This window comes from Temnothorax curvispinosus, unplaced genomic scaffold (assembly GCF_003070985.1).
Source record: "Temnothorax curvispinosus isolate PA1 unplaced genomic scaffold, ASM307098v1 QBEX01005075.1, whole genome shotgun sequence".
Classification (NCBI taxonomy): Eukaryota; Metazoa; Arthropoda; class Insecta; order Hymenoptera; family Formicidae; genus Temnothorax; species Temnothorax curvispinosus.
In genome coordinates, this window is record NW_020214855.1 from 1 (window position 1) to 72,089 (window position 72,089).

General features: G+C 35.0%; 5 protein-coding genes and 1 long non-coding RNA gene across 11 annotated transcripts in view; 1 reads left to right on the forward strand and 5 right to left on the reverse strand.

Moving 5' to 3' along the window:
* Window positions 1-806: 806 nt before the first annotated feature.
* Window positions 807-1,371, reverse strand: LOC112454458. The gene is made up of 2 exons (XR_003040726.1): window positions 1,110-1,371; window positions 807-1,003 (listed from the first exon to the last, which is right to left on the reverse strand). It is a non-coding gene; the product is annotated as an uncharacterized LOC112454458 (long non-coding RNA).
* Window positions 1,372-12,303: 10,932 nt separating this feature from the next.
* Window positions 12,304-17,773, reverse strand: LOC112454441 (elastin-like). The gene is made up of 7 exons (XM_025015830.1): window positions 17,622-17,773; window positions 15,515-15,698; window positions 14,632-15,014; window positions 14,245-14,319; window positions 13,419-13,632; window positions 13,112-13,347; window positions 12,304-12,992 (listed from the first exon to the last, which is right to left on the reverse strand). The coding sequence occupies exons 1-7, from the start codon at window positions 17,721-17,723 to the stop codon at window positions 12,936-12,938; spliced, it is 1,251 nt and encodes a 416-aa protein (XP_024871598.1). The 5' UTR covers window positions 17,724-17,773; the 3' UTR covers window positions 12,304-12,935.
* Window positions 17,774-19,837: 2,064 nt separating this feature from the next.
* Window positions 19,838-23,158, reverse strand: LOC112454471. The gene is made up of 5 exons (XM_025015894.1): window positions 22,459-23,158; window positions 21,259-21,333; window positions 20,977-21,063; window positions 20,539-20,896; window positions 19,838-20,369 (listed from the first exon to the last, which is right to left on the reverse strand). Exons 1-5 carry the CDS (start codon window positions 22,513-22,515, stop codon window positions 20,047-20,049), a joined length of 900 nt encoding a protein of 299 aa, XP_024871662.1. The 5' UTR covers window positions 22,516-23,158; the 3' UTR covers window positions 19,838-20,046.
* A 130-nt stretch (window positions 23,159-23,288) lies between these two features.
* Window positions 23,289-30,863, reverse strand: LOC112454470. The gene is made up of 4 exons (XM_025015893.1): window positions 30,710-30,863; window positions 24,801-25,421; window positions 23,668-23,979; window positions 23,289-23,557 (listed from the first exon to the last, which is right to left on the reverse strand). Exons 2-4 carry the CDS (start codon window positions 25,419-25,421, stop codon window positions 23,471-23,473), a joined length of 1,020 nt encoding a protein of 339 aa, XP_024871661.1. The 5' UTR covers window positions 30,710-30,863; the 3' UTR covers window positions 23,289-23,470.
* A 1,762-nt stretch (window positions 30,864-32,625) lies between these two features.
* On the reverse strand, window positions 32,626-43,895 carry LOC112454459 (spore wall protein 1-like). 3 transcript variants are annotated; one of them, XM_025015873.1, is made up of 7 exons: window positions 43,698-43,895; window positions 38,810-38,958; window positions 37,057-37,176; window positions 36,480-36,777; window positions 35,969-36,222; window positions 33,652-33,783; window positions 32,626-33,360 (listed from the first exon to the last, which is right to left on the reverse strand). In XM_025015873.1, the coding sequence occupies exons 2-7, from the start codon at window positions 38,918-38,920 to the stop codon at window positions 33,262-33,264; spliced, it is 1,014 nt and encodes a 337-aa protein (XP_024871641.1). In that variant the 5' UTR covers window positions 38,921-38,958; window positions 43,698-43,895; the 3' UTR covers window positions 32,626-33,261. The 3 variants fall into 3 exon arrangements, with proteins under 3 accessions (XP_024871641.1, XP_024871642.1, XP_024871643.1); XM_025015874.1 differs by lacking the exon at window positions 43,698-43,895 and adding an exon at window positions 39,807-39,873; XM_025015875.1 differs by lacking the exons at window positions 32,626-33,360; window positions 33,652-33,783 and adding an exon at window positions 34,285-35,066.
* A 23,203-nt stretch (window positions 43,896-67,098) lies between these two features.
* LOC112454442 overlaps window positions 67,099-72,089 on the forward strand; it is a 22,680-nt gene continuing 17,689 nt past the window's right edge. For all 4 annotated transcript variants that reach the window (XM_025015831.1, XM_025015834.1, XM_025015833.1 and 1 more), the window contains exons 1-2: window positions 67,099-67,212; window positions 69,672-69,780. In XM_025015831.1, coding sequence (XP_024871599.1) covers window positions 69,691-69,780 — 90 coding nt within the window. In that variant the 5' untranslated portion in view covers window positions 67,099-67,212; window positions 69,672-69,690. The remainder of the gene's footprint in view (window positions 67,213-69,671; window positions 69,781-72,089) is intronic.

Here is a 72,089-nt window from a genome sequence, read left to right on the forward strand (position 1 = left end):
CATTGACTAGATCTCTACGATCTCTCGCCTGACAGGCGTTTGCGGCGTTTTCCGCCCTATTTATACCCGAAAATGACCAGAATCTCCCGCGCGAGATTCCCGCCATTTCCTATGCGTCTTAAAGAGGGGAGGTTTTCTAGAAGCTTCTAGAATCTTCTAGAAGCGTAGTTTTGGGCCCCATCTGGCCCCCAGCCTTCCAACGGCCGTCCGATAACCGAAGGATAAAACAAACATTCGCGTTGACCTGAACGTTCGCTCGGGATTCCGTGCGTCGTCTAAAACGTTCGAAAATTCCAATGCGCGTCGTCAAAATTTTAATAGAAAATTTCCGTACGTATAAACAATTGCGACCTCTTTGTGCATCTGATCGTGGAGATGCTCGATTCTCGCTCGAGATGCGAGTTGGAAACGGCGATTAGCGGGACCACGAAATCTCCCTTCTACGGTGAACTGTTCAAGTTATCCATTGAGCTTATGAGCCTACTTAGAACGGTTTAGTCGTTATTGAGATCCGATGATCTCAGGTACTCGTAACTCTCCGGTTCGCATAAAGATTATACACAGTCTATCTCGCTGCACGTATACTTGGCGCGAGACTACCGTGATGTCTCTTGATCTCGCTAATTTATGAACAAAATTTATAAAAATATGCGATAATTGTGCACACTAATTTTTAATTTTTTAATAATGCGACAATTGCGAATTGTACAATATTTTGCGATATTTTTATTAATTACGTGCTTTATGATATTTTTCTATAATTTACAAACAATTTGTGGAATTTATGAAATAATTTTACAGTAAAATTTAATTGCTTGATATATTATATATTTATTTCAGGTGCAAAATACATGCAACATTTTAATATTCAGCATGTTTAGAAAGAAACAGTGCATTTAAGAATTATGTAATAGTAGTAAAGATGGTAGTGGGTGCATTTTTTCATAGGTAGAATGTTTAATAACAGTGCATTATTATGTGTCAACAATGGAAGTTGTCCCACCTGTAAAATTATTAATTTATCTGTATACAAACTTTAGAAATTATTATGTTATTATTAAGGTTATTTAGTGCAATGTTTAACGTTCAAAGATCTATTTATAACTTACATAACATTTTTTTCGTTTTTATTTAAAGACATTTTACTTATTTTCTTCCTAGGCCACCTACTGTGTCTTCTACGGCATCAGTTAACGGTTTGACTAACGTATCGGCTAACGTACCGACTAACTGCAAACATTCCAAAAATTTTCGTGTACATAAAAGTAATAATACTGAATAATTTATATTCAATTCTATTGGTACATATTCTATTATAAGTTTGATGTAATTTAAGGGTCCTGGATGGTCATCCGAGAACTCTGCGTTGACGGTGGCGACGTACCGTCGCGGCAGAAATTAGAACTCTCTCCAATGGAGAATTCTGTTCTTTGTGACATGTTGACAACCTATTTTGTCGTGCATGCTACTTCTTTATTATTCGCTCTGTGCTCTAACGTTTAACGTACTCGTGAAAATCGTAAAATTGATTGAAAAGTAAGATTTGCATGCGGGAGGAACGTTTTCACCTCCTTTCGATAGTCGTTAACAGTCGTTAAACGGCTGTTTTCCCGTATGTTTAGGCTTCGTTTTATGGCTGTTTGTTTATTGTCGAGGGAAAAGGATAGTTTTCGGTCAATTTCGGAAGTGTTCTGAAACGATCTATAGTGATGTTTTATTGAAATGTCTTTTTATTTGAAAATGGCATGCACAACAAAATTGGGTGTTTTCCTCGCCTCGATAGTAAGAATCCAATATGGCCGCGGTGACCGTTTAGGAGCCTTAAGTAGTATGATATAAATTAGACAGTTTTGTTCAGTTTCGTTAGTTCTTAGAAATCGTTCAGTTTTTGTTAGTTTTTAGTCTAAACTTATTTTTTATATGCAAATTGATACAATTCTATAATTATAAAAATTTGTTTGAACTTCTAAAGTTTTACAATATTGACTTTTATATCTATGTTAAAGAAATGGGTTTAGGATTTAATTATATATAATCTTCAAAAACAGTAGATAAATTTTTATTAAATAGATTGTGGATTTTGTATTTAATTTTGTGGTATAAACTAATTGTATAATAAGACATTCTCGTTTATGGGTGTTCCGAAATTTGAGGGTAATAAGATTGTAGCATAAAAGTTCGTGAAAAATTAAGTAATAAAAATGCATGCCATTTTTTTCATAAAGTAGTTTCTTAAAGATGGTTTAAGATGGTATTACCAATCATTCGCGCATTGGTTAAAAAGTGTGATCGTGCGGCAGTATGCGTACCAACAGCGGCAACGTTTGTTTGACGTGAAGTGTTTGACATCTAATACCACTGCACGACACACGACACACAGGTGACTTTTTATCCAATGCTTACGATTGGCGGGTTGCACCTTAAACTTTTATATTTAAAAAACTATTTTATGAAAAGAATGGTATTATGCACTTTTATTATTTAATTTTTTACGAATTTTTATGCGGCAATCTTATTACCTTCGAATTTCGGGACACCCTGTATATACTTTCTTATTTCTTTTTAGTATATTTTTGGTATTTTGATATTATAATTTACTTTGTGTAATTTATTTTTGTATTTAACACTTACCCCGCCGCCGCTGTTGTCTTGACGAACATTACGTGCGGCTTTTGTACCGTCAATCTAATTAAAAAGAAGGTAGAAGATTAAATTAATAAAAGTTTATTAATAACCAATTTAGTTGACAGTTTCATGCATAAAATTAATCAATGTTGTTAAACAAATAGTAAATTCTAATAAATAAATTAGTCGGATTTAACTGTTTTACTCTGCAGATCAAATGTCTGGAATCTTATATTATTTTAGAGTTACATTTTTTAATATTGGAATTTAATGTTTAATATGTGATAAACAATATTTAGAAGAATATTATTTTTGATACTAAATTATGTACAAATAGATATATTGTGACAGATATGTATATTGTATATGCAGAGGGTACACGTCGCTCGGAATTGAGCAATACGACTAATTATAAAAAAATGAATACATGTTTTTACACAATTGTACATTGCTATGAGATTCAGCTTTTTCAGAATTTTCTCAAGTTTTTTGTTTATGGAAAATATATCTATATACGAAGTCGGTGATTGATGTACGCCATTAAAGAAAAATCGAAAAATTCTTTACAATTTTTAAATATCTTTAACATTAAGCGAGATATTGCAAGTTAAAATTTTAATAATTTCTCAAATCAAGTACTTATAAATGAGATGCATATCTGCATATTCAACAAAATTATCGCAACACTCAATTTCCATCAAAATTTCGCATAACTTTAAATAAGCATATCTCCGCGAAAAATTGTCGTATTTGAAAAACTTTTTTTTTCATTCTAAAGAGTAAAGTTTGTAAATTAAGGAGCATTCGCTAGATTTTGGATTTATCCTCTCCTCTTCCAACCATCTTTTCAAAAGTAAGGACGTGTTTTGTCTCCAAAAAGTTGCATAATTTGACGCACTCTATATGGGATATAAATTTTTTTTTTGCAAATGTCATGATAGACCATCGTAAATATGGACTTTTCCTTGCAAATTAAAAGAATGAGGTTTGTACGATTTTTTTTCACGGAGTTACGATATATTAAAGTTACCTATGCATTTTTGTTTAGTTACCGCCTCCTCCCAACTTTTTTAAAGACTTGTGTATAGTTATTTGTTCCTACACTTTCAGGGCATTATTTTTTTCTTGATAGGACGATGCAATAATCAAAATTATTTGTAGTAATAAAAATTTTTAAACTATTATCATATATCAGTGTATACATACTGCTTTTCCGAATACGATTCCGATGACGGCCAACAATAAAAATAAGTACATCAACACCCGCATGATTGCTGTCTGGCAAGTACGATTTATACTTATAGGGTTTGAAAATACTCAGTTTCTGCGAAGTCCTTCGCCTTCAAGTAAAATCAACTGGAAGCAAATGAAGTAAGTGCGTCTGACTTATCGAGAACTCCCTTATAAAGCTATGCTGTATCTTATCGTTCCTTGAAAATTGTTTCAAAATTATAGTGCAAAATTACTGTTGTTAAACTTTTAAAAAAAGTCATTTTTGTTATCGTGAATACTAGGTATATATGACGTATGTGTGTGTGTGTGTGTGTATACGTCATTAAAAAATTTTAGAATTTTATTTTTTATTTTATTTTATTTCTATTATATATTAATAAAAAAATTTTGTATAGTGTTATTAATAATATGCTATTCAATTATTATTTACATGTTATCACAATAAAATGTTATTTAATATGTACGTGTGTGTTTCTTAAAAAGTGCCTACTAACGACAAAGCGTTATATTTCTTTTCAAATATTATATTTAGTCGAGAGATCATTCTTTTTTATAATGCTTAAGACTTCTGTCTACTCGCCGCTTCTATCCTTGCTTGATAATGTTAGAAATTGCATGCCAAAAATTCTTGCGCTTTTACGTTAAGATAAAAAGATATATCCATAAAACGCGCGCGCAATTGTAATTTCAGAACATTTGTAAAATATACCGAACACTTTTCTTTGGGTTTAATAATTAATCAATAAATAACTGTAAAATAATGAAAAATAAAAGAAGACATGTTAAGAAGATAGATTGCATGTCACGTTAAGTTTACGGTTATTTAGTGATTATTAAAACGTCCTTGTCCTTGCGCGACAATGCCAGCTTAACATCGATGTAATACGGAATTTATTACAACACAAATTTTCTGAGATTTTTGTTGTATCTCAGTAATTAAATTATTAATTCGTTGACTTAATCCCTATAAGTAAAAGTCAAGAGGCATTAAATCTTGGTGATTTCGGAGATCAGAAGACCGTTGTTGTTACCTATATTTCATGTTCCGTTTCAATATTTGTTATAACTTTGTAAGAAAGCATTTTTAGCCAAACTTCATATAACATTTTCTTATTATTATTACTTGTAGAATATGCTCCCGCAATGTGTCGGGTAAAACCCGGGACTCGTAGATAAGAAATGAGTCATGTTCAGAAAATTTTCGTAATTTAGCAAAAGCTATATTGCAACATTATACAGCAATTTTTTCAAAGCGATATAACTAAGGTCACATACTTCGCAATTTTTCTACGACGCAAATAGTTACGTTTTGTACGTATAATGATGCCTAAAATGCCGTGATAAGTACCTACTGCCCGACGACATAAACACAACCATGCAAATGTGTGAATTGGCACGTGCAGCGCCACTGTGTTGTATATATATTCCTAGTTCTCTCAAAAATTATTTTATCGCAGATTAGATGTGACGGATTAAAATGTCAAAAAGATAGGAGTGAAAAAGGATAAAATTAATTTTTTTCAAGCTATTTATATGCGGTTTATATCCACATATTATTTGCAGTATAGATATTATAAAAATAATTTATCTTAACTTTCTGTATTCTTGTATTTATGTGCCTATCTGTACATGTATGCGGATATACATGGCGTAAAGATGTTCTTCAGTCTTCACATTCCATATTCATAATTGTTATGTCCACAATGTATTACATACAGGATTTTACTTTTACCGTTTTATGATTCTGTCATTTTTCTCAGATATCTATTTATGTTAAACAATGTTCTTAATGATTACAAAACTATAGTCAATTTGTTAAATATAAGAATTATTTAATCCATTATGCGTGTGCTTTGGCGCGCGCGCGCGCACACACAACACACACACACACACACATAAGGTAAAGGTACCAATACCCGGACATGTACCTATATCCGGACACCTTTATTATTTATAAGTATAACGCGTATTAAAATCAAAGATAAAAGTATTTTTTCTTGTAGTTTGAAACTTAAGTTATAATATCCAAACGTTTATTTTCATAATTTTATGTTTTTTTAAAGGTATCCAGACACAGATACGTGTCCAGGTATTGGTACATTTCCTATGCTTAAGCGTCCGGGTATTGGTACCTTTACCTTATGTGTGTGTGTGTGTGTGTGTGTGTGTGTGTGTTGTGTGTGCGCGCGCGCGCACGATAAAGATAATTCAACTAATGATAACTCATCTCAGTGGGACCAAATAACGAGTATTAAAATTCTTATACATATATTTAAGATGTAGCTGTGAAAACGTTTAATGTTTTTCTATGATATAAATGTATTTTCTACAATTAAACAATTGCATATAAATATGAGATAAAGCTATTAATGACTACCAACTAGAGCAGACAATAACTATATACAAACATATAATACAATAAAACGTTTTTCTCCATACATACTTCTTTTTAAAATATTTTTTCTATTTTGATAATATATGTAAAATCTACTATTTTACTTAATTTATATTTATATTTATATTTACTCCTTAATTATTAGGTGTTTCGTGTTGTTTGTCGCTTGTATTCTCCATTTTAAGATGATAATTTATTTGAGATGGACATATCCGTGCCTTCCATTTGGAACAGTGCTTGTAATAACAAGTTAATTAAAGAGAAGGTAGAAAATAGAATTAAGAGAAGTTTATTAGTTGTCAATTTAGCTACCATCAGTATCATGCACAAATTTAATTCAGGTTGTTAAATACATATAAAATAGGTACGTCTTAAAAATTTTTCTTTTAGACATGCGTGCTTGGGTAGTAAATTTTCTAATAAACTTGCGTGATCTGACATTAGCGCTCTGTAGATTAAATATCTACAATTGTTTATATTTTTAGTATTATATTTTCCGTTGCTGTTAAAAGATTTTTAACTTGTTAGCATCTGAAAGTATTAAGTTTCTGCAAAACGGTATTTCTTCACTTCGAATAAGTAAATATTTCTTGAAAATGTTTCTTAAAAATTATACGATAAAGTTATTGCTGTTAAACGCTTAATAAAAGTCACTTTTTTATTGCTAATAAATACTTTTACATACGTACATTATACATATACCTACGTTATTTGAAAGTTTTAGAATTTGATTTTTTTTTATGAATGCAGAAAAACTTTTTAATGGTTTTTAAATGAGCAAACTTTTGTCCAATGTTTACACATATTTTCAATGTACATAAATTAATTAAGTATTTATAGGTATTGCTTTATGCTCATTATTGGAGCCCAACAATCCGTGCTTCTAATTCATGTTTGCGTTACTCCTTGTTATAGAGGTTATTGTTATTTTCTTTAACTGTTCACGAATAATGTTTCGTATATATTTTCTGTAATAATATGTAATAGATTTTATATTTTAAAAAATCTAAAATATTTAAAATAATATACACGTTACAAGTCTTTTTTTATCCAAAATCTACACCAAGCTAACGTTCTGTTCATAAAGATTAATGATAAAAAATGTACATACTTATACTTTTGTTTTTTTAATTATCTAATCATTCACTGAAAAAGAATTTTTTAGATCCAAGAAAATATTTATTTGATATAGTACTAATGACATATTTACTTAATATAATCACATATTTATTTAGAATTATATATATTTACTTAAATTAAGTAAAAATATCTAATTCTAAATAAATATATATTATATTAAGTAAATATGTCATTAGTATAATCGATTCAAAAATAATTGAGTTATTTTAAATAATTTCTAATTAATTTACGAGGGAACTGATAAATCGTTTAATTATATAAATTGAGCTATTTATTAGTCGCTACATTTTTCTGCATTTGCGCATTAATAATACTATTTCTAAGTATTTATAATAATGAATTTGAAATATTATACATTTTATTTTGTTAATGTTATTAAAGTTGTCTTTTATATGCATGCATGTATACATGAAAATAAAATTTTTTTCAATTGCGTATTTACATGTGAGCTTTCTTATATTCGCATAATATTAAGCTATGTGTATAGTAATAATTGCCACGTACATAGATAAGAAATGAGTCATGCTTGGAAAATTGCCGTAATTTAGTAGAAACTATTGCAACATGCGCTTATGTTAATTTTTGCAGAAATTGTACTGTAACGGTTTTTAAGATAATATAACTAAGGTCACGGTTGTATTACTTTAATAACCGTTTTGCAATATCCTGATAGCGCGTACGGTATCGCTGACCATTAGCATATTATAATAACAATGTCGATTATCGTAATAACATTGTTCTTGTCGAACTTGAACTGCAAGATAATGCGTGAAGTGCACGTGCAGTGCCATTGAATTGTGTACTTCTATTCTTTTATACATTACTTCAATACACAAAAATGTATAATAAAGAAAAAATATATATATACATGTATGTATAGTATATGTATATATACATATAAAAATTTGTTTCAACTTCTAAAGTTTTACGATATTGATTTTTATATTTAGGTATGTAAAGTTTAGTTAAAGAAATGGATAGGACATAAATATGTATAAATATCCAAAAACAGTATAAATTTTTATTTAATAAATCTTGGATTATCCTGTATTTAGTTTTGTAATATAAACTAATTGTATAATAAGACATTATCGTTTATATATACTTTCTTATGAGATGTATACACACACATATTATCGCTCCAAAAGGGACAAGTGAAATTATCTATCTTCTTATTTCGTTTTAGAATTTTGTTTGTATTTTGATAACAAATTTTAATTTACTTTGTTTAATTTAGTTTTGTATTTAACATTTACGTCGCCAGAATATTCCTCATTACATGCGGCTTTTGTACCGTCAATTTAAACCTTAAATGCCACATTTCTCAAGAATCTCGTAAATGACATGAGGGGTCTAAAAGACCCCAGCATGAAAAATATCTCCTTACTCATTGATTTTTTTATCTTCAGTTATGAAAACTTTTTTCAATGTTTTTCAAGGCTTAGAAAAGAGAATAAAATGCTTATATTGTTAAAATTTCAATTTCAACATACTATAAAAAATTAAGTAAACTGAGTACTGCTAAGTGTACACACGGGTAGGTCAATCACTCAACTATCATCAATAGGAGCATGAGCTCCATTTTTGGCAAGAACATTTGAAAACATTTTATTCTAAAGGGTCTGATGGGGTTCCGCTGGACCCCACGGGGCATTTAAGGGTTAATTAAAAAGAAAGTAAAAGACTAAATTAATAGAAGCTTATTATAATAGCTAATTTAGTTGCCAGTTTTATGCATAAAATCAATCGATGTTGTTAAACACATAGTAAATTCTAATAAATACATTTATTTTCCGGCTAATTAGCCGGATCTGACATTTTTGCTCTATAGATTAAATGTCTATAAAATCTATTACTGTTAAGAATTACATTTTTATTACAATTTAAGATTTTTTAATATGACAAACGTTATTTAGAAGAAAATTATTTTTGATACTTTATGTATAAACGGATATATTGTGACAGATATATGCAGAGGGTTGAGACAGATATATGTTCGGAATTGAGCAATATACGACTAATTGTATATAAGAAAAAAAAGATATGTATTGTATAATGTTATAAGATCATCTTTTTCATGTTTTTTTCAAGCTTTTTTTGTAATGGAATATATGTATACAGAATGTCTCATTTCAAATAAAGACCTCAAATATTTTTTTAACAATATGGCGTTTTATTTTAAAAAATCTTACTTGGGCCCTGCATAGACCCCGGATCCAAAATTTAATAAGATCGTCTGTTGATCCCTTTAAACCCTCCAAATCCCTTTTATCTTAAACATTTTTCTTTAAAATATATTGTTCAAGAGGTATTTGAGGTCGTTATTTAAAACGAAACACTTTGTATATGTTCTTACACTTTCAAGGACATCATTTTCCTCTGATAGGACGATGTAATGATAAAATTATTTGTAATAATAAAAATTTAAAACTGTTATTATATATCAGTGTATACATATTGCTTGTCCAAATACGCTTTCGATAACGGCCGACAACAAAAATACGTACAGGGCTCGCATGGTTGCAGTCTGTCAAGTGATCAATATGACTTAGGAAAATACTAAGTCTACTACTTTTGAATATACTAAGTTTTTGTGAAGTCCATCAATCCTTCAAGTAAAAGCAACTGGCAAATGAAGTAATTCTAAAGGAATATGTTGTTGTGCGTTTGACTTGTTGAGAACTTTCTTATAAAGGAGTGCTATCTTATATAACTCCTGTCTTATAGTATAAAATTACTGTCGTTAAACTTAAAAAAAAAAGTCATTTTTGTTATCTCCAATACATACATACGTATCCTCATACATACGTATATGTTATTGAGAAATTTTATAATTTTACTTTTATTGTATTTTAATAAAAAGTTTTTGTATAATATTAATAATATGCTATTTAATTATTATTTACATTTACATTACGATATTTACAATATGTTATTCGTAAAATGTTTAATTTACGTTTGATTAGTTATTTATTTAAATAATTACGTTAAATATATAGATATCTTTATATGTATATTGAGGAGAACGGGGCTCGGTGGCATTGCGTTCCGTTTATGTATTTATGGCGAAAGAAACAATGGAAAAGTTGTCATAAAATATCTCTTTTATGACATAGGTATTTTCTCCAAAGTTTTATTTAAATCAAATAATTATATTACAATAAATAAACAGAAAATTCTGATTCAAGAGATGGCAAGTAAATTTTCGAGCGTTTCAAAATATCGTATTAATGTTCTTCAGCTTGAGAAGGAAATCAAAGTGACGTATTATTACTTAAAAGAAAAGTTTCTATTACTATACGACATGTTATTTTGAGTAACAACGGTAATTTATTGTAATAAAATGACTAAAATCAAATGTATGTAGGGATGGAGTATGTTGACTTGTATTTTTGTACTCATAAATGTATATACTATGATATAATTTATTTCAATTGCGCATGTTTACACGTGAACTCTCTTATATTCGCCGCATAATATTAAACTATAATAATTGGACATATACATATACATATAATAGGTAAGAAATGAGTCATGTTCAGAAAATTTTCGTAATTTAGCAAAAGCTATATTGCAACATTGTACAGCAATTTTTTCAAAGCGATATAACTAAGGTCACATATTTCGCAACTGTCCTACGACGCAAACAGTTATCTATTCTACGTATAATAATGCCTAAAATGCCGCAATAAGATTGTACTGCCCGACATAAACACAGCCATGCAAATGTGTGAATTGGCACGTGCAGTACCACTGTGTTGTATATTCCTGTTCTTTAAAAATTTATTTTATCGCAGATTAGATGTGACGGACTAAACTGTCCAAGAAATAAGAATAATAGAATTAATTTTTTCCAAGCTATATGCGGTTTATATCCACATATTTTTTGCAGTATAGATATTGTAAAAGTAATTTATTTTAACTTTTTATGTAGGGGAAAGGGGGATAAGATGACAATGTGGATAAGATATATAACGAATTGCTAATTTTTCTAAAATTAATAACAGATAACGGCACGAGTTATTGTATCGTGTATTATATTTTATCCAAATCCAAGGGGGCGAAGTTTGATCATCATCCGCTTGTTAGGTGTTTTGTGTTGTTTATTACCTCTGAATTTTCCATTCAGTGAATATTTTCCACTCAGATGATAATTTATTTTAAGATGGATTTATCTGTACCTTCCATTTGGAACTGTGCTTATAATATTAAGTTAATTAAAGAGAAGGTAGAAAATTGTATTAATAAAAGTTTATTAGTTGTCAATTTATCAATATTATCCACAAATTTAATTGAGGTTGTTATAAATATAAATAGAAAACCTTTTTAGAGATTCGCGCAAACATCTAACTTTCTTAACCTTTCGAGGCCACATGGGATGGCAGCCACCAAAAATTCAGGAGCCGATATTTTTAAGATAGGCTTTATAATCAGTGTCCCTCCACCCAGGATCTCTATTATAGTTGGGTTCCTTTCTCGAAGATCCGTGCAGTAGAAAGGCTTTAAGCTATGTCAGTTACGTTTGGTAAACATTTGAAAATTATTATAGGGGTAGTGACCACCCCAGTGTGGCCTCGGTGTATATTTCTTATCGCGACGAAAAATTACAATATTTTTATTCATTGAGCACATTTCTTTGTTTCTGTATCATACATATTTTTTAACAACACCCTTAAGATGTTTCATCAATTTTTACGTGCATTAATTAGAATTATGAGACTTCAAATCAGTCTGGCGACAACCCCAGTGTGGCCGGAGCGTATTAAAAAAAGAGGTGTGGTCTCGAAGGGTTAAGCGCGATATACAGACTGGCTTTTATTGAGAGAAGAATGAACGCTAATTAAGAAACATATTTATTACTGTCTTCTTTCGTTTATGTCTTCTGTAATGATTTTACCTTTTGTTTTTTAATTGTCCTATTTAAATAAAATAACGCGCTTAATATGGCTAATAACCAGAATTTTATAGTAATTATATTTGTGACTATACAAACGCTGAACGACAATCGGAAATAATTTTTTCCATTCTTGGCAGCGCGTTGAAATATTCTTGAATTGTTTATCACAATGTTTTCGCTATTTATATTATTAAATAAAGGAATAATATGTATTTCGAATAGTTCGAACAAGTAATATAACATATAAGTTATACAACAATAAAATAAAATAAAAAATAATTAATGAATTTTTCCATATAAAACTTTATTAGTATATGCATCTTGTAAATAATTCGCAGACAAAGGAATACTGTAATATATACGCGATCGCCGGTTTGTATAATCTAATCACGTACAAGGAGCCAGATAATGGACATAATATGTGTATAGCATTCGTAAGTAGACAGAACAAACATCTTCTGCCATAAGGGGCTGAATACGCAATAAATGAGTTTGCTAAATATATTCGAAGGACTTCGTAGTCTTCGATCTTCCTATGTGCATTATTATGCAATAGTCGATTATATAGTCAATTGTAGTCAATAGTCAATTATAGTATTTTAAACGTGGGTTTATAAGTAGTAACGTGCGCTACGGTGAGAGGTCTTAGCCGACGTTGTTTTTCAGCAGTTGGTTAACAGCAGACAACGTTGAAATTGGGATCTAAAAATTAAATTAAAATCGACTCGTCAAAAGCTATATGTAATTTCTTACACAAGTCGCAACACTTGCGAGATATAAATGGGTTAAATGTCTATACAGAAGCGGAAGCATCGACTTACGTTAAAAATATCATCGAACAGGGATCCGCTGGTGTAAGTTTTTCCTGCGGCAACTACACCACCGTCTCCAACTGCGTTGAAGAAAAGTCCGCCGACTACGTCCGAAGGAGAGCTTTGACTATCAGCCGTTACTGTTGGAGCAACGTATACTGTTTTTCTAGGGACGGTCCAGAATCTTTTTCTAAAGTACCAACGTGGATACGCCGGTTTCGGAACGACTACACTCGGATTATTGTCTGGAAGAGAAAGGATTGCTCACGGAATATGTCAAGTGCAAGTGCAGAGAAGCGTAATAATGATTGCTCACCGACTGTTGCAACCGTGTCGACGGTAGCGGTGATTTGGCCTACGCCTTGTGCGGGTGCAGCTGCGGGTGCAGCCGGAACCACGACGGTTTTCACGGCTGGCGCAGCCGGAACCACGACAGTTTTCACGGCTGGCGCTGCCCCAAAGTAAACCGATTTGACCAGGTCCACTTCCGCTGCCGGTGGCATTACTGCGAATTGCACTGCACGTCGTGACTGTCGCAAAAAAGATTTTTCTAATACACAGTAAAAAACAAAACGTAATTTTAACATTTTTTACATGTCCCAGAAAGTCCACTCTAAATTTTAAGTTAAAATGACTCATTTATCATGTGTTAATTGACACTATACTTTACATTTATATTTGTTCTTTTGACTTTATTTTTCAAGTTATATTAACACATGATATTAATTATTTTACAGATTTTACTTAAATTATGTGTAATAAGAACATTTAATTTTAGTAAATTTAATTATTTTGTATGTCAAAGTTTACGATTATTTGAAAATTTACGTTTAACTTTTGTTTATGTGTTAAAATAACTTTAAGACGTGTTGATTTTTTAAAGTAGATGTGTTAAAAGAACCCAAAATAATATTTAATTTCTAAATGACATATATAAAGTGTTAAGTTATCACGTTTACATAAATGTAACACATGAAAATGTTAAGAAAAAAATTTACATTGAAATAATAATCAAATCTTGGTGTGACACAAGGAAATTTTAACATGTGGACCGCTATGTACACACGATTTTTTACTGTGTAGGTTCTCCTTTTTCAAATGTCCGATCAAAATGTTTGCTCGATATACAATCTACTTCTCACCTCCTTGTTTTGCGACTCGGCTTTCTCACCTGCGGTCGCGTCAGCTCGTAGCGTCGCGTCAGCTGCAATCACCTTCTGCGTTCGATAGATTTATTTTAAAGACGGTATCCCGCGAATATATTTGCAAAGATGATTGTGACGGGTTAAAATATATATCCCAAGAATCCGAAGATATAAACTTAAATTTGCTTATATGACTTATCAGAGCGTATAACTACTAAAACTACGACTACTCTACGGAAGATGCGTTAGAAGACTGTCAATGATCTTCCTCGCGTCTCTCAATTTCTCGTTTACGTATCGTATTTGAGACCTAGAAAATCAAAATGCTGTATCCCATATCGTAATACAGAATATAAATCTGAGCTATGAAATTGCGATCGAAACCTCTTTCTCCTTCTGCGCCCTCGAACGTATGATTTGTATGTTCGTGCGGCCCTTTGACGGCTTCGTTCCGATCGCAGCATCCGCGCTCGCTGACGTGGTTGCCGTTGTTCCGGTAGCAGCCGCCGCAGCTGCAGCACCCGCAGGCGGATTCAAACCAGCTTCGTTAGGCATGCTGCCACTTATAATCCCATTGAATCCAGGTTGGTCGAGTCCTCCGCCGAGAAACACGCCCGGTCCTGGACCGCCGCCTGGTGTTGCCCCTGCGTACAAGCCACCCGCAATCGGGTTCGCCGACCGTCCATTGCCACCCAGTCGTCCGCCGAGGCCAGCCGCCGCGTCTGGTCCTCCATTGCCGAGTCCAGCGCGAGCATAAAGACCGCCGCCTGAAGTAATTTTTGCTTCTATTTTTGTGGTCTTATTTGATGTTTGCTTAATATTTTTATTTTTTATGCGGAAGTACTGAAATTGTTGGATTGATGCTAAAGCTTTTGTTAAAGTTTTAGGATTTAAGTAAATATATATAGACAATTCTTGATTCTTTGAGAACATTTTGACAATATATATTTGTACCTTAGAGGTAAAGAATCGTACCTCTATGTTTTTGTCAAAATAGAGTTTAATACATTTTTCAATACAACAAGAGCTTAAATTGTATAATGGTAAAGTGTCTTATGTCTATTATTATCAGTTCCTAAGACAATGTTTAGAAAAACTTAATAAATCAAGTTGCTACTTTTATTTTATATCTAAAAAAAATATATCATTTTCCCACTTAAAATTTTAACCGTTGTTTTCTCTGAATCCATAATAAAGGGGATATGATTCTTTCTCTTTACTAAAGTACAGATATGTATATATCTTTCTTACTTTTGCGAATACTTACCAAGACTGCCCTCTTGCCCTAACTGACCGCCTAATCCCGCGCTAGCGTGTGCGCCCCATGGAGTTCCTGCACTCGCATGAAGTCCACCACCCATGCCTCGTAGAAGACCGCCGAGTCCAGCTTCAGCATGATATCCTCCAAAGTTTACTCGGATTCCTCCGTTAGTAAATTGGAGAAATGGAGGCTGCATAAAATAAAAGTCGAAAATTAAATTTATATATTTATCAAAACTGAAACTTGACATTAGCAAAAGCGAGATCACGTTACATAAATAGAATTAAGCTTCTTGCGAGTTCGCATGAGAGTTTCTTCAATCTTATCTCTGTTCTTGTACGTTCCATATCTAGATTAAAGGTGACAATGCAATTCCAGTTATATTCCCGTCTCTTCTCTACTGCAAGATATAAAAGCCTGACTCTTTCCGAGAGTGTGCACGCGAGTTTCATCAATTGCAGACGTTCCGGATAATTTCGAGACTAGTGACCGTGACCGTTGCGCGATTCAACAATTTCCCTTAATTATTATTATCTTTTTACGCTGGATATTGTGCAAACAGACTCCCGAAACTGATCCTACGCAAGTTTCGGCGGCCCCAAACGAAAATTTGCTGCCTCGACATTGAGATTCGTGAAGCGTACATTAACCGAATTTACATTCACTTTCGACGTTGTAAAGATTATTTCAAGGTGGGCGAGGTATGTTAAAAACGTATAATAACGCGCGATAACAAACGGATATCAGACTCCTTTCCGAGTAGCGTGGAATGTTTTTAATGCCTGTGGTGATATTATCAGACAAAAAATTATATTCTCAGCACGCTGAAGATTTATGATAAGCGAAATAATTATACTTGAACTCTGTACTTCCTTTACATTTATTCCCATATTGTTAGCGATGTAAACTACATATTACACAAAGCTTGCGGTCTGTATAAGTTATCTCGATTTTTGCCTTTCAATCTTATGAATAAAGAACGCAATTCTGTTTGCTTCCGTAGTATTTTTTACAAGTAGTTTTAATCGACTTGACGTATTCTTTTCGTTTTAATAACTAATTGCGATTGTTTTATAGGTTTTTGGGACAATGTTTCCGTTGTTGTATGGCAATCGGCTAATTAAACAACATAACAAATAAGTTTTATGCAATCTTTTTATCGTTTCCGCGATCCTTTCTCTCTACAAGAGAGTCCGATTATCTAACCAGCTTGAGGTGTAACGTTTCCCCTTGAAGGAACTGACTAACATGGAATCGGTTCTTCTGGAACAAGGCATCAATCCGTTTTTTTTGCAAGTGTAATAACTGTTCGTGATGACGTAAACGACACAGTGAATACGCAGAATCGAGATCACGCTTGCAATTATCGGTTCGTAATTATAATAAGTCGATTGATTCAGAATGTACCTAGTATTGATATGCGTCATGATATAGGTGTTTCGCACAAACATATGACATTGTAAAATTATCATTACTTTGCACTGAACACATGAAAATATTTATGTTAATTGAACATTGAGTAGATCGTTATTTATGATTTTTGAAATGTGGTGTTTCATCTCTTGTCCATTAATAACGCGTGCATATTTTACGTAATTGACTGGTTCGGATGCAGGGAATATATGCTCACATTTAGTTTCTCGTTTCATCATCAGTGGAAAGAAACGCGTAATAATGCCTTTCTCGTCCCATTCTATATGTTGCTCTAGCATTTTCGTAACACAGTTTTTCATATAATTTCGCAATCGTGAGCGCCAAATCGCACTTTGATTTAGCTCCTTGTACTGTTTTATTTTCAGACAAAGGTGATTTAACTTTAATTTAGCTTTATACTTTAACATAAGATAATATAAACTTATACATATATCTTAGTATAAGATAAACTTGATTTAGCGTTTCAATATAATATTTTTGTATAAGATGAATAATACGTTATTTTAATAAATAATAATATTTGTGCATTAACATTGTTAATAAATTATATTATAAGTTACTCTCTTCAATAGATGAGACTTTAATAGATGAGAAGTCAATTCTTATATATTAGAGAAAGTTAATAAACTACGTAAATGGTAACAACAACGATGTAACGGAACAAAAACGTTCTACTCACTGAATCGGGCTTTTCTTGAGCTGTATCATCCTTCTGTGGCATTCCATTTACCAAAGTTATAAAAATGATAAGTAAGTAGTTGGCTACCACACGGAACGACATCTTCAGGTTTACTGACGGAGGATCGAGACCGGTAGGTAGGTAGGCAGTGATTTCTCAGTCTCACCGGAGAATATTTCTTAGTCACCTGTTACTGGAAGGGATAAGCACGACGAGATCCGCATTCGTTCGGTGAACTGCGGATTCACATACGGTACAATAATATAAAAATGGCACAAAGTTCAAATAATTTATTCCGTTAACGTTTAAGATGACTAATGTAACGTGAACGTTCAAAATGAATAATGTAATGAGTTTTTTTATATAAGTAAATTAATTCAAGTTTGGAGGAAATAGTTGTTTGAACAAATATTCTTGTGTATCCAGGATAGAAGATATTGTTTGACATTAAAAGAGTATAGTTTTATTTCAAAATATTTTTTCTTTCTCGTCATTTTTACATTGAAACTTTCAGGCGTCCGCTTATCATTCAAGAATGTTTTAATTACGTTCTACATTTAGAACGTAATTTATGAAGGTTTGTTTTATGGTATATTTCGTTTTTATACCTTAGTTTGTTTTATCGTACGTTTCGTTTTTATACCTGAGAAAATGTACTTTTATCATTGTTTGAATACGATACCGGAAATTAGAGTCGCTATTACGATGCAGAACTTAAGCAAACGTTTTAATCTATTAAATCGTATTAAAATCAACGACAATGAAAACGGTTATTTATTTTCGACAGTCTTCGCACATTGTAACTTGAATTGGCTGTATTAATACTAACAGTAATTAACACTAACAGTATATCAAATAGAAAATTAACAGTATAATAAACATTAGAATAGCGAAAATAAAATCAAAACATTTTAACAAATTTAACATCAAACTTTATTAGGTGGAACGTTTAGTTGGAAGAATTATTTGTAATTAGATTTATTTTAATCTCTGGTTAAAATAGTATAATGTTCAGTCAAACATACATACAAAAATTCTTCTCTTTATTGACAAAATATTTTGTTTAAATACAAATATGTTTATATGATATTTGTATAGTATAATAATGCGTATTAATTTTATGATTTATTTAAATTTTAATTGTTTGAGTGATTTAAATATTATATTTAAAATTTAATTGTTTTTATTAATAATTTTGATATTAAATTTTTATATATAATACAATTTATATAAAATAAATATTTAAACAATAAAAATGTTGCATTAAATTGCATTTAAAGATAAAGTAATTCTTATATGCATTTTATACATTGTATTTTATTAAATACTGTTGTTGTAATAATTAAAATACATTCATGTAAACTGCTATATTTTTATAAACATGAAATTTGCTATACCGTATATATTTAAAAGACACAGTTAAACAATAAAATAAATGTAGAAGAAATCACGCATGACTCCAGCGACGTTCATAAACACGTGCGACACACGAGTCTTGCATTACGACGCAGAAATAGAGTGAGTGGTCGAAGGTCAAGGATCGATTTTCCATGTTGCGTATGAGTATATTCCACGCTAAGTCGTATTTATATCAATTAGGATTTCTAATGAGGCATTGTTTTATCGCGACGGTGGAGTAAAGTTGAGATGGCGTTAGTGTCTGTACACTGAATACGTTATGTGTACATATCATTCAAGTTCATTCGCGTTTATCTCAAAGACTCTCGAAAAATTCTTGCAATCGATTAGCAGAAATTATAATAGAGTTTTTTGCACCTTTTTTTCGCTGCATTCATATGAAAACCGCCATCCGAATTGTTAAACAAGGTAAGCTTTATACATTTGTGATATTACATATGAGTCACCGGTCACAATCACTTTACAAATAATTAAGTTATTTGGTATACAATTTATACTGTAAAGAATCAATATCTATTAATCTCTTGATATTAAAAAAATAAAGACCTGTTTTTTTTACCAGTAGGCGCACTAAATATTATCTATAGAGACCTAATTTTTATAGAAAATTAGTAAATTTTTTTAAAAATTTATAATACACACATTTTATGATTTATAAATTTAAAACAAACATTAAAACAAAAGGTATGAAGACTATAGTTAAAAATATAAAAAAAATTTATAGATATAATGTACAAACAGGTCGTAATTTTTATATTTTAAGCTTGAAAAAACAATTACTTATGACTACACAATGTTACTTTGATAATGATATATTATTATTTTAACTATATGTATAAAATATTCGCTATGTTAATTTAATAACTTTAATTAAGTACATTGTTTTAGAGATTTTTATAGTAAGGATGAGTACTACAAAAAAATATGCAGAGTGACGCAAAATTGGCGAGTATTTATAATCAAGAATAAACATCTAATATTATTTCATTATTGCATATTTACATCATTACTGCACAAATGCCACTCTCCCATTTCTCGGAGCGATTTTATTTTCTAACGGAGGATCATCGTATTCGCGCATCGGCTTATTTCTAATATTCGCGATTTTATTCTGCGGATTCACGTCATCGCTCGGATACTTGGAAACTTTCTGCCTCTTCTCCTTAGGAGCGATTTTATTCTCGACTTTGACAGAGGCGCTAGAAGGCCGTCGTATTCCATTGAAACTGCCGAATCCAGCGGTCAGACCGTGCCAGGAGAAAGATGAGTCTTCGTTAACGTCCTCATGGACCTCGTAGTTATGTTGCGGGCGATTTCCCAAAAATCCTCCTTTGGCAAACAATACGCACAAACAATACGTTTAATTCTATTTACTACACTATTAACATTTACATTCACATTTTATATTACTTATCTATCTGTATTAAGAGTATCCTAATCGATATCTTTCAGAAATAATATACTCTTTTCTTAAAAACGTGTCAGAGAAAATAGTCACCATGAATTCCATGACCGTGAAGACCATGACCAATCTTATGGCCTCTCTTATGACCGTGAAGTCCATGGATGCCACCCAATCCAGAATGATGTCCGAGAAGTCCACCAGCGTGTCCACCAACGAGAAGATCGCTCAATGCATTTAATCCAAGCGGGTCATTGTAATGATGTCTGACAGGTCTCTTCAATTGCTGCTGCAGCAATCGCTGGTTTTGAATTTCATCTTTTCGCTTTCTTTTCTGCTCCTTTATAGCCAAGATCCATTCTCTCTTCGCTTGATTATTTTCCAAATTTTGTTGCCGCTGCTCCCTTGCAGTTTTCACGAGTGTGCCAACAGCTTCTAGAGTTGAGACGGGGATCTGTAAATAATTTTCTTGATTATAGAAAATAATTAAGTACACTTTGAATATAAATACGAAAAAATTAATATATACATGACCTTAAAAATATTGTCTATTGCCTGCATATTTTCTGGCGAAATAACTTGAGCGGCGGAGGCGGTTTGTTTGATTGCTGTGATCGGAATCTGCAAGATAAAAAATCTATTTCTAAAACAAACGCTTAATTCGATAACAGCGAATATTTCGTCCTTTCTTCAATTTTAAAATTTATCAAATTGTACTTCTAATAAAGGTATTTTATACTTTATTGTTTAATTGAATATTTAATTGGTTAGTCAGTGTATATTTATTAAATAAAAAGACCTTGCTACGATGCTTACGTTAAAAATGCCATCTATCAGCTGACCACTTGATGCGGATGTAGCTTGACGTTGTATTCTGCTGTTCGAAACGCCCTAAAATACATATAGAAAAAGCTAATTTCTCTTCCTTATGCGACAACAAAAAAGTACTTTGGACAAGTTGTCTCTCATGTTCTTTGCCTATAAGGTATGCATCTGCGATAGCGAGTTAAGCGTGGGTCGTACTTATCGTATGTATGTTAATATTTCATGGAAGAAATTTCAGTGCAGTCTGCACGTAGTTTTCACTTGGGTATATAGGTCCACACGTTACACGCACTAATACGGGTCCAATATCTAGTGTTTATCGCAGCTTTCACTTTATGCGAATTAAAAATGTTGAATAATCTTCGCCAATTATTGGAAAGGTTAATTCGATGTTACCGCGATTCTCTTCGCTCAGTTCTTAAGAGCGAGATAAACTATAATCTATTAAAACACTAGAACACTTTGTTGTAGAAGCTTTTATACAAAGTAATTTTGAATTTTGAATTTTAAATTTTAAATTAAAAATTAAAAATTGTATATTTTAAATTTTGATATAATAGTAGGCTCACACACACACAAGATTAGAAATCAATCGAAGAAAAATGGAGCGTTGAGCCGTAACAAGGTGTTGGTGTTCAAATGTTCTATATTTAAGTAAAGAAGTAACGAATTGTAATGTACATATTGTACATATACATAAATTACAACTTAATAGACTGCGCGCCGATTATTTGTCGGACTTGAAATACAGCTATCTTGGAACATTAATACCCTTCTCTCCTCGGAATTAAATCGACACGATTTAATTATTTTAAAAACTGTAAAGAATTTATTGCAAAAAATTTGTTACTTCTTTACTTAAGTATAAAATATATGAACACCAACACCTTGTTACGGCTCAACGCTCCATTTTTCTTCGTTTAAATTTTGAATTTTGAATTTTAAATCTTAAAAATAAGCAGAAATTGTAATAATAATATCAAGAGCAATTATAATTCTCGAAATAATATTGGCATTTTAGTGATTATCAAGCAGTGTTATACGGAGAGTTAAATCCTCTATGTTAAAGGAGGTATTAAGTTTGTCATTTCTAATCTTCAAAAACTACACTACATAGCTTAAACTTTAAAATCTTTGGCATTTAAATTTAATTTTCCTTTACTTTATTTATAGTATATTTTATTAACTTACGCCATACGTGTCGCTTAGAAGAAAAAGAAAGCTCAAAAAACCGTAGCACCAAAACATCCTTCCGACACTCCGCGAAGCAGATCGCGTGCTTGTGGCTGGCTCCTGCGAGTTTTAACGCAGATCGACGCAGGTACGATTGGATCGTGGATCCGCTTCGTCGATCTATAAGGGCTGCCACGGGATCCCACACGAATCGTCGACCAATCCGGTCTTAAGAACTTGCGGATTCGCGCCGATTTCCTCGGACGAAGAAGGTGCTTTCTACTTATCGCAATCCTGCCACACCAGTCGCGTGATCTCCGGATCATTTCGTCTTCTTTCACACCGACCGATTATTCGAATAAATTATCTGCTCCTTTTTCTTTATCTCACACTCACGAAACTTTTCGGCGTGGGTTAAGAGTCGTAAACGGTTGTGTAAGTCGATAATGTCGGGGATATGAAACGATGAACATTCACCCATGATGTAATCGCTCTCAGAGCGCTCGGGCCTTTCAGTCCTAATTTCGGCAGTTCTATTCGACGTTGTAATTTGGTGAATAGGTCACTTTGAAAAGACTTGAAAACACCCGAGCCGAAAGTAGCAGAAATTGCTTTGTCATTATTGTTACCTTGACACATTCAACATCAATTTGTGGAAGAATCATTTAATAATTTAATTTAAACGACAATGTAGAAATGAAGAAATATTGTGTGTGCATCTTATCTACTTATTATATCTAATGAATGCATTTAGAATGAAATGTGCAATAAATTTTAATGAAGAGAAACATAAATATCTTTGCATAAATCTATTTTTTCTACTTGAAAACTAAGCTATTGTATAAATATTAAATGCAGATATTATTAAAAATTAAAATACTATTTTCAGAGGCTGATAAAACTCTTTAGCTAAATTAAAAAATTTAGCCTTATTATAAATAGATCACTATATTATACACAGTTTGGAACTTTTTGGCCTTAACGTTTACTTCACCATCTATTTAATTCTTCTTCGCTGTCTTCGTTACGTTTAAAAAGCGTTTGGGTTATCCTGCAGAAAACTGCCTACTTGATTCCCTAGATCCTTTTGAAATTCTCTTACATTTACGTCTGATTGCTGAAAGATTAATTTATTGAGACTATAATAAAGATTACTAAACAATTAATAGTTCGATAAGATATGTCGAAAGGAAAATAATGAAAGAAACGAATATAGTGAAGACTCACATTCAGGGCATCCTGCCATTCGATATTGAAGAGCCTTACTAAACCACGCAAATTTCTTCTAATCAAATTTTGCAAGTTGGTTGGCGTGAGTCTGAAAGGTGCCTGCGTGGTCGAAGTTGTCGTCGTTGCGTTAACACCTGCCACGTCGCTGGACGTGTTACCTTGATCAATCGACGGTGCGATTGTTGTTGTCGCATCGGCAGCTATCAACGGATGACTACTGACTGGCCGTAGTGTAGTCGGATCCGGTTCGATGCTCTGATTAATGATATTACTAATTTGTTGGATCGCCGATCGCGTATCGTTGTACGTCTGAAATGAAACGGAACATCAGTCGACCGCAGAGAAACTTTCACTTTCTCTTACGGCTTAAAGCTCGAGATAAGAATATCTGTTTTCAATATTTTGTTAATTAATAAAAAAAAATAAAATTAGTTGTCTGTTAAAAAAAAATCGCTCGCTATATCGCAGATATTCTGTAGATATTGTTAAGATTCTGACAGGTATATAATTTAACAACGCTTATAATTAAGTTTCGCAATTAATATATGTCACAAAATATATATCGCATCTTTAGAAGAACACTGTCACAATTTTCAGGAGAGAGAAAAAACAAATTTAATTCAATTTTTTGAATTGTGAGATAGCTAACGCAATTGCAATTACGATATTTTGCTATAATGAAACTTATACTCTTTCTTGAAAAGGTCTGGTGTGATTTGTCAATTTATTTATGACACTATTAAACCAGCGACCGCAACATAACCGGTTTAAAAGAATAACGACACTTCTATCCCGTGTAGCGGATTTCGCATGTGACTTGTGACATACACTATTGGGTGATTTTCATTTAGCGACACAAGTCGACGCAAGCGTTATTCTGTCTTTTTTCAACATCTAGTGAACAACAAAGATAGAGTGACGACTTGTGTCGACTTGTGTCGTTAACTGGAAAGCACTCATTATAGCACGTATAGGTAACATTTTAGACATACTTTTTATATATAGGCCTGACTCAAAATCGAAATTTTTTAGTTGTTACAGTACGCTTCTAAAAGTGCGATATACCTATATATAGATATACTTCATATATATATAATGTATTATATATATACGTATATATATTTTTTTACCTCAAAAGTAAGTCTTGCCAGGGTCCAGAAGAATCCCGGCCGACGCCTGCGAACTTGCCTGACAACTCTTTTCGTCTCTTCAGAGATGTTCATTTCCGCGATGATTCCATCTTCAACTGTGTTCTTTTCAATCTTTTCGATGTCATTCTCCTCGGACAACATTTTGTCTAACATGTTCATTTTCTTCATAATTTCTTCGTCTATTTCTCGAGTCTTTTCGCGCTCTAATCGCGCAGCGCTTTCTTCTTTAGAAGTCCCTCGATTTTCAGCAGACTGAGAATAATAATATGATCTGTATACTTCTCCTAGCTGGTTTTCCGGCATGGATCTTGCCGCATTTAGTTTCACATTGCCTTCCGAATGACGCTCCTTCAAAGGTATTCGAGACTGCACTGAATTATACTTAGGATGATAAACGTTGTACTGTGGAGGTTTTGGGATATTAGAATGAAACTGTTCTTCCAAAGAAACTGGTTCTGGTTGTGTTGGTCGAAATTGGTAATACACGGGGTCAATTTCGTAAGAAACCCAATCTGACCTTTCAGCTCCGCTATAAAATGGGATGATCAAGCAGAGGAGCAGCCATCTGGCTGCAAAGGAATTGATCGATGATATGGCCATCTGCAAGAAAGAAAATATTCGTGAGATTAAGAATACATATTAGAGGAAACTAACAGGGAAAACAAATTATTGACGAAGAAATTAAGATGTTTAAATTTGTAAAAGAAAATCTTCAGAAAACTGTCTATTATAGAAATATTTGCAAAAATAGAGGATAGTTGTTCAATTACACATTTGTCGAACGTTAATATAATGTAATAAAAATAAGTTATTACGTATATTAAATATTACGTATAAAGAATATTTCATAACAGACATGAAGTTCTAAAACTGCATTTCACGGGACCGAAGAAACATCACGCAGTGAGAGTTGAACGATGACTGTGATGCACGAAAAAGAACCTGCAGTTATTACGTAAATCGACTGTCATCATTTAGAGAAATAAGGAAAGGAAAGGTTCGTCGAAGGAAAACCACAACAGGAAAATTGTAAATTATAATTTGAGGAACGAAACGCTTGTAACTGCTACGATCCATTACTCACTAAATTAATTATGTAACTTGTCATATTTTTGGGAAAAAAAACGTACCTCGATCAGTACTTACAATTTGGTTTAAAAAAAACGTTTAATTTTTAATTTGTAAATAAGGATTTCTTCTGGCTGTCCGTAATTTATTAAGTAATTTATTAAAATAATCTGTCTTCAAGCAATAAATTTATACTTGTTGACTTACATTGACAGCAATGGCTTCTAAATCCAGACACACGTTCTAAAATGTTTCTTCTCTTCGAGCGCACGTACATTTCTTCAATAACTATTCAATCACTCAGCATTCTACCTTCTTCGACACTCATAAGCTGACTGCTTTAAAGTGCCTCTTGAAACGATATTAATTTCAAATCTTTACGCAAGAGAGTCTCGATTCCGAAACCTTTTCCGCTGGATAATCTATGCGTCACTCATGGTTTGCGGCAACAAAACGGCAGTTTCTATCGTTCCTTCACGCACGATCGTTCGGAAAATTGCTTCCCTTCGACCTAACACGGCGATCGCGATGTACAACTGTTAGCTGGTCGATGGCCCTCGGCGTTGATCGAACCTGACTACCGGACAATACCGGCGATTCGCTTCCGCGAGGATCGTTCGAAGATTTCGACGATCCATTTCGAACCTCTTCGTAGTACGTGACATGAACGCGTAACGCGTGCACCGAATTAATGGTGGGCCAACTTGGCTGTGGTGAAACAATGAAGCCCGATGAATATCCGATGATGTTTTAACGCTGTCGAAAATTCGGGACTTCTAGCGTTTCACTTTATAGATGATCGATGTTTTATTGACAGCAGGAAATTGCTAAACGCATATGAGATATTCGCGAAAAATTATTAGTTAATTATTTTAGGTTTCAGGTATTGCGAGCCACTCATAAGAAAATTACTTGTGCGAATCTTGTAGCTATGTAATGTTTAATATTCATTAGCGACGACGCGGTTATTGAATAATATTAATCGAGCGTCCACGGTGACTGATTACGTCGCGGTAATTTTTGAAGCGATTCTGGTGCTGCAGTATCTTGAACACTGCACATGCCATATACACACAGACCCAAGTAAACTTTGTAAGACTTTCTACTTCCATGAAGTATAATATATCGCACGAAGATTTCTATCGATTGCGAAAATGCAAGCGTACGTGAAACGATTTAAGTGGATCACTTATATCGTGCTCGGCCAGCCGCCTTATTGGGCACAATCGGGTTTTAACGAACCACGTGTACTATTTTTAGATGCGACAAATTTCACCTTCTCTGCATTCCACGATCTTCTTTGTATGAAGGAACGACGTAGAGAAACTAAGGGGGGAACATGAATTTTATTATCTAAGAAAACCAAGATTTTAAAATTGATTAGAAATACATGGTGTTCCAGAATTTGCAGTCTTAACTTTGACATTCCCAATATATAATTGTAACACCAAACTTTATCAAACAAAAATTTTTATTGAAAGTTTACCGGAGATTAACAAAGAAAGATGATTGTTAGTATCTTCGTGAAGATTTGCTTGCAAAAAGTTCTCAAAAGTAATTTATGCATATTGACACTTTAACCAAAGAAAAACTGTTGCAAACTTACAAAATCTATAATTAAAATTAAAATCACGAACTGCGGAACTTGTTGCACGTTGACACTGATTCAATTTTTTGTCTGGCACCTAAAGATTGACAAATCGGTGGATATATTCCTTTTTTATCACAGTAGCACGATATTAGGACACTAAAATCTGTCACGATAAATGATTACACGCCATCCTGTCCGGAGATCAGTAACCGCGATACTTAGCCGTCCTTGCCTTCGAAAACCTGCCTGAGGTTCAGGTCCACGTGGACTACAGTGCGAAACGACTTCCATCTTTCACTTTCACTCTTCGTAATCACACACGTAATCGAGATCGGTTCCGTTATACGTGCCAGTATGTATTTTTTATGGTAATGGTATGAGTTTAAGGAAAGATTAGGTAAGCAATGCATCATTGTCATGATGTACAATCTCTTCCTTTATCGTTTCTTTTACAAGCATTAATTGTCAAAAAATATTAAATAAATTAACTCTTTATACTTTAACATTTAACATTACATATCTTAACAATTGAGAAATAAAGAGATATATTCAAGTAAGTTAAAATTAAAAAAAATATATATCTTTTAGTACAATGTATCGATAAAAATTGCGTATGCCACGTGATTGCATTCTTACAGTAATTTTTTTTTTACATTTAGGCCGGTTTCGTTGATATGTCATTAAATTTTCGTGACACGCTCTGATTACTAGGTTCACTTATCGTTAATTAACTCGCTGCAAATGGCGTGCGTATAAATGACACAAGTTTGTTTGCACTGAAACGTTCCTTCGCTATCCAAATAATAAATCCAAATTACATAAAATAATGATAATGAACTTTTGCAAAATTTTCTTTTGCATAACATAGAGGAAAAATGTTGTAAAAATCGCGAAAAATGTTAAACATGTTATTTATATTTAGCAATTGACAAAATATACTGTGCAACGCAGTGAGAAAATAATTGTACTCGAGCGTCAGATCTTTTCGCTATAAATTTGTTCGGTTTGACACGAAATTCAATTTGAAAACGTATAGATGGAATTGCACGTGGTTACGTACACGTAACTGTACATACATCTCTTTTCGTACGTTTGGCTTATGTAAGAAAATGTCAGTACTTCCCTGGTATGTGTCTATGTCAATACTTATCTATCGCTTTGCGTGTCTATGCATGCCTCTACTTATTTACCGTCTGTATTTGTAGCGCAATTGTGATCTAATGCGGAACAAGACAAGACGAAGACTTGGTAATTGTTTGCTGTGAAATAATTTCTATTTCCTTGTTACATGCTTAACAATTAAATAATTATTTGCAATATAAAAAGATTTCCTTGAGAGTCGTCCGTATTATACCGTATATCGAGTGCTGCTTAAAGTTACAACTTAAAATAACGAATTTAAAATTAGGCAAGTAAAATGGCAAGTTACTGATCGCGGTGGAAAAAAAAATAACCTTATAAGATAAATTATTACAGCTAATTAAAATTAATGACAATATACAGACGAGATGTGAAGATACCGTCTTGATAAATTGCTACATTGTAAGTTACAGTCGCGTGTAAGCTGCGCCTACGTGTTAAAGACCTCTCTATAAAAACTTGGCCTTGACCGGACGGTCATTAGCTTATAATTGGACGTAGTTCTGCAATGCGGAACCAAGTCCAAAACCGTACTTTTTCGCTAGTGCAAATTTCGCGAAACATTGGAAATAAAATTCTGCGCCAACAATATCTTAAATATAATAATTGAACTATAGTCCTTATCGAATACAATTCTATTTGTTACATGCGTTTTTTTATGTTACGTTTTCTTTTCACGTGTTATATGTGTTTTTAAAAATATGTTTTATGCAGTTGGCAGGTTGGTTCTTGTGTCTCCAGGGGACAGCACGTTACAGATAAGAGTTGGATTAATTATTTTTGCATAATGTACAACAGGCCTTTACGCTCATTTTGCAATACAGAATTAAACATTGAAAATGGCGTTTGATTCCTTATTAGCATAAAATTGTATTTTATTGAAGATTGTAATTAGTAGACAAATAGAATTTTGAAATATTTCACATAATGCAATCCAGGTAGAACATAAAATTACAATAAAGTCAAAATGACGTCAAGATAATAGTAAAATAATCAGAAAGGTAAAATGATCAGAAATCGTCATTTTGTCGTCATTTTAACATCATTTTGACTTTATTGTGACTTGCTTATTGTGACTATTGTTCTACCTGGGAAGATTCAAGATTTCACATTTAAAACGCAGGAGGAAAAGAATTTTGATTTGCAATTTAAAATTAGAATTTAGCAACACTGTCGTAAAAAAAATACTATTTTTCTATAATAATCACAAAAAATTATTATTATATTTAAAATTGACTGATAAGTATTTTAAATTCGAAGAAGACTCGTCTGAAATTTTTTACCTGTAGACTCTTTAACTCAGTTTTTACTTCATGTTTATCTTGAAATAAAATCTGTCTTTGATGCTTATAAAAACTTATATAAGACAGTCTGCAAAACTATTATTATGTTACGTTGTATTATTACAATAATTATTCTCTTCTACATATGTCGGCACAATTATTGCAATATAATGGTGTCATTTGAGCAAATTATTCGATAATATCACTGTTTGATCGAACATTGTTCTCACTCATGAAATCGTCGTTAAAAAATGATTAGATACTAATATATTTCCTAGTAAACTTACATTTTTGTTTGTAAAAAGCAAACCTTAGAGATGCAAACTTCACGACATCACTACGTCAATCGTTAACTGATTGCTCACGTTTCTTACCCGTACCCATGTCGCACAGAAATGCAAAATATAAAAAAAGCATAACGTGCAATTTGTTCACACGCAAGCGCGGCACTTATATATTGCGTGATAAGTATATTAGACAATTTGTTTTATCGGTCTTATGTATTTTATTTGACGAATATGAAGCAATATTTCCGTTTGGAAACAGGCATGAAAAGGAAAAAAAAAGGAAAAACATTCGTCGACATTAATAAATCATAAGCCGGTGTGGCTAATTCCGGTTTCATAATTTTTGATACAGAAACAGTCACTTTGCAGCTCGGAAAATTTTATAGAAAAGCGTAATTCGTACTGAATAAAAATTGTATCTTGAATTATAATTTAAATGCAATAATGCAATTTACAATTCGATATTCGGTGCAAAAAGAAGATATAATATATTTATGAATATAATTAAACCTATCTTACCTTTTTGTTGAGCAGATATTATCTTTCTTAGGAGATTGTTAGTGCTTTCGTGCTATTATTATATCACACCGATGTATGTTTATGTCACACGTTCTTTCTCGTGTCATCTACGCTAAGCGCAGTAGATGAAGTGAAAAGTGCATCTTGCCGGACGACGGAGCCAACACTACTGAGATGATTTCTCTCCGTCTCTCGATACCTCGAATCGGTCTCGAAGGTCGTCAACATTTTTCCTCATATGTCTTACGTATGCTCCGTGTAAACGGAACAAATTAACGAAATTCTTCAGCGGTTCCGCTATTGCACAAACAAAATGTCGCAGAGAGCGTTCGGTAGAAGGAGCGACGTTCAACTTTCAGCGTTGTCATTTTGATAATTAGAAAATTATCGTAATTAAATAATTACAATTAAATAACATCTGTGAATATTCGATTATCAAATTTTCTAAATATATGTTTAGGGTCTTTATATATTTACATTTTTTTTAAATTTATATCATAATTAACAATTCTTTACGTTTTTAATTCAATGTTATACAATTATTACTATTTATAAAATAATTATATATTATAATACTTATTTATGTCGTATTTTAATTTTGCTAAAATATTATGCGCTATATTTTTGTTATCTAGAATAGCGCTTATGTATGAGATGCAAATAATACGTCAGAGTTACACGAGTTGCAACAACAAATTAAGATTCTGAGGAAGTTCTCCTAATTCTTGTTTATTTTATGTTTTATTTTATGTTTTATTTGTCACGATTATTCAGAATATAAATATTTGTATAATAGTTGTTGTATAAATAAAATTCATGAGAATTAAAAGATATTAAATGTGAAATATATGACATATACCATTTTCGTGCGGCACGTGTTACGTAAATTACGTATGCGTTGCGTTGATTATTTATTTAAATTGCATGGATTATTTAAATGCGTCGCGCTATCGTCGCTTGTTTGTTAAAATCCTTGAATCTTTTTACCTACGTTCCTTCTTCATCGTGGCATATGTCGCAATTTTTTCTCGAACTTTGCACGCCACGGTTTATTTTCGCACTATGCTATACGTCCTCATTAATTTCCTCGTCAAAAGGATATAATCCTGCAACAGGTCGCCGATCTAAGAATTACGCAAAATGCTTTTGCCTTTAGTCTGATGTCGCCACATAGATTGCATGTAAATAACAAATAATATACAATCGAATAAGATACAAGCCATTTTCGGTCTAAGCTTAGATCTTAGGCAGCTCAATATTAAAATTTGATTGTGTATCATAGCGGCATAGTTTTGTTTTTTTTTATTAAATAAATATTAAATAATATAACTATATGAAAGTTTAAAGGAATATTCATCAAACGCAGGCTTTTTCTAATTTCATTATTTAATTTTATTAATGCGTATCTAGTAATTAACTTCTAGTACATCACAACAACAAAGAACAAATAATATTTCAATTAACACATGTTTCGGTAACTTAATTTAAAGAAATAAATGTTTTATTTCGTCGATAATAGTATATCATTATTGCTTAACATACACGAGGACTTTGTTTTGCAAAGCGTTACATCTACTTCAAGTGTCCTCGTTATGTGAATGGCAAAATGTTACATGGTCGCGTTGTCGTTGTCACTAGATGCGAGATGCGACCCTCTGACCACTTGATCTTGTATGATACGCGCGGTTGTCTAGGTAAATCATTAAGTATTATGACATACACGTTATTAATGCGAAATTTTTATGCGATCTGCTTGTTGCGTAATAAACTATTAGCATTATAAATAGTAGTATAAAATATTAATAAATAAGAAGTTGCCTTCTCGTCGCACAATCACACCCAAGTAATATATCATCATAAAATAAAAAGTCTAACGTAACAATATTTTCTTATTATGTAAATTATTATGGCAATATATTAAGTGAAAAACTAATAAATAAGAAATACTCTAAAAATTTTTTATATTTGTTTAAGAATAATTGTAAGGTAATTGCAGAATAGAACTTGTTTTATGACATGTAAGTCAGTTTGATTGTCGCTCTTTTCATGTATCTTATTAACACGCTAATTAATTAAAATTTGACTAAATTGTTTCTAAAATATGTTTATACATTTAATTCGTATACGTACATATTTATATAAATATCTATATTTCCTCTATGTATTTTAATATATATCTACGCTTTTAGTAATTAAAAGCGTATCTTCGACTTACGACGCCAATTTTCGAGTCATTTAAAAAAATAATTAAGCAAATAACAAGTATGCAAAAGTAGGAAATGAAATATGAGGCAAAAATATGGCGTCATAAGTAACAATTATCAGACAACGGCAGCGAAGAAATCTCCACGAACAGTAGTGCAATTCTATCTTATCTAAATCTCAGATCTAAGATAGTCTACGATCAACAGAGCTTTGGAATAGCTTTCACAACTTCTGACCAACGATATCTATCCAGAAAACATGGTTCGAACTTGTGGAACGTTTCCTAACGAGGAACGGCGATCGTTGAGCAATATTCATTCGTAGTATAAGAATAAAAATGGAACTCTTTATTTGGGTTTATCCGATGGTAGACCCTTTATGGCGAATGTACCGCGGAAGAACGGCTTGAAGATTTCTAACAACGTCTCCGTTCGACGGGCTGAGTTCTGAAAAAATGTAAGCATTCGTTAAAAATAACGGAGATTAGTAGTTTTGCTTCTGTCGAAAATACATAAATTGCTTTTTATTTTTTTTTCTTAACGGATGTAAATCTAGGAGGTGAGTGAAGGGCGATTCGAACATGCTAATCGATTAGGCTGTACTAGAAAAATATTTCATCATAATGACAGAAAAGAAGCCTATAATTAGACTTGCGCGTTAGCGGAAAGCAATCATTAACTAATCACTATATCCCCTATTAGTATGCGTTGCATTTAATGTATATGCATTGTACTTACTAGGATTACGCTGCTTAGCACTTTGCTAACGTTTGTTACTAGGGTGAAGCCAGTGCCGAATGCGCTTGACGGTATATCCAAGGCCACTCTATTCCTGTCGAACACGGGGGTATCCTCCGTAGTAATGCTTCTCTGCAAATACATACAATCAGATACTTTGCTGTTGCTTCATTGCATATGTCTTTACTTATTAGAATAGCGATAATAGAACATCACGTGGGAAAATGTAGGAGTGAAAGTACATATGAATTCCGTTTGTATAATTATATTTTTTTTATAATATTTTTATTTGTAGTTTTAATAAAAATAAAAAAGTACTCTTAAACGTGAATCACTAGTACTATAATTATGTACATATATATTTATTGTATTTACAATTTTATTCCATATTTATTCAGATATACGTGAAATAAAATTCTTTATAATTAGATAGCAATTATATATTTACATAAAAAAACTTTGTTTTTATAGAAAGATAATTATGTGAGCGATACTTCAAAGAGATGGCAATGAAAAGTATTCTCAACCTCAATTACGAGAAATCATTAATCATTAATCTCCAATCATTAAAAAAAATAGATTAAGAGATATTAGAATAAATGTACGTAAAGATAAATTCTACAGGTAGGATAATAAGGAATATGTGGGAAAGGATACATTAGAGAGGGACTGCATGATGATCTGTAACTCGCCGTATATGGTAGACAAAAATATAATTGTAAGTTTATTTGACATCAACATTATATCACACCATCATCACCGTCTTATATTAATTTCTTTTTACGTGTCATGGAGTATCTGAATGCATTATTTACATCGTTTTACACATATCAAATAGTCCACGAGTTCGTTCTCGTTCCTCTCGCTCTTAAATTATTTACAGCTTTCACGGCGGCGAATTGATTGACGCCGCTAGTTCTTCTACAATTTATATTAAACATAGCGTAGTCCACACGATTCGGCCGGGAGGGTTGATTCGTCAGGAGAGCGTTTCCTGGAGAATTTCGTTTTTTCCTCTTTCCTTTCATTTTTCGAATTCTTTAAATAGGGATTTTTTTATGAGAGAGAAGGGCTTCTAGAGTGTGAGAAAGGAGGTTCTGCCGATTTTCAGCCCAGCTAAAAACAGAAATTCACATTCCGTGTTACATGGAACGCCCACATATTCTCTCTTCCATTGAGAGTGAAATCCGCTAGACGTCCGTCCCATTTTCTCGTGGTGTGTTTAAACGTTCGTTCGTTGTCTGTCGCTTTTTTTTCCAAAGTGAGTTTCTTCTCGCAAACGTCGCCGGTCGCTGGTCCAGGGCCACTAAAGTCCGCAGTCAAACGTTCCCTTTCCGCATCCCATCGGCATCCCGTTTTATCCCGCCCGCCTTTAAGCCGCTTTAATACGCCGCTTGTGGTGGCGTATAATCGTACTGTTTGTGTACAATACTTGTGTTAATGGTATATACATATAAGATTGGAAGGCCTTGTTCTCGTGAAGGCGCTTTCCGAGGTTAAAAGGGAGTTATCTCGGCAGCATCGATTAGCCGGAGGTTCAATGAAGCGTGTCAACGGGATTAGCAAAGCAGGTTCTTTATTGTATTTAATTAGGTTACTTATAACTCTATAATTTCAAGGCACGGAGAAAGGTGTCAAAGCAAGTACAATGGCAGATTATAGAAACAGCATTCAGTGTTACAGTGTTGATTGTTATAAAAAAAATTGAAGTTCCACGAGGATTAGTAACTTTATTAAATGTATCACATTTTTCTAATAAAATGAAAAATTAGTAAGTAATGTGTATTGAGAAACAATTAATGGCCATAATTATGAAATGAATAGATAAATGTACAAAAGTCTTGATGAAAAAGCTTATAAAGAAGTAAAGAAATGCATTTTGACATGATGATGAATTCTAATTGAAATGTAAAGAAAATACTTAGAAACATGCGGTTACCAGGAATTTCTCTCCTTATCGTACAGCGCTGCAATTAACTGTTTATCATTGCAAATAGCGATAGCCTTACAACCAACGTCGCGTAACAGTCACCCTCGTCCGAGTTTGTTAAGTAAATACTGTTCACCGAACAATTTCTAGGAAAACCGTATTATTCGTCGTGTTATCCGTATATTTCGAGGTAGTACACCGGTTTCTTACGAAGACGCATATTCCAGCAGAGACAGCTTGCATTACGTATCAGACAGACAACAGGCAACATATATGGGAGTATAGAAAATTATAAAAAGTATTTAAAAAAGTATTAAAGAAGTATTTTAAAAAAGGAATTCACAGTTTAACAGAGATAAAGGCAAAATTAACTTATTGTGATCCTACCCCTGCTAGATTGCCGAAAGCTCCGAGATTGATCCCAGCGCCGGCGCTCACACCGCCCGCGCCGCCGTTAGTTCCGCTATGAGAATCGCTTCCAGGGCTACCACTGCTACCGCCGCTTAAACCGCCTAAGCCGCCGCTTAAACTGCCTAAACCGCCGCTACTTTGGCTCAGGCTCGATAAAGAGCCGATCTTCTGAGTCAGGAGATTGCCGATAAAGGCCGATCCAGAGGATCCTCCACTAGCGTCTCCATGTCCTACAGGCGAAACAGTCAAAAGTGACGTAAAACGGTGACGATAAAAATAAATGCTGTTTCAAAAAAGCGTATTTACATACATATATATCAATGATGAAATACTAATTGTTTTAAGTTTTACAAATAATTTATTTTCGTCAGAAATCTGATCCCCGAATATTCCTATTGGATTTAGAATGTCTTTTTTACCCATGAAAGATTTCTGCTTAAAAACTGATTGAAGAAACAAATTGGAAAGTTTCTCGCAATCCACGTACCTGCACCGCCGCCCGCACCGCCGGAAAGACCGCCGGAAAGCGAGCTTAATGGCGCGATTTTCCCAGCTAGAGCTTTCGAGATGCCAGCGGAGGCACCCGAGAAGAATGTCGTCGCACTGTTTATAATGGGCCCAATGCTACCCGTCGCAGCCTGAATCTTCTGATTTACTAATTTGCTGAGAAACTCCGATGTAGCCGAATGCTTGTTGTCGATTCCAAAAACAGCGTTTTTCGCTTTGTTAGATTCATCGAGAACTGAGAGTGCTTTTGTTTTCGAGTCTATGAAGGAATCCACTTTCTACAAAGACATACATTTGTTAAAGTAACAGTAATGATATTATGTATAAAAATTTTTTAAGTATAAATGTAGTAATAGTAAAAGCAAATGTATATTGAGTTTAGAAGAGATTTTGTTACAATTCGGTCTCAATTAAATGTGTGTGTACAATTACTAGTTATAGCCTTCACAAGATATTTTTTAGAATTTATATTATAACTATAATTTAGATTATATTATAACTTGCTGTATACAAGAACAGTAGAGATTTTGCGAAGAAAATTAGCTAATTATTCTTACGTCAAACACAAAGTTAATGATGCCGTTCGATACTCCAAGCTTGATGCCAATCTTTCTCTTGTCTCTATCGCCTCTTTCACCATCATCAGCTGCCGCCTCATCAGCTTCGACTACGAGAACCTATGTGGATCATAAAATTAAGCTTCTTTAAGACTGTCAATTAAAAGAGAGATAGTATAAATTAAGCAACAAATTAAAGCTAAAATTCATAATTAAGAGAGAAAAGAGATCGATGATGAAATGCGTTATTACAGAAAGAAGTTTTCTTCATACGGATTTTATGAAAATTACATTACGTCTTTATTTGTTAGTCAAATATTATCTATTTTGTTATAACATTATCAACCTGCACTATAATGTTTGCACGAAATATCTACAATATGTCTGGCAGAAAATGGAAAATTATTACAATTGCTTCGCGCGATATTTATGTAGTTTTCTAAAACTATAATTTCGTACGTGCATGCAACCCTGTTATGCAATATGCTGCTTTCGTTGGAAGAACGAGGTCGATATGTGTTATGTTATGGGTATTGCTCGAGCAGAATTACACCGCGGTTACATTAACGCGTGATCGTGAACAATGATAATGTTGCTTATTGACCGATGCGCGTATAACGACGTTTCGAAGGAATTTCGTTACATCCGTGCATCCGTTTCTAGCCGTGTTCGAACTCGTACAGGTAGCGCCGACTACTTTCACTCTTGACTCGTTCTCCGAGATCATGTTTCTCTCTCGTTCGTATATCCCTTGTCCTCTGTTTTCCTTTTCTCTCTCTTTTTCTCTCATTTACCGTTTAATGTATAGCGGAGTTTAGCTATAACGTAATACGTTCAGTTATCTTTCTTTAGTTAGTCTTCTTATCTTGGGATATCTTCCTTTAGTCTTCCTCTCGACTTACAACGACGAATAAATTTTCTTCTTTCATAATAACCTTGGTTACTTAATCCGTTCAGATTAAATATTACTGTATAAATATAAATTTATTTTCTAAAATTGAAGATAGTCCCTTGCTAAGAAGAAAAAAAAAAGAAAGTTGCGACATAAGATGAAGAGTATACTTTCCCCTGAATTAATCTACTAGATAAATATTTATATAAGCTATACGAGATTTGGCGCTGACCCAGATACACCTCTCGATTGCATACTTCCTAATCGGTTAACGAAGAATTATCAAATGGACAATTTTTGCGACAGCTGCTTTCACTTTCGTTGCTAAGCGTTAAACTTGTCTTTTTGTTTCTCCGGTAATGTGTTTCGAGGTGTTCACTAGGCCGAGTGAAGGTATAAGCACATTTAATCGATGCGTTGCGCTTTAGGAAGGAAAGGACGGACGCAAACGTCGCGTGATCGTCAAATTCGCGATAGATCGTCAAATTCTTGTTTACTTTACTCTTTCGGAGTCGCTCGTATCAAAAATTCGTTTACGCTTTCCGTGTCTCAACTTTTCAAGAACCTCTAACTAAGGACGCGCGTGATGGCACTGTAAAACTCCACTCTCGATATAAGAGATCGACAATAGCTCTCCGCAAGTACTTCAGCATTCAAATCACTTCATTAAAGCGAGGTGCGTGATTGCAGAGCTCTCCTTCCATTTCATTCTCTTTATACTTTCTAAACAATTCGTCCCTCCTGATAACTTTCTTGACACATACACGACTAGAAATCAGAAAACATTTAATATCTAAATGTGTAACACATGTTGTCGCTTCGGCACTTTAAACGTAGGAAAAAATAAATTAAAGAACTTACTTCGTTCAGCGGACTAAGGTCGTCTTCCGCTTCCTTCTTATCCTCGACAGGACTGCAATTGACAATGGCGACGGCCAAAAACAGTCCGCAGAATGCACATAACACTCGCATTGTGTCTTCTTCACGTGGTTGGTCTGTTGCGATTCAGTCTGCGTGAATAAAAAAGCTGTCTGACGAGGCGGCAGGATATTCCCGGTAGTAATAAAATCGAAAGTAAATGTTGAATGTTTGAAGTGAAAGGGTGCCTGAACGAACTTGGGAGCAATTAAAAATTAATTTTTAGCCAAACTGATCCAACTTTGTAAACAATCTATAATTAATGGTGATAAAAATTCCGTGCAATAAATTCAGTGAAATAAAAAAGAATTAAATGCGGACAAATCGTGTTATGTAAATGTGATTATGCAAATCGAATTTTCTATTTTCGATAAATATATTTTTAAAAAGTTTATTTAAAGCATAACAACGTTAAAGAAGATTTATCTTTTGCAATAATTGAGAAAAAAATTACAAGAGGTAAAGAACAATTTTTAATAAATTGGAATAAAGTCGAGATTTATAAAGGCGTTCGATAACAAGCAGCTGTCAATTAGCTAACTATTATACACTATTATAGATGTAAAAGAGTTGGCCAAATAATATGCCGCAATTTTAAATAACCAAGTGACTAGATTAGTAACAAGCAGCTCTCGACTTAACCGTCAAATTACAAGCATAAAATGATTGGCTGACTAATACGCTGTAATTTATAAGAACGGATAAGTGATTAGCTCGTATAACAATTGCTTAAGTACATAATAGAAGAGAGGAAATAATTGAAACAAGCATAGAAGAAAAAGAACTGTCACTTGACACGTGTTCAATTGTATGTCAACTTGTACAAATCAAACGGATTTTCTTTCTAGATAGAATAGGAAAATCAATGAGATCTTAGCGAACGTCAGTCACGTGGCGGTCAAAGCAGAACGTATGTGAAGGGATTGCGTGGTGGACTTACGAGCGTGCCGGTGCGGCGAGCGAGTGCGTACGAGCGAGCGAATGCGTGAGTTGTGTACCTGGCGGAGTGCGAGGCTCGTTTGAGGACCACGGTGAAGGAGGTCCCGATGTCTTACGGAGTCGAAGGGGAAACGAAGGCGAGCATGTGTGCCCCTTCGAGAATCGAGAATCGTACACCGCGCCGGCGAGCCTCGCCTCCCGCAGGTGGGGCGCCCTCCAATTCACTCCATTCGCGAAACCCGCTCAGCAGCCGACATCATCCAAAGCGCTCGCCAATGAAACACCCTTCTTCCACTTTTCTGTCGCGGTCGCTTAGTTATTATTTCAGCTTGCGAAGTATACTGAATTACGCAGCTCGTAAGCTCGGAAGATACCGATACTTGGTATTTAACGAAAGAAAAATCCTCGTCTCGAAAAAAAATCACTTTTTGACATAATCATTATGTAAACAGAATTATAGGATGTGCCAGTTTGAAAGTACCTCACTTTCGAACGTGTTTCTTTTGTTGTGTTAAAAGTAAACAATAATTTAGTGACCGATCCCAGCGTCACGCCTCGCGCGTAAGTAACAATAAAGTGTGAGAAATCAGAAATTACCATATTACTGCATGATTTCCCTGATTATCATCTTTCCCTAAAGTGATAAAAGAACTTTAAATATAAATATGAGAAAACTACATAATTTTTAGTATTGTTTAGCAGCATGCTATGTAAGTCAATAGAATGCATAATTCAGTAATATATTACTGTATATACACGTGTATACACGGTTTTAAGATTAATAACTTCAAAAAAAAGAAAACGACTAAAATCACCATTAATATTATAATTCCTACACAATTGTATGAATACAAGAACTTGCATGTGTAATATGCGTATTAGTGTTATTATTGCGTGATTTTAAAGCTTGATGATTTACGTTCAAACTTTCTCAAGCTATTTTGAAATTATCTCACACAAAATTGGAGAATTTAGTTTACGTAAGAAATAGTTTCTCCAAATTGGAACCATTTATCTTCGTTATTTTGCATGTTGCAAAAATACGACTGGCACGTCAAGTGCTATAAAACTACGAATAAAAGAGATGATGCATTACTTACGATATTTGCATCACGTCATAACGTTTAATAATTTGCCAACAAAAGTTGGGAAACTGGAACAATTACTTGAGGGAATCTCACCTCACTTTGTTAGTTTAACATCAAATTAATTATTTCTATCTTTACAATCGCTAATTATCGTTATACGCAGCTGTAGATTTCTTTGGTAATTATCGTGCTCACTGGTTTGCTCCTAAGAGTTAATCAAGATGAACTCTCCTTTCGCCTTGACCATAATCTAAAAGGTAGCGTTTTGATTTTAAACGCGCTTTGAAAAATGCAGCATGTAATAATTGATGAACATTAGTCATTGAACGCCTCCCGTGTTCGTTGCGGATATTTTCTCTTTTTAATCGCGAAAGAGAAATAGATAGAAGATATATAGATTCATTTATATTGCGTATATAATTCGCAATAATAATCTCTAAGCCAGTTGCCGCTTAATTGGAAGGAGCAAGAACTTTTAAATTAAACTCAATAAAACTCGTAGTTATATTATATTTAACCATTACATCGTTTTCGACACTCTAAACTTAATTGAAGGCTAATCAAATATAATTTCTTTGCGATATTTTCTGAGCGATATATAATGATTGACTTTATTTCTATGTCATATATATATATATATATATATATATATATATATATTTATTTATTGTATTGTATAATGTTGTTTGTGTGTGTAAATTTTAGACCGCACTTGAGAAGGGCTCGAACCTTGAGCCGAAACGCAGTTTTTACATTGTGCCAGTTAGTCGAGCAATAAAATAATATTCGGTTTTAATCACTGGCAGATGAAGTTATTTTTCTATATATAATAATTGAGTAACACAAAAAATCCAAGGTATCGGAATTCTATGCCCGAACACTTGTTAAAAAAAAAGCATCACGAAAAATTTGGAGATATGCGCCTTTAGAATGCACTTAGAATGCACTTAGGAGATTGCGTTTATATAACGCCGTGAGTTAAAACAGCTATAAACTATTCTATACACACAGGTTCTGCATCGATAACCGTTAATTGTTTTAGGCCAATTGCTCAATGGATTCCTTTCGTCGCTATTTAAGATCGCCATTTGTATGCTCTGCATGATGATGAAATCAGGTCTTCAAAAATGGACTAGAACAATGCAATTTCTCACAATTGAATGTCGTAATAATAATCTAGCTTTAAAATAAAGAATCGTAACTAAAAATTTATGTCAAATTAGTAACAATAATTACAATAAAATTGTTTATCCGATAAATACACGGATATCTCAGATACAATCCGTAGCGATTAAAAGAAAAATATTAAATCGCTCTTCAACTGGAATATTTTTCGGATAATCGAGCGTTCGAGAGTATCCGATTGAAATCAATTATTTTGTGATGTGCTACAGAGCTTTATCGGCGTGTAAGTAGTAAGACTATATTCTGTGGTCAGACTGTCCAGCCTGCACTCGTGAAGTGGCGCCACGCGGCGAACACGCGCCCAGACGGATACGGCATCTCAACCGCAACCGAAGAAACATCGAGTGACTTTCCAATGAAAGAGAGAGTAACGCACTTCGATAATCCTCCTCCTGCGGGAGGAAAGTAAAAAGAAGAGCAGAAAATCCCACGCTCACTCGGGGGCCATATTAAAGTCCGGCTTACGTAAAACCATCGCGCACGTGTCCGACTCATTCCCCAAAAAGTGGATCGAAATTATTTACATCGGCGCCTTTCCGGAAGCGCAATCGATGGACGTAACGATTGCCGATCCCTCGTTTTCTGAAATTTTATTTCTCGAATTTCTCTCGGAACTCACCGCGGCAGAAAAAATTCTACAAAAAAAAGGTTCAAACTAGGACAATTGCCGAGAGGTAAAAGGAGATAATAGCAGTATCCTTGTGTGCGCAATTTTTTTTTTCTACGCGTAATTAATACATATATCCTCGGATCTGTAAGATCCAGGATACAATTGTAATAGTATTAGATATACATGTTAAATATTGCATCGAACGGTTTAGTGGTGTCGCATACGAATAAGAAAAAAAAGGTAACTTACGCCATACGTAAACGCGCGCGTTCAACAACAATGTACATATATTTCAGCAGCAGTGTTAACATGTTGCAACCGTTTACATGTACATATACGCACATTTATTGACGTATTTAACATTTTGCGATCGTCTTCTGCGTTTTATTTTATTGCAGAAGAGTGCATAGTACAAATTTCAAGCTGTGTTTTAGGAATAGCTGTTCGGAGTTACGATTACGAGTTACGAAAAGACGAGAGTCCAAACGTGAACGTTGACTTTCGCGACGTCCCTCTTGTCACGTTTGTTAAGATTCTTCTTAATTAACGTTAAATTTACAATATTTAATGCGATAAATATGCGTATATATAAGAGGCGGCTAAATTTCACGTTTGATTACATTCGCCAAACCTGACTTTTTCTCGTCAAGCCGTAATTTATCTCACCATCAATGGCCGTGTAGATTTCTAATTTTCACTCATCTTATAAATTAATCAAAAGAATTTACATTTGCTTATCCAATCAGCCGATGAAAATAATTCCGCAATAAATTGAAATATATATAAAATAAAGTATGTGTCTTGCGAAATTGAATTTAAGTGAACGTCACAAAGATGGCATTAATGCAGATTTCATCAACGCCTGCTACGAAATAAGAACGTTCAGATTATACATATTTATTACTGAGTATATATTGTACGGTTTAATTAACTTCACAGTTTACTTTCCTTTCAATATAATTGTTTATTAATTCGTTTCGTTTTACGTCTGACTCGCAATTTCATCTACCTTCGTACGCCCACAGAGTCGCTTCCTTCTCGCAGGCAGCAATTTTCGATTCCCCGCCGAGCCCAAAACCGCAAGATACACTCGTGAAACTGTCGCAACGGTTCATCGGTGACGTGCACCGCTCGATGGTGTCACCTGCAATCGGCTCCGGGCGATCGATCACACACGTAACCGCGACCTTTGCCGCGAACACGTCCTCTCGATCATCGAACGCGATGCGAAGGTGGGCGAAGTGGGCGTCGTCGTGGGAGAGAAACTTCCGAAACGCGAAACGCCGCGAGGGCCGCTTGTTCGCGACGCGACGCGGCCGATTGATCGAAACTTTGATACGCGGCTGCCGACTATCCGGCGGAACGAAGGCGAGGAGCGGCCGCACGCGTTCGCCGTTCGCGAAGAAAGTTGCAACGGGGAAATTGGCCGCATGAAACGAACGCGTCACCGTGGCGACGACGCGAACGACGATGACGAAGGTGGGCGAGGAGATTTACGGCAAAGGCGATTTCCGCGTCGCGTGACGCGCGCGTGCGACAGACCTGTTACGCACATTGGTAGACCGATGATAGGATTGGATCAATTGGCTCATCAAGCGGAAGTAGATCTCGGCGCGAAGTGGTCATTTTATCCGGAATTTCCACAGGACAATCTTGTCCGTATCTCTGACGGTGACGTATGTTTGTTTCTTAGAAGCCATATGACGAGGCATATTACGCTCGGGGAATACTAAACGAAAGTATTTTATGGGAATTTTGTAGACGCTCACTCTCGAGTGAAATGTAGAGAAGAAAGTAGAAATGTGTTATGTAAAAATGTTATGCTCTTGAAGAGCGTGCTTATTACTCTATTCTACGAAGTGCTAATAAGATGATATAACGAGCAAATTATAATAAGTTGAATTATATCCTCGTGTTTACGCAATACTTTTACATTATGCAATTTTTTAACAATTAAACGTGTCACCTCATTTTTAAATCCCTCATTCCAGGAAACGGCTCTTCCTTTATCGTGGATAGATTGCTTTAAAATACATTAAACAGATACGCGCCATAATGAATGTAATAAATATCGCGGCATTTTACATGTAAAACAGCAATAATTTATTTCATGGGTTTTACGTAACAGCAGCAGCACGTGTTCGGGTCGTCCGTCCGTCCGTGCGTGCGTGAACGTTTGTTCGCGAGCGAGCGCTCGATGACGCGACGGCAGCCGTTGTTCAATCTCGGTCGTGCAACCCGAATAAATATCGTTCTTTACTTTCTCCGACGACCGGCTATGCCTACGAAACTTCCTCTACTGCCGTCGCCAGCCGTATCGGGCATGCACTGAGAAATTTATTGTAATGGACATGAAGTGTCTCGCGCAGTCCGCGCGCGCGAGAACGGGAGTAAAAGTCCATCGCATTTATCTTGCAAACGCGTCTGCCTTCGTTCTTCCGTCAGCTTCGACTTTCTCATTTTAAAGAAACTCGATCGATTACTCATTTTTGGCGGTTAATGACACAATAACGCATTGTTGCGATGATACATAAGTTTTGACATAATGGCGTAGATTAGATCTATTTTCATTAAATAATATACGGATACGCCGAGGAGAGAGAGTCCATGTCGCACGTTCTGCTCCGGAAGTTCATTTCATAACATACGTTTGAACAAGGCGCATTAAGGGAGGTGAGAGTGCATGACGGAGATTCAATCTCGACCATTTTCTACTTTGTGCAAGAAACGAGTGCAGTCAGCAGTAAAACAGATATGCAGCTAATAGCGATAAAAAGATAATAATCGAAATGCGCAATGCAGATAATAGCGCGCGGGGTTTCGATCAGATTTAGATCATCATGCTGTTGTGGAAATTTACTGAGATTTGCGTAATCTATAATACATGTGCAAAGATATATTACCTACCGTTTTGTAACTAAAGCGATAATTTTAACATATCTTCGACGCGCAACACGTCGGGTTCCGTGTATTATCGTAAATTAATACAGGGCGATTCAAAAAGTTATTATCAAACTTAAGGGGATGCTAAAGTGACTCAATTACCGACAATTACAGTCAAAGGTCTAATTTTGAAACGGCTTTATAGATCGCAAAATCCTTTTACAGGAGTAAAGTATAGGTACTAATGAAGGGTGGGAATGTAAAATAATTAGTAATAATTGAAAAAAATTAAAAATGTTGTTACCTCATTTTCTAATATAAACAGTTGTATAAGTAATATGTACGAAATGAAATGTTCCCACCCTTCAGAAGACGTGCACAAACAATAACGTACCTTTGAAATTGAGATTGAAAGCCTGGAATAAAAATGAGAGCTTCGAAGAAATTATAACCTATAACCATGTCTATCCTTGTCTATCATCATTATCTATACAAGGACAGATATAGAATTCGGTCGGCAATACAAACGTCTTTAGGATCCCCTTAAGGGGTCAAAATAGAACAACTTTCAATTAGAAACCTATGTTCTCCGAAGTAATCCTGAGTCAGTACAAGCCTTTGAATGTATGGAACTCAGATAATATGAAATAATCGTAATTTGTTACTCCTTCACTAGCTTTATTTTGTTCTTATTAAGGTTTTATTAAGAGTTACGTGAGATACCTGAGATATTTGAGAGAGTGCGCCAGAGTTTGTTCGACGATGCAATGCTTGAATATGAAGAGGTCGCCAATTAGAACACTTTTGTAAATTCAATTTGTGCTAGCGTAATCCTTAACAAAACCTTAATAAAAACAAAATAAAGCTAGTGCAAGAGAATAACAAATTACATTACATTCCATTACATTCAAATGCCTATACTAACTCAGGATTACTTCGAAGAACATATAGGTTCCTAATCAAAAGTTGTTCTATTTTGACTTCTCTATACGCTCCTTAAGTTTGGCATGCAGTAACCTTTTGAATCACTCTGTATAGAATAACAGTAGCAAATCAAAAAATATTATTACCGTAACGATCAATATAGATACATTATTACAAGGCAAGCATAATGTAAAGCCAATAATTTGAAGCTGATAAATTACAAAATATACAATATTTTGTAATTTAGAAAACGTGAACTGAAAAATGAAGAAAAGTAATAATTAGATTAGATTGACGGGTGCGAAATAAAGTATCGCTTGACCTACTACAGTTGCTACAATATTTATCCTTTAGTAATGAGAATATTTTATAAAAATATGAAGAAGCGTGCCGTTTTAACGCTAGGCCTTTATAAAACTACGATTTACATCTTCATCGTAGGTCATAAGGCACGTAAATCATATTATCCGCTTAGCTGTGTAATTACTCATGTATAACCGACATATATGATGCAAAGCGGATCGCGACGCGCTGCAAGATCCTCCGGTAATTATTGTCGTTTTAGCTGTGACAGTTGACACTGCCGAGTCAATCCCGCGTGGCGAAATCGCGCCACGTGATGCAATTACGCGCGCGAACGTACGTACCTACAGTGCATCTCGCAGCGGAATGCCCCGTCGCAACCTGCTGCATCTATTCACCTGTGTTTGTTCCAGTTCGTAGTTTCGCAAGCGCGGCTGGCCGTCCGTAACCCGTCGGATCGTTTCAATCGACGTGACGAGGTTTTTCGCCGATCGCTCAGCGAAGGTGTCGCGCGCCGCGCCAAGTGCCTCCGAGCCATTTGATCGCGAACGATTAAGTAAATAGAAATCGTCGGTCAAAGATGCAGATCAAAGATTTCTCGTTACAAAATTATTAATTAATTAATAATTTTTTAATTAGGGATTTTCGAAAAAGTGCGACAGGATTGCGCGTGTCTGAATTTAAACGTAGATCGATGACATATATCTCTGCTATCATCATTATTCTATGCGTAATCTTACATATACGTGATCCGTTTCTGATTATCGATGAATACACGGGACATTATCGAGATAGTTTTTTTTTCTACCTTTTTTATGCAGAATCTTGAAATTCTAGACCACGGTGATCTACTTAGGAGAGACTCTTGAGTAAGATCAGATGATCTCTTCGAGGCCTCGCGGCGTCGGAATGGAGGTCACGATCCTTGCATGATCTACTCTACATATTTACTCTCCAGGCGAATTGTGTACATTTCACAAGCCATAAATTCTCACAATGCAAATTAGCGTGATACTACAAATTGCACGATTAGAGGGAATAAATAAACTTATCGTGCTCATCAATCGTAACCAACAGATGGTTTTTTAGAATAATGGCGCTATTCAGCATTTATTTTTTGTATAATATAATGCAAGATATAATATGTTGCTATTCTACTTAATTGAGCGTTCAACGTGCTCGGCACATTATAATCATTTTAACGTTTCTCCAGAGCGGTAAACCGTGTTCTAGTTACGGCGAATTATTCAACTACGTGTGTCTATATCAGCACAAAAGCAGCACCAGGTTTTTATGGCCGAGAGGTAGGTAGTCGCTAGCATTAATCAGGCTTAGCCTGATCGCACGTCGTGTCAACGACCTCCAATGACGAAGATGAAAGTGGCTCCCGTTTTAATTTTATATATATACGCGAAACTACGGCGTGACGTAAGCTTAATCTTAACTCGATAGATATATGACCCAATTCTATTGACTGACGTTTATGCCTAATTATTTGCACTTACGAGAAGGAAATTGCATCGAAATGGAAACCACATGCGATTTCTTTTATGATTTATTACGTGATTGATTACACAATTAAAAATTAAAAATTGAAATAAAAATAAATTGAAATTAATGCAATATAATTAATGTACGTATATTCGCGGAGAAAACGGAATTTCTAAAATATTACGTTAAATATTTCGCCCAATTTAAATGAGAATTTTGTTAAAAATTTTTATTAAAATAATCGACAAAATAAAATCGGCTGTTGGATTGGGTATTGCGTAAGTATAAGTGAGAATACACGCGTCCGTATGCGACGCGACTAGGAATGTCTGCCAATCTTAGCAAAGCATCACGAGGGTCAACTAACGACCTCGAGTCTACAAAAAGTTTCACTTTCTTTGGCGATAGAAAGTGGCTGCGGCCTTCGATGTTATTTTGCGATCTTTAACCGACTGCTGGACGTCACGTTTAACATATTTTCGCGAACTGACAAAATTAAAATATTAGAAAATTACTTTATATTCTTATTTATGCTGTTCTCCTTCTTCCTCCATAACACATTTATTTCACATTTATTTAAATTACTTTCTTTCTTCTCCTTTTCTACTTAACTATCTTGTTATAATTTATCATCGTCATTTGATTACGATTCATCGTTGCAGTAGTTCTTCCTGAGAGCTGCTGCTTCATCGAAAGCTAAATCTATGATTTTTATGGTCAATTTGTCAATCGTACCATAACGTAGAAATAGAAACACTATGATAACCTTGGCGCCCCTTGGTATTGCCGGAAGAGAATGATCTTCCGTATAATCCTGGAATGATTCATAGGTCAGATAAAGTGAAACGTGCTTTCACTTGAAACGGCAATCGAGAAGATCAATGTGACACGATCTTTCGGGACATAACGGGAGCTTGACATAATGAGACACGATGAGCCGCGAGAATTAACTTTGCAACCTTTTTTTCACTCATTAATTATGACGTGCTTGTAAAGTTATAAATTACTGCTTCGAGCGTGACGTGTCTCCTTCCATTCCTAGTTTTACAGATTGTGCAATTGAAACAAAACATTTCTAATTGATAACAAAAGTCGCGACAAAATCACGGTATACTTATCCAATAAAAAAAAATTATTTGAACACGGAAAAAAAAATTAGCTATACTATAACTGATATAGTCGCGATAGTCGGATAACTAACATTTTTTGCAGCAAGATTAGAGTTATATTTTTTGCAGCAAGAACAAAAGGTTTTGCTACTATTACTAAATCATAACTCTCGCTGCAAAAAATGTTAGTTATCCATATTTTACGGCTAAACTTAGCTAATTTTTTTTCGTGAAAATATATATAATATAATAATTAATTTATAAGCTATCTTATCTTCCTTCCGGAACCTATCGCGCGTCTTCTTGTTTATGGCCTTCCAAAAATATGTTAATAATATAATAATATCCAGGAAACGAATATCGCTGAATTAAGAATTTTCACTTCCGTTGACATAACGGTTTCGATTAGACCTCGCGTTTTATCATTTACATGCGGCCGGGTATCGAAGTGAAATCGTCGAACGCAGACGCATCGATTAGTGAAGTCTATGCGACTATTGCGTGATGCAAATGCAAATCTACGCAGACAAAAAGAATTATTGCGGAACACTCCGTGTTGGAAGCATGTCGGATCACTGGTCGGGAGGTCGATTTGAGGGACAAAGGCCGATTCTTTTGAGAGATGAGCGAAGGATTTCAGAATCGCGAGGACTTTCACCAGCAGTTCGAAAAAGTCAAGTGTCGATTTGTGCTGCAGGCAATTAAATCGGTGTTTACGCAATATAACGAGCTTAAGTCCGCATCCCGGCTGCGTTGTGCTACTAGTAAATTTCACGAAGCCGCGCACGGTGTCAAACGATATTTCCTCATGCGACCCGTAGAGTAGTTAAAGAGATGTAAAGCAGGGTATTTACGAGGGGTGGAGAGCAACATGTGGGACAAGTAAGAGCACAAAATGCTAGTTCACGCGAATTGCGCAAACCTGTCAATCCATAATAACACCGGAGAGACGTTTGACCTGTTGGCTACATTTCAGAGATGACAAAGACAGAGCCCCAGAAAAATACAGGAGAGAAAGAGAGGATAATCCCAGAGAAATCGTGCTCTAATGTCGCAAAACGTCTCATTGAAAGTGTCTCGGGCTATGCAAATTATCGGTTTCGACAGACCTTTTACAAGAAACGGGCAAATTCCGAAGATCGATGCTTGAAACTGATCGCCACGATACAGAGTTCGAACACCGCTCGCAGGGATCGCCAAATTATATTGTCTCGGAATTATGATTAATGGCCATGTCGACGATGTGAAAGGGATAGAAGTACAAGGTATAAACATGTATTGCTTCCTAGTAAAAACGAAATAAATGGTTGATATAGCGTCGCTTAGAGACAATCACGTAACTCATCGCTCGTATATCCGGTATCATATATCCGGGATAGGTATATTAATGCCTATTGGCTCGTTGTAACGCCTGTATAATTTCGCTGATTACACGTCGTTTCGCGCAGGTCTGATCCAGTTTTTTCTTCATTAGCCGCGCGTACGTGCTTCTTTGTCTAGAAACTTAGTTAAGTTTAGTCTTACACAAAATGTCATAAGAACGAGACACGCGAAGAAATTGCAGGCCACATCCAAGAATGCGAAGTGCTCCATTTGTCCGTTTCTTCCGGGTGTTCGACTCTCGCACATACGTCCCGGACGCGCATATACCCGGATACGTGATATCAGATCCGGGTAATGCGTAAGTGTTGAACGTATGCAAGCAATATATCAATTTTTTGAGCATACTCCTATATGTCTTAAACGTACCATGCTTCGAATGAAATAAATGCAAGGTATCTTTCCGCATAAAAGAGCTACCGCTTCCTTTTCGCTAAATGTATCAAATATCACAACGTCGCAATGTTTTCTAATCGAAAAGTGTGTATTAAAAATCTAGTTAAAAAATAAAGTCAAGTCTAAATTTTTTAGCATTAATAATAATTGTAAAAATAATTGCAAATAATTACGATTGACGATTAGTCTGTAAAAATAAATAAATTTTATTTTATTTACACATATTATATCATTAATAATCATAATTTATAATTAATGTTCTCAATGTTCAATCGTTAAAAGTGCGAATGGCGGGGTGTTCGTACATTTTGCGCAGAAAATTATTATTCACAATTTACCCGCAAGATTGCTCACAGGAAATAACAATTTTAAATGAGGTGGAAACGAAAGTTTGCACTGATGACGTGACATTTGTCCTTGCGCGGCTAGATTATCCTGCAATTATCACATAGAAGCTGGTAATACCCACATGATTTCAGCTGTAATGAGTTCGTTGTTGCAAAATAATCATTAGGCTTTATCAGAGAGGTCATGAGCCAACTCCACGGCCGTGACTGCGCTAAATGGAGCCTTTCCAAAGAGGCATGTAAAAAAAATCAAGAAATAATCCTTTTTACAATTATATCGAGAATACTGCATCCATCGCGAAAGTAATCCTTGAAAAATTGATAAAGTAATAGACTGCAGGCGAAGTGTGAGAATCAAAATAATTTCTTTATTTGCCGCGCGATTTGTCTTCGCGCAAATGACACGTAAGGAGAATTCGATGGAGGTGAATCGTAAGAACTGGGATGTGAAGCGTAAGAAGAACTGGGAGGTGAGGCGTAAGAAGGACTAGGCGGCGGCGGCGGCGGCGCTGCATAAGGCGGCTTTGTGGGTGGACCGTACGTAGGTTTTTCTGGTTCTTGTGACGATTGCGAGGAACTGGCTGACAGACCTGCGCTGGAGCTCGACGATGTACCGGACAGACCTGCGCTGGAGGTCGCCGACGTGGCCGACAGCTTCAGAAAAGCGCCGAGGATTTCCTTTAACGGCGCGAGAATCGCATCGGCAGAACTCGGAGCTTGCTGTAAAAGTAGATCGAGAGTGATTATCTCAGGCAAAAATAACGAAAATGCCACTTCTGTGTGCATGGGCATAAATAAATATAAAATAGGAGATATTATCTTTATCTGTTTCAATTCAAATTTTTCTCACAATTGTTAAACAAGTGTAAATTAAATTTATAATGATAAATCAACGTACATCTAAAATTATGCATGTGTAAAAAAAATTTCTTACGGTGGGTCCATAGCCGTAGGATGTGGACGATTGGTACGTGTCTCTGTTACCATTTTGACCGTATCTATTGTAACCATTCTGGCCATATTTATTGTTACCATTGTAACCATATGTATTGTAACCGTAGTGACCTTTCTGTTTCGAACCAGCACTGGCACCAGCAAGCACGCCTGACACAACCGAGCTTACTAGAGATTTTACGTCTGAATCACCTGCCGAAGCGGCGAGTTCCTGAATATTAGAAATAATAAGAAAGCGTTTATTTAGTTTTGTAAAATGTAAAAAATGTAGAAAAGGAAGAGATTAATCAAGATTAATAAAAATCATTAAATTGTAATCATATAAAAGAAACGTTGGGTGATGCGTACTTTACTTAGTTTAGCAGTGATACTGGCGACAAGGCCCGACAACACTGACTGCCCATATGGTCCTTGTGGCTAAAATCGACGAGATCACAAATAGATAAGTAATAATCTAAAATCATAATTGTATTATATTGTACGCAGAAAGGCTTACAAAAATATAAATTACCTTGCTTAAAGGCTCAGCCGATGCTCCAAATACAGATGCCGATCCCTGTACGCCATCGGGCTGAAATTCATAATAATAACTTTGTTTATATCTGCTTTTACATCCGCACGAAAATCAATTTCTTTCTTTATTCATGATCTACAATTTACGATTCTACAATTTTATAAAATAAAATTCTTACGCCACTACTGCTACGACTCAGCGGACCCGAAAGGGGGCCCGAAAGAGGTCCGATCAACGGCGCTATCAGCTGAATGATAGGTCCTAAAATGGCGCCGGAATCGCTACCTTTGCCTTCTGGGCCCTGAAGAGATTATTTTGGCGTCAGAGAGTAGACTTTGGAAATTATTACTCGCGGTAAATTTACCTCACTGAGCTTTTGAGAGAGTGGCAATAGGACCGCTGGAATATCGACGCCTCCCTCCTCTTCTGGCTAGAAAAGGAACAAACATTAGATCATTGTATAATTAAATCTCCACGAATAATTTGAAGAGGAGACAGAGGAGACTGGTATTTTAATCTTACATCAGAGAGTCCTTCGAGAAGAGGAATTGCACCTTGAATCACTTCTACTATATCGACGTCGGCTTCCGGCTAAAATATAATCATAGCTTTCTGTTTTTTACGCTTCACCTCTAATGTTGTATTGCGATAGAATGTCGTGCAATCAGAGAAACATGATTATAGAAAATTCACAAATGTCACGGCTGTACCGCCGTACAAGGTTTTGTCGTTACGTTATCTTACATCACTAAGTTCTTCGAGAATTGGTGCAGCTAACGGTAATAATTCGATCAGAGCTTGTATAGATCCACCCTCTTCTTCCTCATCTTCGTCTTCGTCTTCCTCTTGCGCTTCTGTTTGCGGTCCTTCGCCATCGTCATCGTCATTCTCATCATTGTCGGCCTGATCATTGCCGTTCTCATCATTGCCGTTTTCATTATTGCCGTTCTCATCATTGTCGTCCTCATCATCATCATCCTATAATAATATTTCACGTTATAATATTCATAGAACATGTTTCTCTATAATAAATTAAAAAAAAGTATAAACTGCATACGCCTAGTTGCTGAGCTTGAAACGTTTCATTGCGTCTCCCACGATTAGGCGGCGTCTATAAAGAAAATAATTACATTTTAATTAGTGACATTTTTGACAAATGTTACAATAGTCATTATGTAACCGTGCGACGAGTAATATGTAAATATAATTATTTATGATACCGTTGTATAATACTATTATGTCGAAAGCGTAAAAAAAGACGCACAATTATTAATCTATCGCTTCAGTATTGCATTCTTATTAACGCGCAGTTAGATTCGTTGATTTATCGATTTCGTCACCAGATCTGTCATACGAACGATAGATTGATAAAGAAAGAATTCGTCACATACATTGGTCCTTATTTGTGCAATAAATTACCGAGACGACACTTTTATACATATTTATAAGAATATGTCCTCACAGGTTGAAAATATTGTGGCTAACGCAACCGAGTGTAAAGTTCAAATTTCACAATTTTTCTTTATTATCGCCGCTCTCTTCTCTACTTACCTCTTTTTGGTGACGAGTGCAATCGACTGTAAATTTTAATTTTACAGTTTTTTCATAATTATTGTTGATTATCGTTTTTAATTTTTGTTTATCTTTTTTTGTGTAATTAACAATGGTTATCTGAGGCTGGTATTTATAGTCAGATCTTATTTCAAGATCGTCTTAAAGATGTATGTCGCTATAGCTATATGTAGTATAATTTTGTTTTCTTGATTAAACAGTGTAGACCTAATCTCTGAAATTATTCATAAACAACATGGTATCATTAGGACAAAAAAAGCGTAAAAATCGCAATTTTGTCCCATTTTTGTACTTAATATTGTTTAAATAAATCATTAAAAAATTGAAAAAATATATTACCAGAAAATCTTAAAAAACCGTAATTACAATTTTCGATGTCATAGAAGTGTACCATAAAAATTTCATTCATTTTTACCGTACATGAGCAGAGATACATATTATGATATTTACATGGAAAGTATATCTATATATATATACGTTTCTGTAACTTTTAAAGCAAATATCTCAGAAACGGGTCGGACAATCGATCGCAAATTTAACACAGATTTTTGGGATATATAAGTGCACAATCTCTGTAAATTTCAGCTTTATCCTGTTATTTTGACATAAGCGACATCTTTAAGTAATACTTAAGATGATAATACGGCTCTGTGATTGGTTAAGGACATCTTGAGATCGTACTTAAGACAGTCTTAAATATAAGAGCCGGCTATGAATACCGGCCTGAGTTAGATGTTAACATAAAATACAAAATATAATTTAATATATAAGAAAATTTATAATTTAGTTCTTAAATATGGAAGCGAAGCAAATCAATTTCTTCTTTTAAAAATAATTTGCTTAAGTGTCGTGTTTGAGCGTGAGTTTGATCTCAATTTTTTACAGTTGTTTCGCAAAAATCATTACGGCAATTACTTTTTATAGTCATTGTGTGAACGCCACTTTTATGAATAGCGACATATTTCTTTTTTCTTTCCAAGTACAATAGATTCATCATTTATCGCACGAAGCATTCTTTACGTCGTAAATAATTTATGTTTATCAGCCTAAACATAAATTATTTAAATTAATACAATTATGTGTATTTAGAATTACGCTGCTTGAGATCTACTCACCTCGTCGAAGGCCACTTGTATCTTCTGCGAGTTACCTTTCAAGATAGAGAGTACAGGCTTCGCGACGTTAATCTGAGTGGTATTCTTCGGCAGTTTCCGCAAAATACCCAACGTCCTCAACAAATCCCCGAGTACGGACGCTTGTCGCTTTAAGGCCGAATTTTGCTTCTTTGTACTCTTCGGTTTTTTCTGGCTTTGCTTTTTCTGCTCGCGTACATTCTGCTCCTTCTCTTCTTCCTTTCCTTTTTTCACCTTTTCCCGCGTTTTCGTTTCACTCGTATCCGTGATAAAATCATTGAAAACGTTGACTTGTCCGGATTCGTTCGGAAGGGTGTAGTTTTGTTGGAAGTATGACAGAAACTCATTTGGAAGATCTCCAACCGCGGTGTAATCATTCGGCTGTATCCTCGTAGCTGCTGGTAGTTCTTTAGTGATCGCGACCACTGCTTGGAATGGAAAAGTCAACAGAGGTTCACCTATATGCGACAGATTTATTCCAGTTAATCCGTTATTCACGGTGATCGGCAATGCCTGTTCGAATTTGTTATTGTTGGCCTTGAGGCGGAGATTCAAGGAATTCTTCATAGCCTGAAGCTTCGCCGGCTCCTCGAAGCCGGAAACATTCTTATTAACGGCGTTCTGATACGAGTTATCAACTGGTCTCGGTGGCAACGGAAGATACGTGTTGGAAGGTGGCTGCGGGAAGAAGTCGAAATTTCCAAAGGTATCAATTTCACTTTGTTGAAAGGGATTCCCGATGTTGAAGTCCACGTATTGTCCAAAATCAGTCGGCCCATTGAAATTCGACGTGGGAAGGCTAGGGGGATCCTGCCGACTGGATGCTGTCGGTCTCATCGCTCCCATGGGCAAAGGGTAAGCGACCACTTTTTCATCCGCTCTTTGCACGTGAGGCTCCTTGAGCCTTCGCGCCGGATAGTTCAGGCCTTGTCGTTTCTCATTGAGAGGTGCCTTTCTCATCATCTCCTGCGACTTCGAGCCTGAATTGCTCGCAAAGGAAACTCGTTTCTCGACTGACGGCGAGTTCTTCAAAGCCGACGAAGTGAAATTGATCTTCGACGCCATCAAACTCGTTACGTACTTGGACCAAGCGACTAAATCTTCTTTCGAAGAGATTTTCAGCGGCAGCTGGATCTCCAAGATCTTTGGGAGAGACGAGAAGCCTGGGTCGTTTTGAAACGGTGAATGTTTCTGAGGTGTCAAAGGCGCCGAGGACGCGAGGTTGAATATTACCAGAATCAGAATGCAGTTCGAACGAGATAGTATCCTCGATAACATGAGGAACATCTTGAAAATCGATATTTCTGCTCCAAAGATTTTATTATTTCATTCGAAAGATTTAAAGGTTTAAGTACCTACAATTAGTGGACGATTGCAATACCATGATTTTCGATTTTAGAAATTAACATCACATTTTCTTTATTTATATTCCTTGAATTTTTGACAAATTCTGCAGATGCGTTTAATAAACTCAATAACACAAATCTGAAGGCAGGTGGCTAAGTTAAGTTATATAACTTCTCAAATAATAGCGCACTTGTACATTTAATCTCACACTGCACTCACTATCACAAGCAGGCACAGGGTAGCTGTCCTCTACAAACAACAATTTACATGATGTCGGATTAATTGAGTATAGACAGCTCGATTTTATCGAAGAAACTAAACGCGCGACGGTCGCGGAAGGAAGAGCTCGTAAGGACACGAGGATCGTACTTGAGGAACTGGACAGTTGAATAGGAAAATGGTTGCTTTATAGGCTGGGCCTAATCAAAGGCCTGTTTTTTCCCTGATCGCGGAAGCATGCACTTTTTTCCATGCACCAACGGGATATCGGGTCCGCTAATCATAGTACGTCGAACCGCGGGGGCGGTCGCGCTCACTTCCGTCGTTGCGTTTTCCACCGACGACGACGAGGTCTTCCTCTCTCCGGGTTTTGGATAATTACGCGCGCACAGGCGGGCGAGTATGTAATGCGAAACGCACGTGATGACAGACGAGACTTTCGTAAGGGACGTGAGTGCCTAATCTTGTAGGAGCACGGTGGCAATTTTGTAACATTGTAAATGGCGAAATTACTTATTTTCTGGAGCTATAGCAGATGGGCATTACATTAGACGATGACGATGACGAGTGGCTGCACTGGACGTTGATTACCGGCGTGATTAAATAATGATTGCACCCATCAGCGAAAAGGTAAACCATCGTTGAAACCAGTTCACCGTTTACGTCTTCTTCTTCCGGGTGCTCCAACCTCATCGATATCGATGTTACATCGTAATAGCTTTATTAAACCAATCGTTAAACTAGATGTAACTGCAGGCTAGTTATTTATTAATTTGTATCGTTAGCAATTGTATTATGTGCATCGTAACAATAAGAACTTGTCAGAAGCAGCTTTCGAAACATACCGATTTCAAGCACGCTATAGGACAACTCAATTCTTTGAGGAAAAGTTAATCTTAAGGTCCAGGCTTCGTTTCCGATTTCAAAACTGCATCTCTCCGCTTCGGATACTTCCTTTACAGAGCAGAATCGATTAAAGTAAAACTGTAATAGTAAAGTACTCGGAGATTTATCTTGGTCACGACCGTGAACGTGATCTTGAGGTACTAACAATGAGAGCGAGTCCCTGTAATGAGTGATGGCATCCCATTTCTTGCGGGTACAAAGCAAGGACGCGTTCACACCCGCTCACGCTAATGACAGCTCTCACGACCGAGCCGAGTTGAAAGTGGCTGGTTTAGCTTAGGGCAAGGTAGAAAGTCACTAAAGATCCGAGACAGAGGATTCCGCTTTACAAGCTGCCTTTGTACAATTTACGTTGTGCAACTAGCTAGGATATTCTATGACAGTCGCTGTTAAATCACTGCTAACAAATTATTTCTAAATTAAGATATAAATGTCGTTTAAATTTTGATTCAATGATGTATTACACAGATTGCCTAAAATAATAAATTCCTATAATTTTTTAAAATAAAGATCGGAGTGATAAATAAGTAAAAGTAATAAAGTCAGAATATTTTAATAATGTCAAAACTGAATTCATAAATATTTCCAATAAGAAATTTAAAATTATTTAGGCAATAAATTAACAAATAAATAAAAAGTTAAAGAATGGCTAAAGATGATGCTTGAATTACAAGGACTCATTTATAAAACTCGAAAATACGATACGCAATAAAAAGAAGCGAGTGTAAAATGTCAATTCAGGATCTTTCTTTAGCAACGAGAAGGTTATCCGGTTGCATTCGGTAACCTTTCACTTTTTCGAAGAAAGGTTTATATAAAGCTTCCAAGTATTACAATCTGTAATTGGACCACAATTGAACGTGACGCCCGAAGAAAATGCACAAAGGAGATCCGGTACAACTAGTAATTACGCGTACAGTACACACGTACGCAGCATTAAAGAATTATTACATATGTAAATATATATATAAATTCTTTTTTTATTTTTAGAGGATTATTATTTTATTTTTGGAGGATCGCATTAATCATCTGCAAATTATAAAATTTATATCTTTGGCGAAGTATTTCCTTCCCTAGTAATATTTAAGTAACTGTATGACACTAATAGCAGGACACGATGAACGACTCGACGTTGTTCAATCGAGCGTGATAAAATCGACGCGGAAAAAAGAATGGAACATACGAGGCCGATGGACTTTCCATTGCACAAATGCACGTTCAGTGTGCACTGTGCTGTCGAACAATTTGCGCGATTCGCAACATCGTGCTTGCAACCGTGTTCTTCCGCTCAATCCTGGTAAAACTATATATAACAATTTTGCAATTTTAGACAGGAAAGAGAAACAAAGACCTCAGAACGTAATTGCACATATACATTAGTTAGAAATATAAAATATAAATAAGTCATATAAACTATATCAAAAAGTTATAATTTAATATATGAATCTTATATTTGTTTCCTTATACATTAAATTACAGTTTTTTATACTTTTTGCAGGAAGTATAAGAACAGTTTCGCAAATCAAAGTGGAGACATTAATTAAAAAAAACTATTGACACAAAAAAACTAGTCTCTTTTATGCGCTATATTTTGCATCTATAGCCCCTTATTAACGGTGAAGTATTGGTAAGTAAGTTAAGAAAAAATAAATTTCGCTTAGCAAAAAATAGAAGTAAATCGCTATACTCGGAGAGGAAGTCGAATCAGTCAGCGATGAGGTAAAAACTGGTTTCCCCACGGAATCTACGTAAACTTATCACCGCCATTATTAGTCGCTGATCACCGTCCACCTTTCATTCTCTGTCGATCACTGCGACTTGCACGGTCTATTCTATCTGGACTATCTGTGCTAGTCAAACCGTTCTTAGCTCCTGGCCAATATACTTCGGTCGTTTCTTCGGAGAACTCCGCCCTCCGTCGTCGTTTGCCTAGATCATCGCTTAAAATAAGTGAAAGGCTCTCAGATTTGTCAACAGTTCTAACAGCGATCCAATTTAATAAAACGTTCGTCGCACATCAAGAACAATATTTGTGTAACGTCCGGCTTACATAAAATAGTCGGCTTTTCTTTTAACGCTATGTATTTCACGGATATACCGAGGAGGATAGCAAAAAAAACAGAAAATATGTTATTAAAATTTAATAGATAACAATTAAAATTTGAAATATTATTGATGTAGATAAAGGTGTCTCCGTCTGGCGAACGTTCACCAAAGCCTTAGCGCTAATCGAGCTCTCTGTCTCACGGTCTTGTCTTAATGAGATAGCTGTCGGTAAAATCGTCGTCATCGTTCAACGATTTCAAGTTCAATCCTGAAAAAGACCAGACGATTTATACAACAAAAAATATTTACTTGACTATAAAATAACAACAATATTCATACATTAAAATACTATACGACGTAAAAACTATTTCTGTCCATTTCTGTCACAATCACATGCATAATCGTAAATGTTTCCTCAGAATAAAATTCATGATTTATGTTAATCTGACATATTAAAATGATTAAAATATGATAATTAGAGTTTTATTATAGGCTAACAAAATCAGCACAAATGTGAAACTTATACGTCTTTAAAAAAATCTGTATAGAGACGGGAGAAATAATCATTTATTGCGACAATAAAAACAAAGTCAACACAATTGACATGTAATATGTATACACATATTTATACGTATAAATATATATGTAAATTGCATTACGGCATCGTATTTAAATGACATACGTCTGTCACATACACTTCAACGTCAAACGCATTAAATAAAATCAATATTTTCAAGTCTGTTACTATTTTAAGCATAAGTGCAGCATGTTTAAACTATTAGTTAGAAGTTAAGCAAGCTGACAAAAATAGATCGGCAACGTTAATTTCACTTCGCTGCAAACCCATGTAACAATCACGCAGACTCATTAATTTATTTCAGCAATAATGATTCTTGCAGAAATACAGGTGAAAAACCGCGACGTTGAATGACCGCTCTTTTCACCCTTTCGCAAATGCGGCGTAATCGATTCGAAGGATCGAACGAACGGTAAAGAACGTCGAAACATCCGTTCGAGAGAGAAACCTTTGCACCGCGCTGCTGTGCCAATCAATGATCATTTTCACTTTTACCCCGAACGATAAAAAATGCTGAACCGGCACCTAACGTCGCACCGAGCGTGCGCCATGTACAATGCGTGAAACTTGTATTTTAGATGCAATCGAGTAGCGCACGGAGAACACGATTGCATGGTGAACCCGGGCCCGCGATCGAACGGACCCCGCTTTCATGCAAATCTCAAGTAGTGGCAAGGTTAACAACATTCGCGCGACGAACTATTCTTTATTCGAACGACGATATAGCGGCTATATGTAGACAGGTAGACTGAATGATTGGACGGGTGCTACTTTTTGAGTCTGCAAAATTAAAGGAAAACGATAACGCGTAAAAAGAAACTGTGAAGAAGACACCTATAATGATCAGATCAAAGTGCAATAATTTTTCCTTGTTGCGAAATATATTATTGTCGTGAAGAATTATTCTTCTCTAATTTCCGATTTCTACGTGACGAAATGGATTATATATTAGGTTATCGCGTTTTATTTATGAAAGTTATCTTTTGTAACGTGAGAAGAAAAGAGGAGAGAAATTCATTTGCAATGTGGGAAAGGAGAGAGATAAATTAATTCATTCATTATTATTCGTTGCGTTCGCTTTTGCCAAAACGATTTATGAAATGTGTCGCGAAGCTTGATTCTGCTAAACTCAAAATTGCCTGCCGTTATAATTTCCGGTTCGCAGAGAGTACAAAATCGTGACACAATTTACTTTCACTGGTGACGAGACAATCCGTTTCCGGACCAACGATCAAAAATATTATAAAAGCGCTCGTGGGACTGCAGCGCGTCATGTGAAAGGTGAAACGTGCGATATATGAATCGTGAAATAATGAAAGGAGATGTGAGAGCCAATTGTAATTAATACTAAAGAGTCATAACGAGTTGTAACAGAATGCCTAAAAATTTCTTCAGTCATTAAAATCATAATTTATGCCGTTACATCTAACATTAGCTGATTTAAAACAAGCATCAGTGACTATATGAAATGTTCGTAAACGTTCTGGATTAAAGTCTTATTTTTACAAGATTACAGACATTTATACCTCTGACTGTAGCATTTACCGCAAAATGTAATAATATATCTACACACATATCTACAGGCAATGTAGAATAATCGAAATATCTTTCATTGAGACGGCTATTTCTTTTAAGAAGATTTATTAAGACAAATTAATTATTAAATCAAATTAAACGTTTTTAAATTATTCATATCGTTTTGTTATACATATTATTTTCTACTCTTATTTTCTTGCTAATCTATCCAACATTTTTTTAATGTTTTCAATATTATGTAATAATTAATTTTTTTTATGATATTAAAATGTGACTTTTATACATATTTTTGCATATGTCTTCACGCAGACTTTTTTCGTTGGCGTTCGATGATCCAAATAGTTTGACGAAACCAATGATGAGAAGTCGTTTATTTCGAAACTGGCACAGTTTTAAAAATCTAGATATAATCGAATGTCTCGAAGATTCGTTAATGCGCGTTAAATTAAACCAAAAGCGAGAAAGAAAAAAAGAAATACAAAGGTGACTCACAAGGTGATGCACAAAAGTGAACGCGGTCTTGTAAGAAAAGAGAGCCTTGGCCTCCCCAGAAACATTCAGAATAGTAATCATCGCTTCGTTTCTTTCGACCTACGATTGCCTTCATAGATACATATATTACATATTCATTGTAACGTGGAAGAATATTCTACCGTGTAAATAATATATTAGATGCGCGATGGAGACAACGATATTTGCCGGTAATTAATATCCCTTTGTAATCTAAAATTTATAATATAAAAATGTCAGGTGTACAAAAAAAACTGTGCAAAAACTTCTTCGCAATATTTAAAAAATCCCCGATATTGTTACTTTATCATTCACCTATTACAGTGAGTACTAGCGCGTAATATAAATTATGTACTCTTTAATCGAATTCTTCAATTATTCCAAGCATTTCCTATTTGCATAGCAACGACATAATTATGGCCTCTTACCAATTTCTTTTGACTATAAATTTTTTCTTCCGGTTTTCATTTTATGTAACACTTTCGAAAAATAAAAAGCATCAAAGTCGTTGATCGACACAGAAGTTACATCAACATTACCGTTTTGTTCTTTACCGGATTTTCTCTCTCTACCGGTCGCTATTTGGTCCAAGTATAATTCCGGTATTGGAACAAGCCTCACGTGCATGTGTCGGTCTCTTCAGGTTCCGTGTTACGTGGCGCAAGTTACATCAGCATCGGAAATGCGTTCGCATTATATCTCGCACTATATGTGTCACTCGACAAAACGAAAAAGAGTGTAAACGAACTGTGAATTTCCATGAAAATAATGACTGCTGTAAATAAGGCGAAATGAAAGAGAAGGTCTGTATTCGGACTTCCATGAAAATTGTAATCGTTGATTCTTTATGATTAGAATAAATAGAGAATAATAATTGGGTAATGATTCTACAATTTGTAAGTAATTAATTGTAAGTGTATTATGTTAGATACGTATATATATGTACGTAATATAGATACGTAAATATTTATATATATATACACACACACACACACACACACACACACGCACACAGTATGTAACAATAATGTCATTAAATGTGTATTATTCAAGACAAATCATCTTCTTTCGTCATGAAGGAAAAATAATTGCGTCACCTGTCCTTTTTTTTACTGTCATTCCAATTTACTGACAAGTAACAAACGGAAACGTCGAGAGTGGAAAATCAATCCGTCGACAAGCACTCGCAATCCTTAGAACAACGGAAAATTACTATGTTATAAAACGCGACTTAATAATAAATATATAATTGAAGAGCTAGTAAGTATAATAATATAATATGTATGAATTTAATAAAAGATTGAAAATACTAAAATATTTACGCTGGCTTAATTTTTTTTTTTTTTTAATATTAAAGTTATATTTAAGCTCTAAAAGTAATCTAAGCAGCGGCGTAGCGCAAGGGTTCAAAAGCGATCCTCCAATTTCGATTGTCGGATAATATTTCAAGAATAGTTGCATACTTCTGGTTATAGTTACTCTCTGTTACATTTCCGCGATAACGGAGTAACATTTAATTATATATCTATTGTAATTTGCACCTCGGTCTTTTGTAACCAGTGAAAACTTGGATGCACGCAACGTAAATACTTGGAACGTATCGCTTTCAATTTTATTTTGCGGAAACTTTAAGTTTCGAACTTACTTTGGGTAATACCATTAGATGCGTCATTACGAAATATGCTAGATGTTATCCGATTAATTACGACTCATTTGAAGGATGTAATTAGGATGTAGTTTCAAATGAAATAAAATACTTGCAGATTTTATATCAAGATAAGCTGGCTCTTAATTTTAGAGAAAACAACGTGTGAAACATTATAACGAAATTAACACATGAAGCGGGTATATTATAATCATTTAAAAATAATTGAGTTATTTTACTTAAAAATGTGTATGTTTGCATTTTGACTCTTTCTATATGTACATAATTTTATGACTTTATGATGAACTGAAGAGAAAGTGGTTATAATATTGCAGTTATAAATTATACAAAACACGCGTTACATTTAAATTATATATGACCATGCGCCATGACACGTCGTAGTTGAAAAGATTTATTACAAAATTGAAAATTTCACTCTTTTTATTATGCTTATTTTATTTCGCAAATGAATGTTATATATTATATTCGATATGAATGCGTGATATAATAAAGCTTTCGTTTATAAATACTAAATTTTTTTATATGCAAACATTACTATTTCTATGCTCGATTAATCGTTTTTTATGATTTTCTCATCGCTTTATTTTCTTTGCCCTTTCGAGTTTTATAAAGGGTTTTATAGAATAGAGCCAATTCAGATAATACAAAAACACAAAAATTTGTTGTTCTTTTATTAAATATATCAGTATAAACAGGGACAAATGTGAACCAGAGATATTCTCCTTGCTAAACAAAGCGTGTCGAAAGTGCATGAGCATTTCTGTAATTCAAATTCCGTTTCCAAACAGCTTTGTTGGTAAAAAATTAGGTAAGAAAAATTTCACGTTTGTTAAACAGAGCAGGGTGATAGACGTAATGATCAAATACGATTTTTATCATTGATTTCTATTATTTTGAAAAAAATCAATAGGAGGGAATGATAAACAATATAGGTAGATAAGATTGAATTAGGCCAATAACTGACTTTCCACGATTTTGCGTAATTGTACATATTATATATTAATATGATATAATGATATAATGGTACGTATTATATATTAATTGCATGTATAATATATCAAATACGTAATTCTAATTACCCATCTGTTCAATGTCAACGATATCTACCCGGTAGGAAGTAAGTAATTTAGCGAGTAAATAAAAACTATGAAAACTATAGATACAACAAAAAATATGCAAAATTTCTAAATAAATGATTCGAGGCAATCCTTGGTATAATTATAAATAAAATCTTTACGAAGGATATCCCGATAAGCAATAAGAAATATAATCCCAAGTACAGTATGTACGAACGTAATTGCTTTTTTCCCATCGGAAAGGGTTACCTGTCTCTCTCAAGATGCGTGCAGCAACGTGTTTGCGCAACAATGTGTTCTCTACTTCCTATTATTTATAATAACCACATCTTGTTATAACGAGATATATTACACACGCATTGAAACCATTTGCTTCAACTACGAGTTATAAAACGTGAGAAAAAACAAGACGACTGTGTGGCGTCATTACAACTAAACGGCTTCACTTGAAAAATATTTGTACGACCTGTTAGGATGTTCCATGACCTAAGTGAGAGACGCTTTTTATGTTACGCGCTTTTATTATCAGCACGGCGCGCCGTAATTATCTACCGCGACACCGTTTATACGTTTTAATCGACGGGGATTTATATCTAATAGCCTGTGTCATCAGAGAAAAAAAAATAAAGTTTCACTGCTGCGATGTGTGCCGCTTTGTAATGCGAGTAAAAGTGATTGTTAGCAACGCATGGATGAACGTAATAAATGATAATCACATGACGTTAATTTAGATGTGTTTTTGTAATTGTCTGCGACAGCTCCGTAGTTGCTAAGCTAAACGATACATAAATCATGTGTCTGTGTATCGAAAAATGTGCTTTAAATAAATGTTCCCAGACATTCAGATCGAGTCCTATTTCGTAATTATTATACATCTATTCATCAATTACCTACTCAAGATTTTATTTACGCTTCAGTCTTCTGTCATGTCTTACAATGTGTGATATACATTATCTATCTACATCTCCGATATGTATGCCTCTTATACTTTAAGTGACTAATTATCGATTTTATCGATAATTGTTACGGAGCTTCCTGCCAAGGGGAGAAACAGATTTACATTATTATAAACGATAAATCCGATAAGGGAAACCTTGCTGTTTAATTGTCCGTACGTGCGCACATTATTTGAACGCAGATTTTGAGATAGACGCACTGGTGCGGCTGAAAATACTTGTTAATCAAAATGTTAAGTATTCTCTTTATCCAGGAAAAAAATCTTCCTAAATTGAAAACCTCGCTAGGCTGCGCAAGAAGAATATTAATTATATATTGTTACATTCGAAAGCCCGTTACACGCGGTTGCATATCCTGACGGTCATCTTCGAAGTATCCAACGTTTCGGTGATCGGAATGAAATTTATCAACGTGATCGATCCCTTCTTCAGGATCTCCCGTGCGGACTTGACAGGAGAGAACGCGAGGCAGACGTGGACACAAGTGTAGCGTGGAGGTGGTGCCAGGCCCCTCCTTCTAATAAAAGCCGCTCACTAAGCGCCGCTACACAGACAGTAACAGAAAACCCCGAAGAGAGCAGGAGCCCACCGAGAGCTCCTTCAGAGCCCCGCAAGATCTTTTTTTTTTTTAATTCGATTTTTACGGCGAAACCGTGTGACGGATAAATATCTGTGCGTGGTGAGTTCACACAAATCTCGGCGTTTCTAACTTCGTTCAGCGCCTTTTCCGAGCCGCTGTGTATACTCATCTTCAGTGTTCTCGTGGAGAATTTGCTGAACGCGACGACCACGTGGCCAGGTGGTGATAAGTGGGAAACTTTTGAGTTTTCGTGTGTTCTCGCGGACGAGTGCAGATTCGGACGACATTCTATTGCTCAATAGAATTAGATGTATACAGATAAGAGATATCTATATAATTATTAATGAAATGAAGAAATTGCAAATTTACTTATTGTTATCCGCGGGGAATTAGTATAATATAGTTTGGCATAATATAATATTATTTTATATTTAATGAAAGTGCTGCTGAGTCACGATTTTCCGGAGAAATCTCTTTCCATCTGGACGCACAGTTTTCTTAGTAATTACTTATCTGATGAAAACTCGACTTCCTTTCCGTACGAATAATAGTTAATAAAAACAAATATAATTTTTAAAATATTATTTGTCTTTGTGAGATTAATTGATATAGATTTAAAGGAAAGAATGGAGAGAGTAAAGAGGTACGGAAAAAAGTTGACAGAGTGAAAATCTTGAAATGGACCGGAACAATTAAGTTCCAGATGAAAATTGAAACTTACGACAATCATAGCACAAATTCGATTTGTCCATTCTTGAAAAATATCAAATTTTTCTTTCATAAGAAGTTTCTCGAAAAAATTCTCTTTATGTCCAGTTTGATTGCACTTATTTATTCTATTTTTATTGCGCACAAAAAGTTAGAAACGTTTTTTAACACCAATTTAATCGTCGTAATCCTGATTTAATGTTAGTTTTTATTAGATAAATAATTGTCTTCCTGAACGTAGCTTCACGTATAAAAAATTCCAGAGTATAATTATTTTTGAGAAAAAAATGGAAAAAGATCTCCGACTTTTCATTTGCATTATCATATCATAATCGCATTGTAAGTTTTTCTACGCGATGAAGGTATAGATGGAACGGAGATGCCAATTAAAACTAATTAACATGTGTGGCCTCGGAAATGGAATATTGCAACATTGTCCTCGATTAGAGGAGTGATGTGTACTGAATCTATATATTGTCTTAATGCCATTATATCGCCATGATCCATCCTCAGCGTGCCAAGTGCACGTGTAGTTATTTGCACATTATACATTGACATACACTGGCAAACTTCAAAATTCACACGCACATCAACAAATGTTCCGCAGTAAAGGCGAACATCTCTGATTTGCCATCTTGCTTTCCATCTAACAAAATTATTTTGATAAAGTCACTTATTTTCGATTAAGTAATCTAAGAAGAATTAAATTTAATGTTTATCGTTTCTTTCTTTCTCGTTTGCTAACTACTCCCACACGTTTTTAATCGATTTTTGTTTATTCCGGTCAGCGTTTTTGAGATTTACGTCACGAAATGGGCAACGATTTTAACCGATTGCAAGGAGCGAGCAAATTTTCCACGAGGCTCTGAAGAGGAAGCGCAGTGAATTAATAAACATAATCCTAATATGGACGTAAAACGCGGTAGGCGCACGAGTGTGTTTTATTAAAATCGCGACTAATTAAGGAGCTCGCGCGCACGTTATCTCTCGCCTTTCCTCCCGCGCCTCCTCCGAAGACGCCAGCAGCGTTCTCCACTTTCATTCCGTCGAAAGTGATAGTCGCGAACGGATCCATGTTCGAGAAAGGAGAGTCATTGCGCCTCTCCCTCTCGCTCTTCTCTCCGTGCGCCTTCTCGTTTCCTCCGTCTTGTCGTGATCCTCGCGAACGATTTCCGCTTTACCTTGTGACTTAGTCTTTACGTGTCTCTATGTGGAGGGGGGAGGGGGGAACAGAGAAAGAGACGTACTGAATAACATTTAAAGAAATTCATGAGAGAAGTAAAATTATAACTCGTGATAGATCTTTCACTTTCATCACGCGCACATTGTCTGGATATTTATTTTTCCGCGTGCACTGAGAAAAAAAATTATCTGTATTTTTTAGTAAATATTAGTTTGCAAACAACTATGACTCCATTTGCTAAAATAAAGAAATATTTCCTTTCTAATATATGTGTATTCACTGAGAAAAAAATGTGCTAATAAAAAGGAAAATTTTCTTCATTTTAATAATTAGAGTCACAGTTGTGTGCAAACAATATTTACTAAGATGCGGAAAATTGTTTTCTCAGTGTGCTTCGAAGAAACGGTGTATTTCTAGAGAAGCTAATCTAGGGTAATAATCTAGGGAAGCTTGTATGAGATATGCGTACAAAAGATCGTTTCCGAGAAATCTGCACTGCTGCGAATTAACACGAATCGCGAAAAAGATCCAGCGATATAAGTATAAAATTGTGTAGAATGTGAAAAACCGATCGCGAGAAATATGCGATGTTGCAACGCGTTAATGCGCACATTAGCTGCTACCGTAATCGTGAACACCGTGTTAATGTACTATATTGTTTTTGCAGAATCCATCTACGAATCAAGATGAGATTTACCATTCTAACGCTGACGGCTGTGCTTTGCCTCGCATTAGTGAGCTCGCATCCGCTTCCGGAAGACGGGCTCCGATCAGAGGTAAGCACGTGAGCGGCGCATCTCGTGCCTTTCTCTTTTAACATCGCCATCTATTTTGCAGAGATTAATTCGCGGCGTTAACAGCCACTTTTCCCATGCATTGTCGCTTAATTATCTAAGGCGAATGGCACGTGGCATGCAACTAACAGAATTCGAGGTCGAATTTCGTCGACAAGCGTCACATAGCGCGAAATTTTTACTATCTATTTTGCAATTAGCAGTGCAAGCGCCGATCGATTCCTGCATGACAATTTTATAATGATTTTTACTATATTATGCATGACGATTATAATGATATTTTACTAAAATCATTGGATTAGAGCAATTTCATTTTCCATTAACCTTTTCCATTAATCTTCACTTCTTCACTGGTCTTTATCTTTAATTCTTTCCCGTCTCCCGATTAAGGAGAAAGTCTGATTTGCAGAAAATATCTGATATTCGCAGAGAATTTCTCTGTATCGACGCATAGATATCACGTGCAAATTATTAAAATTATTAGACGATATGGGGGATAAAGCGCGAGATGATTCCTTCTCGGTCGCGAAAGTTCAGTCCACGTTTCGATCCGCGTGCTCGAGCTTAAATGCTCGATGGTTCGATTGATTCGATGGCCGAAGATGATATTTTACTTTCAACGAGTCTTTCACTCGGACAGTATGCCGCCGACGAGACTAGTAGTAACGCGAACGAAACGGCGGGAAAACAATCGCGATTGATATTTTACGACTAAATATCGTACCTGCGGTCTGCAAAAACCGCAAATAAGAATTTGTTTTATTTAACAACACGGTACTCTCTCCGAAATGCTGGCAAACGCGGAAAAAATTCTCCTCATTGTTCTCACCGCGGTGAATACGTTTTATCACGAAAACGCTTTACACGCTCGTGAAGTTAATAAAATTTACATAAGATAGAGCGCTTCCATATCGTGCTGTAATAGAAATCTTTTACGTTTGAAATATTATCCATAACACGTCATCGAAAGTTGTTCTGTAATTCTTGATTTTCTTCGAAAATCGTGGCACGGCACGATTGCCGTTATTACATGACTTCTGGAATCCATATAGTTACTCGAAGAGCTCGCCTTTCTTTCATATAGCTCACTTGAACTTACCGTTTACCGTAATTTATTTATAATTACTATACTTTACGTAACGCCGCTACAATTTGAGACCACGCAATGCGCCAGGCACGTGCGTAAGTACGGCGGAAGAGTGATCGCTAGCTGGACGGTTACATGACACTACAATGAGAGTTATTCGTTTGGAAAACATTTCGCGCGTAATGTTCGGATACGAGGGCCGTGCCGTCGTGGTGAGGAGTTCAATGTTTCGGTTATGCGGCCGTAAAGGAAACGGTGTAACCCTCAAAGTATACGGTCCGACGAAAAGCCGGGTCGTGCGACCGGCTCTCGTCCTCGCTCCGACACTTTCACTGGCCGCGAACACCAGCGCGGAGTTAACGCCGGACACTTTCTTCGGTCGATAGGCGCTCGATGGGAAAGCTGGTGCGTACGCACAAGTGCAATTTAACAACACGATATGATATACGGAACATTGTGTACAAACAAATCACTGGCCGTACAGTGACCGATTCGCATTTTTCCTCAGTCGAGGAATACGAGATAACGAAACGGGAGATATCGTGAGCGACGTTTAGGGATAAGTATAGATACAGAGACATAAATAGCCAGGCAAACAGGAAAAACGGCCTATTCAAAGCTTGAAAGATTTATTAGGACTCGCAAGGATAAGCCGTGGGATATAAAAATATTTAATTGGGGACTGTGTGTTAAAATGTTATACAAATAGATAAAAAATTGAGAGGTATATGGTAAGGCATTTAAAGAACGTTATACGAGAAAGTATAAATGTTATCGTATATATTATCATAGAAGATGATGCATGTATTAATTCTCTCGCCCTCACTTTTCAAGATTATATATTTTTAAGCGTGCGGAAACAAACTTACGAGCGAAATTCGTTGGCCAAAGTTGAGACGGGCGAATACGATGGTGATCACATGAATGTGAAACGAGGTTTAAGGGAAAGTGTACCATAATACTTCGGTTGAGCAACATTTGGGTTCGGTGGCCGTCCATTGGCCAATCTAGCTCCATTCGCGAAATTTAATGCGAAACTGATGTAAAATGCACACTGATGAAATCTGAATAGCCTTGTCATGACACAGATTGTCCTTCAATGAGACAAATGTAGTCGAATGTTGATTATTTCGTAATTTTCGACTGAATTAACTATGGAAAAATTTCAGAATTTTACAAACTTTAATATATTCACATGCGCAAT

Bases quoted from the DNA above. Each gene is read 5' to 3' on its own strand.
- LOC112454441 (XM_025015830.1), bottom strand. From the start codon at position 17,723: ATGTCGTTCCGTGTGGTAGCCAACTACTTACTTATCATTTTTATAACT. The intron at 15,699-17,621 runs GTGAGTAGAACG...TATTTTATGCAG, and splicing joins CTCAAGAAAAGCCCGATTCA to CCTCCATTTCTCCAATTTAC. The intron at 13,348-13,418 runs GTGAGCAATCAT...TTTCTCTTCCAG, and splicing joins CGACACGGTTGCAACAGTCG to ACAATAATCCGAGTGTAGTC.
- LOC112454471 (XM_025015894.1), bottom strand. From the start codon at position 22,515: ATGTTTTGGTGCTACGGTTTTTTGAGCTTTCTTTTTCTTCTAAGCGAC. The intron at 21,334-22,458 runs GTAAGTTAATAA...TATGTATTTTAG, and splicing joins TTCTAAGCGACACGTATGGC to GGCGTTTCGAACAGCAGAAT. The intron at 20,897-20,976 runs GTCATGTATATA...AATTATTTACAG, and splicing joins CAATAGACAATATTTTTAAG to ATCCCCGTCTCAACTCTAGA.
- LOC112454470 (XM_025015893.1), bottom strand. From the start codon at position 25,421: ATGGCCATATCATCGATCAATTCCTTTGCAGCCAGATGGCTGCTCCTC. The intron at 23,980-24,800 runs GTAAAAAAATAT...GTTTCATTTCAG, and splicing joins TGGCAAGACTTACTTTTGAG to ACGTACAACGATACGCGATC. The intron at 23,558-23,667 runs GTGAGTCTTCAC...TTAATCTTTCAG, and splicing joins AATGGCAGGATGCCCTGAAT to CAATCAGACGTAAATGTAAG.
- LOC112454459 (XM_025015873.1), bottom strand. From the start codon at position 38,920: ATGCGAGTGTTATGTGCATTCTGCGGACTGTTTTTGGCCGTCGCCATT. The intron at 33,784-35,968 runs GTAGGATCACAA...ATGTATTTGCAG, and splicing joins CTTTCGGCAATCTAGCAGGG to AGAAGCATTACTACGGAGGA. The intron at 33,361-33,651 runs GTAAGTACAATG...ACATTTTTTCAG, and splicing joins TGCTAAGCAGCGTAATCCTA to AACTCAGCCCGTCGAACGGA.